Below are 70,786 nucleotides of genomic sequence, written 5' to 3'. Positions count from 1 at the left end.
CTGCTGCCTGCTGCATCTCTCTGCTCTTTAGGCAGAGCTGGGCTGCCAGCAGTGCTGTGTCTGGTTGCAAAGGCTGGCTGGCAGCGCCCATGCAGCACTCTTTGCTGCTGCTGAGCAGCATGGAACGTGTCACAGCAGGTCTTGCTTAAAAGGCAGTTCCTCTGCCAGCTAGGATGCTGGCCCTCCCCAAATGCCCCCCTCACTTTCAGGGGTCACTCATGATTGTGGAAATATGGAATTTCCAAAAAATGCCCTTGAATAGAAGAGTAGTCCCTTTGTCTTGTTTACATCACCTGTGAAGGAGATGAACCCGGAAAACAGATATGTCTTTCATTGTTAATAGATTAAAATTACAGATGATCACAAAATAGCAGTGTACAGAATAAATGCTTAGCTGATGTAAATTACTTTTCCCTCTATTTTCTTCCATTAGCCACCAACCATTTACCCCAGGCAGAGCTCTGTCCCCAGGAAACACCTGAGCAGGCTGTGGAGCAGAAGGCTGGGTAAGTGCTGGGTAAGATAGCATTCCTGATGGGCTGAGATGAGATGAAGTGTGAAAATCAGAGGGGCTGTGAGATGGAGGATAGTGCCTGTCATATTATCTTCAATTCTTAAAAAAAAAAAAAAAAAAAAAAAAAAAAGAGCTGTTTCTATCAGACTTGTGATGTTCTGTTCTGGGCATTGCTTGCTCCAGGATAGGATTTGGCCTGCAGACCAGAGAGGAAAGTTTGCAGCATTGGCAGCAAGGCCAATGCAGGAGCAATCCCTTAAACAAGATTATGACTCATTTTGCCAGGCACAGCTATCCATTACAGTTAATGAAACACTGCATCAGTGGTTCTCAGCCTGATGCAAACAATCTATCTTGTGGCCCACCTGGACTCACTTTTATCCTTAACCTCACACAGCAGGACATGTTGGCATCAGCAGACACCTGATTGTGTGGGCAGCCAAGGTCTAACTCTCACTTTCCAAGAGGATGGGAGATGTGAGCTGCTGGCTGGGTCCAGCTGACATCTTTCCACCATGTTCTTCTTTGAAGGACAGGGTTTGTGCTGGCCATGACTCTGGTGGCACATTGGCCTATGGTCCTGGGTGGGAAAGCAGCTCCCTCCAGGACTGAGATCCTTGCACACCCATTCAGTGACAGCTGGGTGGGTGGCCCCTCAAGGGGCTGTGTTTCATGTGTTTGTGCCACTGGAATTGTGGGTGCTGTTTTGGCTGCCTGGAGGGTGACATCTCATCAACCCAGAGCAAATGAAGGCTAAGGGGAGGAGAACCAGCCAGGGATGCAGGAGGATTGTTTTGTCCTGGCACTCCTGCTGGAAACAGGGTTCAGGAATTTGCTGTGGAGATGGACATGATGCAACAATGGCAAGAAGGTCACCTTCATGTACCTGTGGTGCTCAGCAGCCTGTGCTGCAGGAAGAGGAGAGCCAGCAATCCTGCCTACACACTGACTTTTGCACCAGATGTGGCACCCAGTTTTGAACCTGAGCCCCTCCCTAGGCCAAATGTGGGGCTACCATCTTTCCTGTAGCTTATAAGCCATTAAACAGGCACAATGTGCTCTATTCAACCTTGAGAAGGGCTCACATTACAAAATGAAAATGTCCACCTCCCGCTCCCCTTGAGAAAGTGCTAGTGCTGAATGCTGTTGTCCATCTTTGGCAACTATTTTATAGCCCCAAGAAATCTGGGCTCTCACCTTTACTTTAGCTTACAACCCATGATGCTTCACAACGTGTTACATTTTGGATTGCTAAAAGCTCAGGTTGAAAACTGAAAACGTCCAACTCCACGAGGGAAAGGGCCAGCACCGAATGCTGTTGACCATCTTTGGCAACTGTTTCATAGCCCCAAGAAATTTGGAGGTACCACCTTTACTTCAGCTAATAGCCACTTACGTACTTAGCTTATAACCCACAATGTGCTCTATTTGGCTTTGGGAGAGGCTCAGGTTCCAAACTGAAATCACAGGATCCCAAGGATGTTAGGGGTTGGAAGTAACCTCTGGAGATCTTCAAGTCCACCCCCCTGCCAGAGCAGGACCATAGAATCTAGCACAGGTAACACAGGAACACATCCAGAGATGTCCACCTCCAACTCCTCCTGGGCAAGTGCCTACACTGAATACTTTTGTCTGTTCTGACAGTCCCCTGACAACTCATGAAAAGCCCTGAGGAATGTGGGGTTACCACCTTTCCTTATAACCCACTAATAGGCACAATGCAGGGCTCTGGAGCAGCTCAAGCAGCGTCAGGGTGGCAGCAGGAGCTGGTCCCTGCTGGGATGCAGTTACCCCTCAAAGAAGGAGCAGGCGCTGTGTGGCACAGGGTGACCACACATGGCACTGCCAGCACCTGCGGCTGGCTGGGGGCTCTACTCTGGGCCATCCATCTGGCATCTTTCTGAGACACCACACTCAGCTTTTTGCCATGCCAAAACAAATCCTAGCAGACTATTAATCACTGGCTTGGAACAGCATCCACCTTCGGTTCAGCTATGATAAGCAATGCCAGCCCTTGTCTGACATCATGTAGCCATTTGAAGAGGCCATAATTGCAGCAATTGTTAGGCATTTTTCTACTCTTCCTCCCCTGTCTCTTGTAGGTAATGTTATGTGACAAATGGCTTTCCCTGACGATCCCATCTCTGAGTGCTCTGCCCAAACACCAGGGGCAGCCTGGGTGGGTTGCAGTGTGGGAGCATCAGGCTTGCTGCAGCTGGCACAGGAGGGGTGCCATAATGTGCCAGTCTCAACTTGGTGGGTGAAAGTGATCCCTGTGGCAGTCCTGGGGGAGACCTAGGGGGTTGATGGGTGTGTTCTGCAGCTTCCCCACATCTGCAATTGCAGAAGTGGCAGGGGCTGCTAGGGAAGAGGGAAGCATGCCAGCACCAGTGCCTGGGCTCCTAATTGCCAGGTGTAGGATACAGGCAGGCAGAGTCTGAAACGCTGAACCGCAGGATCCTGCTAATACCAGTGAGGAACCAGAGCCAGATTCTCTGATGTGGGAAACTTAATGGAATGGAGCTGGAGCCTGGTCCCAGCCCCATGGCTGTTCCTCAGCTGGTGCTGCACATCTCCATTGGCTGCTTCAGAGCTGGGGCAAATCTCACCAGCTGAGGAATGCTGCTGAAATCTCCCAGTTGGCATTCAGTGCCATGGCAGGAGGCTTTATATCTCAGAAATGTGCTCTCCTGCCTGGTAGTGTGCTGGGCAGGGGCTTGTGGCTCAGGTGTAAAAGCCAGTGAATGTTTGGGAGCTGTCATGTCTCTGCCAGTGCTAGGTATCTAATTTCTGTGGGAAGAAGGGAACATTGCAGTTTGTTTCCCAACCCACAGGGTCAGCAGCAGAATAAACAGCGTGCAGGAATAAAGCAAGGAGAAAAGCAGAAAGCAAAATGTAGAATGAGTGATTTAGTTGTGTTCAGGACTGCTTTGAAAGATGGAGTTAGTGTTGCTGGAACAGAGTTTGCCAAGCTCTGTTTGTTAGCCATGTTGCCATTCAGACCAGAGGTACTGCACTGCTCTGCTTCTCTAAATCAGTCCCTCCCCAGGCAGCTCTATCCCCCCAACCTTTGCAATCGGTTTGTCCATGCGGGGACCCAGAGACTGAATTAAGTTGTTCTGTTTGCAAGCAGGGTAGAGAGAGCAGAGTTTCTCCCATCACCTAAGGTAACCTTCGCTGGCAGGCAGATTTCCTGCAGAGAGAAGTTTGGTTGCCTCTTAATTCATCCATGGCACTGCTGTCTTGTAAACCTTAAGGCCGTCTGTTCCTCACCTGTGTGGGTAACAGCATGCAGGGTTTGTAAATCCAGGCAGGCATCCAACGTGCTGTCCTGAAGGTCCACCAAGCCACAGTGCACCTCGCTGCATTGCAGAGCTCCCCTGCCTTGGCTCCTGTGTGTGCCCATGGCACAGACTGCAATTGCCTTGTGCTTCATTTTCTACCCTCCCTCTTCTTTCCTCCTCTCTTTTAATCTTTGCTTAACTTGTTGTGCAGGCAATTGCATGGCATTTAGTGCATGGTGATGTGTGTTTGGGGCCTGTGTGGGAAAACCAGCTCATTATCTGGAGTGGATAATATTAAGCACTTTTCTCTGTTGGCCATTTGATCACAAGGTTATCCTGTTTGATGGTTTTATACCCTGGAATTGATTGCATGGGAAATATTTAGCCAGCAAGGCTGAAACTTCTGTCAGTCCCCAGGCTGCCAGAGGCAGGTGTGCTGTGGCACCCAAGGGCTTGGGGAGCATCTCAGAGGGCAACCAACAGCCCTTTTCAGACCCTCAGGTCAGGTTTTCTTGTCAGATACTGCATTAAATCCATCAACCCAAATAGTTCAGGGTTGGGTTTTTTTTGTGTGTGTAGCCCTGCAGCAGAAAGGAGGCTGAGCGGAGATCTCAGTGCTCTCCACAACTCCCTGAAAGAAGGTTGGAGTGAAGTGGAGGTTGGTCTCTTCTCCCTAGTAACAAGTGATAGGATGAGAAAAAATGGCCTTAGGCCATGCCAGGGGAGATTTAAGATGGATATTAGGAAAAGTATCTTTACTGAAAGAACGGTCAGGCATTGGAACAGGCTGCCCACAGAGGTGGTGGAGTCACCATCCCTGGAGGTGTTAAAAAAAAAAAAAAAAGCATAGACGCAGTATTTTGGGACATTGTTTAATGGCCATGATGGTGTTAGATCAATGTTTGGACTTGATGATCTTAGAGGTCTTTTCCAAATGAAACAATTCTAGGATCCTAAGCAGCCTGAGAACCAGGGTGCTCATTTGCCACAGCTCATTGAGTTGCCACTGGTTAATGAATGCCAATATGGTATGGGCCAGCAAGGTGGGAGGAAGGGCTGCATTGCCCCTATGACCCCCCGAATCTCATGGCACTTTTTGCTTTCTATCTTGATGCCCCATATTGGGAAGAGAGTATTGGATGATGTTGGCTGCCTTTTGCCTTAATATTGCCCCATGCAGGCTGCTGAGAGCCAGCCTTTGCCCAGCTCCTTGCTGTGACTTGTGCTGCCTTTATTCCCATAGGGATGCACCTGCTTTCCTCCTTTGGTACCTCCAGAAAGTGCTACCCTGCTATTTCCCCCTCCCCAAGATATTTATTTCATCCCCTTCCTGCATTTTGCTGTCAGGCAAGCTGTGGAACATGGGAGTGGTTCCAACAGGCTTCCTCTGGACCAACACCAGTGTGGGAGTAGAGAATTAGCCCTGCACCTGCCACTTTTTTAATATAGGCTTTAAATCTGATTATAACTGCCTGTCTGCCTCTGCATTATGGGCTTCATGATTATTCAGCATTATGTAATCTCTGATAAAAGATGCTACATCAGTAAAAGTGAATTAAACTATTGAGTGATAGGAGTTTATCGAATTCCTCAGAGTGATGCTGTCCTCTCTTTGGCACTTTAACCTCTCCTGTGGAAGGAGCATGCCAGACGCTGCCCTTGCTAACAGCCAGGAAACCCTGCTGACTTGGGTGGAATTGTGGGAGTACAAATAAAGTTAGATTTCAGCTTAGAAAGACATTTTTTTATAGTTTAAAGATTCAATATTTTACAGTGCCCTCTTATCTGCGTTATGTGCAAACTGCTAATGGATTTACCCAGACAGATGTCTGTAAGTCCCATGGATGCTCAATAAAGTTTGGCTCTTGGAGGGCTGAAGGGCTGAGCTGGCCAAGCTGTCCTCACTCCATAACTTCTTGAGAGTGGGCATGCGCTGAGGCCTCATGTGCTGGGGGAAAACTAACCCTGTGTTTAATTCTAAGCTGAGTATTTTGTCTTATTTTCCAAACACTCACAAGATAAAATGTTGTGTTTCTCTCCTTTGTAGGTTTTCCCTTTCTCCACACATGGCAGATGTCTGATGGCTGAATGGTCTAGGGATTTTGCTCTGAGTTTTCCTATTCCTTAATTTCTTTTTTCAATGCTACAGTTGTTTTTTTTTTTTTTCTCTAGTCTGCTGTGATATTGGAAACATTGCTAGGGGAAGAAAAAAGCACAAACCTAAACTGTAACTCCTGACACCCAGATGCTTTAAAACACTTTCAAGTTTTGCAGAACTGGATAAGCAAAGAAAGGAAAAACAAAATAAACCTACATCATTTATTTTACTTCACCTAGTAGCTAAAAGAAAAGAGGTGCTGGAAAGGGGAAAAACAACACTTCAGAAATGTGAAATTAAAAGAAAGGCTCTGAAAAATTAAAAAGATAAAGTTCCTTTTTGATGATTAAAACAAATTTCAAAATTTCAAACTATTTCATGCATGTTTTCTCCAGTTCTGCACCACACCTGGAGCAATGGTGTGCTGGAGGAGCTGGATTCAGGAGGGTTTGCTCCCTCCTTGCTGAAGCAGAGGTAGCAGTGATGATTTTTGTACCTCCAGTGGGGCAGGTTAGCAGTGGGAAGCTTCTGCTATAGAGGGATACAAAGCGTGCATCCAGGCCTCCAAAACTGCCAGCTTCTGTAGCAGTGCATCCTAGGAGAGGCCAGGAGTAGAGGCAGGGTTAGGAGCAGGAGTTGGCCAGGCAGGAGCTGAGGCTGTAGCACTGCCCTGTCTGTGGGGCATGGCTTTGCTGCCCTCATCCCATGCTTGTCCTTTCCCTTCACCCTCTTCATCAGGAATGTTTAATAAACCTCCCAGGTTTGACAACCCACTGATATTGTAGTTTTAAATATAGATGTTTTAGATCCTGAGATTTACCTTTTGACAGGTACAAGAGTGGCAGCTATAAATGCTGGGCTGGAGAATAGTTTGCATTGGTGCCCAAACAAAGGGCTGCAAGCTGCATTACTTGCTTTTAATGAAAAGCTTTCCTTATTTTACAGCATGGGCAGAACCAATATCTTCATTACACACTGCCCATACCCATCAATGAGCTGGCTGAGTGACAGTCACATCAGCTCCTCAGCTGCCAGGGACTGGCCCTGTGGCCTTCTGGACCCCCAGCCTGATTCCAAGAGACAGCATGGGGGATGATGAAGCTCTCTAGTGGTAGCATGACTGAAGGAGGGTGATGTGAAACGGGCTGCTGTCTTGCAGGCAAAGCTCTTGCAGGGGCTTTGGCCAAAGGGGACAGGGAGACCACCATGCTGACAGCTCCCTCCCTCCCAGCCAGGCCATCATGTGCTGGTGCTAGAGGTATTGGCAGGTGCATCATGATGGGAGTACTGGGCTTTGGATAAACTAATTGTGTTGCAAGGAGAGGAGCGAAGATTTAGATTTCAGAGCCAACGTGTGGCATCTTTATTAATGTGCCTACTTGAGTTCCCTGGGACGCTATGTTTTCTCCTCACCCTGGTCATCCATCTGAGCTGATAATAGGACCATTAATCCATTTTGTTGACAGCACTCACAGACCTCCACTGAGGCAGGAGATGGGGAGGAGTGAGGCTGCAATTGATGCCTGTTTTGCTCCAAAGGGATCTTGTCACAGCCTCTGGCAAATGGAGCATTAGCTGAAGGTGAAAGGTTGGAGCATTAAGCAAGGTTTCAAGTACTATGCAACTGGCCAGCTGTGGCTTGTTCTTGGTCACCTGGAGAGCATCCTGCAGAAAGCCATTGATATAGAAGATGCTCTACAGAAGCCAAACCTACAGGCCACGCCACATCATGCTGTGCATGGACACAGACACTGGGCTTATACACCATGGACCTGTTCAGCAGCCTCATACCAGTCACTTTAACCCCCTTTAATCCCTCTCCATACCCATGTGGAGGTGAAGTTCCTCTGATTTCAGAGCCTGCCCAGCTACAAGGTGCCTGGCACAACACCCATCATGTCAGTGATTCCCTTTGCAGCAGCAGAAATACATACATGAAATAAATAAAAAACCCAGGACTTTTATGTATGTGATATATAAAGAAACATTTCAGTGGGAAAGGAGCCGGAAAATGAGCTGCATCCCTGCCCACTCCTCCGTGTGTTCCCCTGCCAGTGGCTCATCCCAAGTGCCTTTATATTCAGACTGATCCTGTCTGGTTTTAAATATCTCAAGCCACAGAACTTTCTCCCTCCAGGGAACCACGTCACAGCCTCATAATTTTCGCTGTCAGCAGAGGGGATTTTTTCCCCTGTGACATTCAACCTAAATGCTCCATTTCTTCATTTCCTGTCATCCCTTCTGGTGATGCCCCTTGTACTCTGTTAAATAATTCCTTCCCTCTCTCTCTATTTACACCAACCAGATATGTAAGGCTCTTAGTTTGTCTCCCCATGGACAGCTCTCAGCCAAGCAATATATATATTTAAGCCTTTTAATCTTCCTTCAGAAATCAGTCTCTCCCTGCCTTTGATCATTTGTGTGGCTTCCCTCTGAACTGCCACCATCGCGTGTGAGCTGAGGGAGCACCATGCTCTGGCCACTCCAAAGCCTCCCAGCACTTCCATGCCATCCTCAGATGCCAGCAGCTGTCCCCTCACTGTTCCCCCTGCCCTGGGCCTTTCATAGGGGTTTTGTTCTGGCAATGGGGCTTGGGTCAGCCATCGTTGTCCCTTCTGCTCCGGTCTGCACTTGAGTTTGTTTCCCAGCTGCACTCACATTTGTATGGGGTTCTTTTTGTTCTTTCCTGCCCATGATTCTAATCTCACTAGGCCCTTTTTGTGTTAATTTTCTGTGCTTGCTGGAGCTCGCAGCACCTCCCAGTATAGCATCATCTGCCAAATTCATTAATGTGTAGTTTACTCCCTCTTTCCAGGTCATTAATGAGGGTATTAAACGAGAGCCGACCTAACCTAGATCCCTGCAGTACCCCATAAACACTCCCCCTGTTTCTAATTACCCTTTGTTTATGATCCTCCAGCCAGGTTTTCAATCCGCATGGCACAGTTCAAGTCATCAGAATTAATTTTCCCAAGGAAGGCTTCAGGAATTTGGAAGCAGAGGGTTTGCCCATTCATACCATTCCCACCTCCCCACTCACTCGTGGGTCACGGTGACCCACGCTGCTGGAAAAGGCTCTTCTCTCCACTGGCTTCTGCTGCTCTTACTTCTCCGGGACAGTGCCACCAGGAGCAGCGGGACCCTGCATCCCTCTGTGTCTCCCGGGGAGGAGGGGGTATTCTTTCGGGTGTCCCGGGGCGCAGTGTCCCTGGAGAGAATGGAGCTCCTGGACAGATCGTGTCACGGGGGATGGTGTCTCTGAGTGAGTGCTGTCCTGGAGGACGGTGTTCATGGAGGGGTTGGTGTCTCTGGGCAGATGACAGGAAGGGTGGTGTCCCGCGGAATATTGTTTCTGAGCAAAAGGTGCTCCGGTAGGACGGTGTCTCTGGACGGATGGAATCTCCGGGGGATGGTGTCCGTGGATGGACGTTGTCCTGGAGTGGGTGGTGTCCTGGCTATCCTCCGCGGGCCGTGCCCCAGAACCAGCCAGGACCGGGCATGTTCCCGGCTCAGTCGTGCCGTGCCGTGCTGTGCCGTGCTCGGGCCGGTACCCGCCGCTCCGCTTCCCCGAGGACGCCGCTAGATGGCACCGTTGTGCCTGGGAAGGCGCGGCAGGGTCCGACGGCGCGGCCGGCCTGGGGAGGGGCTGGGGAGAAAACGGGGCCGGGGCTGTGCTGGAGCCGGGCCGAACTAGGAAAAAGCCGGGGTTGGGGAGGAGTCGGGGCTGGGAAGCCGCCGCGAGGGGTGCCTGGGCTGTGCCCGCGGGGTGGCTGCACAGAGGAGGAGTGCCCTCGCTGCTCACCACCCCCGACGGGGGCTATGCCGCGGCAGCTCCGGCCAGGCACCCAGTCCCGCTGCCTTACCTCGCCGCGGCGCCGTCACGCTGCTATCGGTCGGTGGGCACCAAAAGGCGGTTTGCCGCAGGGACGTGCGGGCACTTGGCACCTCTTTGAACCTCAGAGATGGGGCAGGTGAAGTAGGAGCAAAACGGCGTTATTTGTAGCCGAAAGGCTCCGAGCTAAGTCCCCCGGCTTGCATCGGCCGGCAGAGCGCCCTCAACCCGCCGGGGGCAGCACCGGCCCCGAGCCCGAGGCACGGCGACATCGTCCCAGTATCCCCTTTAATTAGACCCCGGGAACTTGCGTGCCACGCGCGGAGACCCGAGGTAAGGCACCGGCACCTGGACAAGGGAAGTTTTATTTAATTTTCAGGAGAAGACGATACTGTGGTGCTTTGCCCAGCCATCAGCAGCGAGCGCTGCCGTGGCTGGAGCCGCGCGGGAAAGCCTGGCGGTACCGGGGCCCACGCCGGCTCCCCGGGGAGACTGCCTGGCGGGGCGGCGTGCCATGATGCAGGAGCGGACTCACTCCTACCCCAGCGGGAAAGCACCTGAAGGCCTGGGGGCGCTCAGTGTGGACCGGTGCTCCCCTCCTTCGTCTTCCCGCAGCACTTAAGAAGGAGCCGATGGTGACCGAGGCCGGGAAGGGGCTGCTGGTGCGCCTGCAGCTGCGGGTACCGGGGCGGGCTTTGCGCCGCGGGGCAACAAGCTCCCGGCGCAGCTGAGCCAACCCTCACTGATGCGCGCAGCTCCGCGTCCCGCTCCCGGCCGCGCCGCTCCGCCGGCCCCGCCCCGGCCCCGCCCCGGCGACCGGCAGCAGGGCTCGGCGCGGCCCCATTGGCGGCGACTCCGTGCGCTGGCCACGCCCCCGAACGTCTATTGGCTGGGACTCACCGCCGCCCGCCTCCGCGCCGCCCGCCCCCGCGCCGCCCGCCGGCGCTCCGGACTGCGGGCAGTGGCGTGCGGCCGCCGCAGCGAGCGCCGGCGGGAGCGGGCTCTGCTCGGCGCGGCTCGGCTCGGCTCCGCTCGGCTCCGCTTGGGTCGGCATCCAGCTCCAGCTCCGCTCCTGCTCCCGCACGTCATGCCCGGCCCATCTACGGCGCCGCCGGCTCGGAGCGCCTGAGTGGCCGGCGTTGGCGTGGGCGCGGGGAGGACCGCGGCTCCGGTGCGCGCACCCGCCTGCCCGCCCGCCGCCGGCGGGGCAGCCCGGCAGGCACCGTCCGCATGAGGGCGGCGGGGCCGTGAGGCGGGCGGCCAGAGGCCGTCGGGGCGCGGCGCGGCAGGGCGGCCGGAGGGGGCGGTGGCGGCGATGGGGGCTCTCCCGGCGCTGCTGGGGGCCGCCTTGCTGTGGGCCGGCGCCGGGGCCCTGGTGAACCTCAAGTACACGGTGGAGGAGGAGCAGCGGGCCGGAACAGTTATCGCCAACGTCGCCAAGGACGCCCGGGACGCCGGTTTCGTGCTGGACCCCCGGCAGCCAGCTGCCTTCCGGGTGGTCTCCAACTCGGCTCCCCACCTGGTGGACATCAGCCCCGGGTCGGGGCTGCTGGTGACCAAGCAGAAGATCGACCGGGACCTGCTGTGCCGACAGAGCCCCAAGTGTGTTATCTCTCTGGAGGTGATGTCCAGCTCCATGGAGATCTGCGTGATCAAGCTGGAGATCAAGGACCTCAACGACAATGCACCCAGCTTCCCCACTGACCAGATCGAGCTGGAAATCTCAGAGACAGCCAGCCCTGGCACCCGGGTGCCACTGGAGAGTGCCTATGACCCAGACTCAGGCAGCTTTGGTGTACAGACCTATGAGATCACTCCCAATGACCTCTTTGGGCTGGAGACCAAGACACGGGGCGATGGGTCTCGCTTTGCTGAGTTGGTGGTGGAGAAGAGCCTGGACCGTGAGACCCAGTCCCACTACAGCTATGTGATCACGGCGCTGGATGGTGGTGACCCGCCCAACTTTGGCACAGTGGAGCTCAGCATCCGCGTCATTGACTCCAATGACAACAACCCTCTCTTTGAGGAGCCGGCGTACACCGTCAGCGTGCCTGAAAATGCCCCACCGGGTACACCAGTCATCCGCCTCAATGCCTCTGACCCCGATGAGGGCACCAACGGCCAGGTCCTCTACTCTTTCCATAGCTACGTCTCTGAGCGGGCCCGGGACCTCTTCCAGATTGACCCCCAGAGCGGCCTTATCACAGTGAGCGGTGCTATCGACTATGAGGAGGGTCATGTCTATGAGCTGGATGTGCAGGCCAAGGACTTGGGGCCTAACTCCATCCCTGCCCATTGCAAAGTAACTATCAGCGTCCAGGATGCCAATGACAACCCGCCCCTCATCAACCTTCTCTCTGTCAACAGTGAGCTGGTGGAGGTGAGCGAGAACGCCCCTCCAGGGTATGTCATCGCCTTGGTGCGGGTCTCAGACCGTGACTCTGGGGCCAATGGGCGGGTGCAGTGTAAGCTCCTGGGCAATGTGCCTTTTCGGCTCCAGGAGTATGAGAGCTTCTCCACTATCCTGGTGGATGGACGTCTTGACCGTGAGCAAAGGGACCAGTACAACCTCACCATCCAGGCCAAGGACAATGGCGTCCCCTCCCTGCAGGCCACAAAGTCCTTCACTGTCAAGATCACTGATGAGAATGACAACCATCCCCACTTCTCCAAGCCCTATTACCAGGTCATTGTGCAGGAGAACAACACTCCGGGGGCCTACCTTCTCTCAGTCTCAGCCAGGGACCCTGACCTGGGCCTCAATGGCAGTGTCTCCTACCAGATTGTACCCTCACAAGTCAGGGACATGCCTGTCTTCACCTATGTCTCCATCAACCCCAACTCTGGAGATATCTATGCTTTGAGGTCTTTCAATCATGAGCAGACGAAGGCCTTTGAGTTCAAGGTCTTGGCAAAAGATGGAGGTAATCCCTCTCTGCAGAGCAATGCCACCGTGAGAGTGATTGTCCTGGACGTCAATGACAACACCCCCGTGATCACAGCCCCGCCGCTGGTCAACGGGACTGCGGAGGTGTACATCCCTAGGAATGCAGGGGTAGGCTACTTGGTGACGGTGGTCAAAGCAGATGACTATGATGAGGGTGAAAATGGCAGACTTTCTTATGAAATGGTGGAAGGAGACAGAGGGTTTTTTGAGATAGACCAGGTCAATGGAGAGATAAGGACCACCAGAGCCTTTGGGGAAAATGCAAAGACAGCCTATGAGCTGATCGTGGTGGCTCACGACCATGGAAAAACATCTCTGTCGGCTTCTGCCTTGATTTTGATATACCTGTCTCCAGCCCTGGATGCCCAGGAGTCCATAGGATCTGTTAACCTCTCCCTGATTTTCATTATCGCCCTGGGGTCTATCGCAGCCATTCTTTTTGTCACTATGATCTTCGTGGCAGTCAAGTGCAAAAGGGATAACAAGGAAATCAGGACCTACAACTGCAGGTAAAGACATCTTTGTTTCTGTGCACCTGCTGGGTCTGCTTTGATTTTTGCTTTTGCAGTTACTTTCCTATTTGCTGCTGTATACTTGGGTGTGGGGGCTGTATGTGGAGGTTTAGATCTGCTTTAGGAGCAGAAGTGAGGTTCCCCTCTTTTTCAGAGAATTCCCTGTGAAGCTTTTGCAGAATTGTTCTCTGGGAGGAGAGCAGAAATCTGTGCCCAGTAACGGCTTGACTTCATCGTGCGGCTTGGCAATCTGTTGCAGCGTCCCTGATTTTACACGCTCCGTCGCACGAAGGGAGTAGAACAGTTTTACAGCGGCATGGCTGATCCCTGTGAGCAGCCCCCGTCCCTGCTGCAGCTCCCCGGTGTTCCCAAAGTGGGGAAACCCCCCCAGCCCACAGCCGCATCCTCGCAGCAGACGGGGCGAACAGCCGCGGTGGCATCCCTCAGCCCTGGCTCGCCGTTCAAAAGAGCTATTGTGTGCCCGATGCGGCTCTTCGCCGCGCTAGGCGATGGGGCCAACCGGCTAAAAGAGTGGCAAAACCCATCCCGTTCCCCTCGATGTGCCGCTCCGGCAGCCGGTACGGCCACTCCGACTGGGAGCAGTGGGGCGAGGGCGGATTTTTGCAGCGCTGCCTTATTTTGCGCTGGCTTGGTGCGTGCTCTCGGGTCCGAAATGCCGGAGGGGAGGTCAGCCCCGCGCTCGGAGCCGCTGAAAAGCTGATAGGGGAAATCCAATCCCCTGAATATGTAACAGCCCGGCGATTATTGTCTCTCTTTTACTATTCTCTGTGTTACACAAGTTAGGAGACAAATGCTAACCACACATGAATATCAATCAGATGCCATAAAAGAGCAGCTGCAATGCCTCATAAATGGTTTAATCCTGTTACTAGTGAAATAGCCATGACTTCTCCATTCCTTCGGCACCGAGTGGTTTCAGAGGGGAGGGATGGAAATTAATTTTGCTCTACCTTGGAAACGCACGCTCGCCCCCGGCGATTCTGCGGCGCAGGGGGATGTGCGGTCTTTAAAGTTTTATTTACGCAGAAATAATGCCGGGGAGTTCAGGTTTTATCCCCTGGTTTCACAGCGTAAAGTGCGTTTATAAGCCTTTTTGCTTGATGGGGGAAAAATAATCTGCAAATAAAGGTCGGGCTGTGCTGTATTATGGGATGTCTAGCTTCAAGTGAAAGCTCATCTACCAGATTTCTTGCCAGCTCGGCCCATTAAATGAGAATAGGACCTGAATGGATAAAAATCACATTGTGGTGGTGCCCCTGACAGTTTCACACATATGTATAAACCTTGGGTTTACTGTGACGACTTAGGGATTAATGAAGTGCAGTTTAATTAAATAATTGGTCAATAGAGAAAGGACAGCAAAATAAATGCCTGCAGGAAACAATTGGGCTCTCGCACTGCCAAACTTAAACATTTAGGTAAACAAAACAATTAACGCTTCATCAAGCGTTGTTAGACGAGTCAGCAGCATATAGATTGTTGGCACAACAGAAATCCCTGCCTTCCCCTGATTTATTTGCGTGCTCAGGGGAATGCTCGGGCTGTTATCAGTGTGCATCTGAGCAAGAGAAGTCAGCTGCAGAGACACAGCAGCACCAGGTAGGCTCAGCAGCGTCCGTGACCGTGGGGCACCCTGTCCTCGTGTTGGGTGTGTGCCTTTAGGCTTTGCAGTGCCTTATTTTAGAGGTTCTTCACAACAGCTGCTGGACAGTCTTCACAGAACCTGTTAATTTGGGAGGCACGTAAGGTTATATGAGAGCTGTTTCATATGGTAGCATTTTCATGCTTAGACAATTAGCTTTCTGGAACAAGAATATTTGTGTAATATCTGTGTTTCCAGACAAACTGTATTATTTATTCATCCCATTATTACTGTTGCAGCTATTGGGTGTTGATTTTATTTTTTTAATGCTGTTAGCGTAACAAGGAGAGGAGCAGAGTCCTGACTTTCAAACGTGTAATTCTGACTATGGGGAGCATTCAATGTGTTTCCCAGGGAAATACTGAGCTTCCCGGTGTCACGCATGTACAAATTCATCAGCGGGGCATTGGCTGGGGCTGTGTTGCTCCCTTTGGAAAGGGGAGCCCCAATCACTGGGAGCTGAGCATGCCAGGTTAATGTGAGGTGCAATCATGTTTGTCATTATTTGTTCAGGTGTTTGATGGTAACTTTTTGTCCTCTGGTATTTTGCAGAAGGCAAACAAGGCACTTCAACAGTTGAGCCTTTTGGCAGGCAGGAAGCAAAGAGGGAAAGAAAGGCAGAGAAAAACAAGCTTGGAGTGTAAAAACAACAACAAAAAAAACCCCAAAAGGGTCAAAAAGGATCATTTCTTTTTGCAAAACACAGTTGTTGTTCTCTGGTTTCTAGAAGGAGAAAGCACTTCCCAGCAGAAGAGGGTATGTGTGTTGGGGATCAGGGAGGAATAGGATGTGGCTGGAGAAGAGGTTTCAAGTTATCAGGTATTATCAGAAGACAGTCAAAACAGCAGCAATTCGGATAAAGCATTAATAAACAAACAGCCTTTGGAATGTGAGAGAATAGAGCTTGCCAGCTAGGACTACTTCTGGGTCTGCTTTATTTACTGCTATGGAAAATGAACCAGCAAAAAAATCTGCTATTCATTTTGAATTTTCATTACAGGCACCAAATTAAATCACTTTAAAAATCCTTATTATGCATGGAAATGAATGCAGGTACCCTTTTCAGTTCACGGATTTTAACATCTTCATTTTTCTGTTCTGCAGGCTGGACTTCACTGCTAGTAACTAAATATCAGCAATTACAAACACTAGAAAAAACCAGGAGCATTCTTCCTTCCCATTATTTTTCCTATTTGACCCAAAGGCATCAAAATAAGCTAAAGACCGTCTTGTGCCACCAGACCCAAAACATGACGTAATGTGCATGACTCAGAAGCCTACACAGAGATGGGGGCCAAGCCCTCCAGGTTTCTGCCTTTCTATTTAGCAGGGCAGGGTTTGGGATGCTCTCAGCTTTTCGTTTTCATTCTGTCCCCCAGAATCGCAGAGTACTCCTACGGGCATCAAAAGAAATCAAGCAAGAAGAAGAAGATCAGCAAGAATGATATCCGCCTGGTACCGCGGGATGTGGAAGAGACGGATAAAATGAACGTTGTGAGCTGCTCCTCTCTCACTTCATCACTCAACTACTTCGACTACCACCAGCAGACCTTGCCGCTGGGCTGCCGCCGCTCCGAAAGCACCTTCCTCAACGTGGAGAGCCAGAACAACAGGAACGCCGGCTCCAACCACATTTACCATCACACCTTCACAGGGCAGAGCCCCCAGCAGCCCGACCTCATCATCAACGGGATGCCGCTGCCAGAGGTGAGTGTGGGCTGGCAGCCCACGGCCCTGGGGCATCGTGATGGGTTTGCAAAGTGGAGCATGGCGTGAGGATGGATCTGTTGGTGTGAGTGCTGCCAAAACGACTTGTTGACCAAACAGGTCAAGGTGGTTTCCATGTTGGACACCCTAAGCCAAGAGAGGTGGTGCATGGGCAGTGAGGAGTGGTGGGCACCCACCTTGAGGTTATGGGGGCTGTCCCAACACATGGTCATGGGAGGATCCTTTCACTCCCAGACACTGCAGAGATGCTCAGAAACTGCCAGACAGGGATATTGGTATGGACAGAACAGGCCAGGCTGCCTCCATGCTGCTGGGAGGCTAGAGGTGGCTGCTTTGTGAGTGGATTCTGAGTGTGGCGATGCTCAAGGGAGGAAACACTCACTGCCTTCATTGGGTTTTTTTAAAAGGTTGTTGGAAGTGGTGTTGGTGTCTGTTGCTCTGGAGGCAGCTGGCTGTGCTGGGCACGAAGGCAGCACAGGGTGCCTGGCACGACCACCCACACTCCTGGCCCCATACTGCCCCTCAGCACATGGGATGGGCACACGCCGGCCACATGGGAGGGTTGTGTGGTACCTGCCCAAGGCAGAGCAGGGGGCTGCTCTGATCCATGCCATCCTCATCAGGTTCTTCTAATTCATCGTCTTTCCTGTACATCACAGGCATCATTTAATGTTGCTTGTTTGTCTCTCTTTGAATTATTGTTTGGTATTAAGCAAAACAATCAAAGGTTTGTCATGTTTCCTGCTTTGAACAGAATAACAAAGCTAAAAAAGCCGCTGAAATATTTATGGCTCACTCTGTTTTGTGTTCAGTGTGCTGGTGTAAATGCAAAATGATGCTGCTGGAGACAGTGGTGCTGCTGCTTCAGATTTATGCTTGTGTGATGGAGAGCAGAGCCTGGCCCTCTGCAAGGGTCTGCAGGGCTGCTGGGGAGGGCTGGTGTCAGTGGGCCTGATTCTGCAGTGGTTTTTTGGGCAGAATGCTCATTGAACCCTGGTGTTTAACCTCTGCTAAGGCTGCAGAACCAGCTCCTGAGAGGTCACATACTGATGTCAGCCCAGTTTTGGGGTGCTCCCAGCCCAAACACCGGTTGCTTAAAGCAGAGGTGCAGGTTGTAATGACCAGGCAGTGGGGAGGGGGTTGTTCAGGTCTCCATGGCAGACCATGTGTACTTTGCCACCTTCTCACCAGCCTGGTTTTGAGCCTCTCCCGCTCTTGAATGTGCAGGCTCCTCACCATACATCATCTTCTGTCCATTCTTAAGGGTGCAGTAGGGATGACTCATGTCTGGGCCCACATTAAACCTCAATTTAACTTCTGGTGCTGATATCAAAGCTGTAGTAGAGTTTCTTAGCAGTAACTGAATGGGAATGACCTGGATATAAGCACTCCTATGTTCTACTTGCATGTATCCACTCACAGGGCTAAGTGGGCTCTACTCCTCTCAAATGCTTCAATGAGGGGAGGCAGGGACTTTGCATCCAAGCCTGGATGGGAGTTGTTTGAGATAAGCCTGTCTCTGGTCTGGTTGAAGAAAGGCAGAAGAACTGCTGTGAAGCCACCTCTTCCTTGTGCTCTGCCTGGGCAGGCTGGGCGTGAGAAATGCCTTCATATATTAGGGGATCTGTATCAATGGTCAGGTTTGCCTGTGCAATTTGTGGAGTACCAATTCAGGATAATGGTGCCCAGTTCTGTGGGGAATGCCTACCAAGGCTGTGGACGACCATCGCTGTTGGGATGCTGGAGGCACAAGGAATTCCTGCCTTGCTGGAGCAGTGTGCTTTAGAGAGGGGTCTTGAGCATATTTCTGGCTGACTCCTTGCTACAGGCACCGAGCAGTGGAACATGCTGCCAGCCACTGGCAAAATTCAGTCATAAAATCCATGACATGTTGGCTTTACCCAGACAGCAGGAGGTCTGCAGTGCTAAGAAGGAGGGAAGCACCATCAAGACTTTCATAGCTCTGCTGATAAAGTTGCCAGGCAGCTGTGGGAAGAAGGCAGTGCTGGCCTTGTTCCTCCTTGACACAGCAGTAAGCCATGTGTGTACTCTCCAAAGATGTCAACTGACTTGTGCACCTTGTGTGAGGGAGCTGGGATGCTTGTTGCTTCTCCCTGTGGCTCCAGCATGCTGCATTTCCCCATCACTTGTGCAGATGGGACATGCTGAAGAGCTGGTACCTTGCCTGGAGAAATAAATTTGTCTCTTGTAATGTATGCCATGGAGTGTCAGCTTAAAACGTGCCCTCCAGCAGCCCCACAAGCATGCAGGAGAGCAGCTGATGGCTGCTGAGGGACCAGCAGCTCTTGGAGGGGTGTTCTGAGGGAGAGTAGCAGTCTGCTCACTCCCTGTGGATGTTTTTGGACAAAAGAGCAGGGCCAGGGCACAGTGAGGAGAAATCCCAACTGGAAGCTGCTTGGAAGTTTGGTTTAGGGTGGGAACTCTTATTTTTCTTGGCAGAGAGCCCCAGTGTTATGCTTCCAGCTGTTGCAAGGGAAGTTATCTTGCTGGTGGTGTGGCTTCTACTGGCTTGTAAAAATCCAGGTGACTCCTGAGGGTGAGGAGGTTCAGTGGTGCCCAGAGTGACAGCCCTGTCCTGGCACACAAGTTACAGGGAAATTCCATGCCAGATGCTTCCATAGAGGAGTATCACAGCCTTGCACCCACCACTGCCAGTTGCTGGCTTGGCAGGCATTGTGGCATGGCATGTGAAGTGTGCTATTGGTGCACATCCACGTGATGGCGATTTGATAAACACAATCCCTGCCCAGAGCTTCCTGAGCCTAGCTGTTCCCTGCAGTGCATCCTACGGGACTTGTCTGGGCTGCTTTGAATCACCTCCAGTGCCGAGACAACGGCATTCCCCCCGGGAGCCTTTATGAGGTGTCAGCGTCGGGAAGGTAGTGCTGCTGCTCCACCTCCGAGTGACTTTTCCTGATGGGAAGGCAGAGCATCAGTTGATAAAAGCTCCAAAGCAGAGGTAAATGTGTGGCTGGTGGTGTCACTTAGCATATGATGGCTGTGGCTGCAGTAACTGATGTCAGACAGGCTCTTGTAGCAGCAGCAGCAGCAGCGAGTTTGCTCACTGTGTTAGCTGGTCTTTAATGTGAGCCTCGTTTACTTTAACAGTCAGGAACCTTGAAATAAAAGTCCCCAAGGATGGTTTGTTTGTGGAGCTTCAGGAAACGTTTCCTCCTGTGCTGCGGTAGCGGTGCGCATGGTGCCAGGTCTTGGGGCTGGCAGTGCCGTGCTCCTGGTAATTTGGTTTGGTGGTGCTCTCCACCTTTCCCTGCTGATCCAGAAAGGTTTAAACAGTGACATCTGGAGGGGCTGCAACTCCATTCTGAGGATGCAAAAAAAAAGTTTTGAGACAACCCTTGAAAAGCTTTTCCCTTTGAGTAGGGGCTGAGCTCATCTTGTGCCAGGGCACAGCTGCCTAGAGAGCAAAGGGAGGTGGTGGGGACCATCCTGGGGGTTCTGGTCCTGCTGGGGTTCAGTGATCCCTTGGGTGTTGGAATACCACTTGGACACCCCTGCCTGTGGCACTTCAGCACCCTTGTGGCTGCAGGCAGCGATGGCAAGAAGTGTTTGTGAGCAGCTCTGGTGATCGTGGCTGACAGTGGGAGGCTTGGCCCCTGTTAGTGTTTTGACTTGTTTTGCAGGAGGGAGAATGGGACATGCTGGAGCTGCAAGGGCATTGCCGGTCAGAGGCTCTGCTGCTGCTGCTCAGGGCATTTTTTTAATTTTTTTTTTTTTTTCTTCCTGCTAAGCTGGAGGAGAAGTCAGCTTTGAAACCAAAAAGGGCTTGTTGTCAGGTTTTGCATATTGCTAGAAGTCATACCAGGAAATTAAAAATCCAAATTAATAGGAGCCATTAGGCGGCCTTCTTGATCAAAATGCGCGTTGCACTGGGGTGATGTGGAAGCTGGTCTGAATGCCCAGCCTTTGCCGAGCCCCGGGACACGACTCGCATGTAGAGCAGCCACCCTTGGGTAGCTTAACATGCCTGGATTTTGACTTCGTGCTATTAAAAGGAAACAATGTGCATGGAACGGCTGCATTTGTGTTTCAGAGACAGTTCTGCATCCACACTCTACACCACTTTGGGAAGCATTGTGTGCTGCCCCAGGATGGGGCACATCCCCCAGGGCACAGTGGTTTGCTCAGCCCCTCGGTCTCGCTGGGGGATGCAGTGATCTCTGACAGAATCCAGCAAAGGAGAAGATGAGGAGATGTGAAATGAGAGTGGGCAAGCCTTATTTAAGAGGTTGGACATTCAAAGGTGGAATTATCATGGAGGTTCTGGTCTCACTCTCCCTGGGGATCCGGGATGGTTTGGTCATGGCAGCGGCAGGGAAGGGAAGCAGCAGCACTGCTGTTGCAGCATCAGCAGGGTGTGCATTTGGCATGGCCTCACTCTGGTGCTGCTTTAGTAGGTCCCCTGGAGAAGGTCAAGGAGGAGCAGCCACTGAGTCCTCTTGGGGACCTGCACGCTCAGCAGCTCCCAGAGCTGAGTCCAGCCTCAGCACCAGGGAGGTTGTGACCGTGGTGATCTGCTGTGTCCTGAGCTGGTGGCCACCATCAGTAAGATGGGGAATTACTGGTTTTAGTGATAATCCTGGTCTAATCCCCCAACCTTGATACAGTCCCACATAATCCTCACTCACACTGATTTTGCTTGGGCTCCTCATGGCAGCAGGGATTATTTGAGCGAGCAACAGTTGCAGGATAAGGCCCTGTTGGTTTCAGATAGGCTTTTTCACTACCTGGAAAGTGTTCTCCTCTCTGTAGGAAATGGTTTTCTGAGCACAATAGAGCAATTTTCGTTTCAGGCGGCACCGGCAGTTTTTGCTCTGGCTATCTGTCGGTGTTACCTAAAGCACATTTCTGCAACACACAAAGATTTTTGTTTTGTAAGAAATGAAATCAGCGTGGCTGTTCCTCTTTCTCTGTCATTTCTCTACTTGTCAATTCTTTCTTCCCCTCCAGCTTATCCTCCTCTTCTCCACTAGCCTTAAACAGCCCCCAAAGTGTCTGCTATAATCACATTTTGTGTGTTACAAGCAGAATGAATATACTCACTTTAATGTGCTGGGTTTGGGGAAATCAGTTTCTGTCTGGTGTAACAGACAATTTGTTATAAACCATGCCATTTAGAAGTGAAGGGCCTGGCTTTGCTGTAACGCAAACGTCACGATACCTAATTGGAAGGGATTTGGCTTGCTTCTGAGTAATGCTGTGTTTAGAGCAGGGGGGGAAATAAAGGAAAAAAAAGAGATCATTTCCAAACCCAGAGAAAGTTTGCGGTGCTGAGACATGCCAGGCTGTTGAAATAAGGCTTATTTTCAGCAGTGCTAGTAATTAAAGCATTATCGGTGATGATGTTTGACTAGTGAGAGGCTGACTTCGCAGCGAGCGTTGCCAGTCTTGTTTTCTCCTTGGGAGGTCACTGTAACTCAGCACTTTTTTGTGCCTGTGATGTGCACCGTGATGGGTGAGAACAGGTCACAGCTCTGCGGTTCCCAGCCTCCGCATCCCTGTCTGGGAATCTCACAACACCTTCTGGGAACCAGACTCCGTGGGGTGGGACCCCAAACCACCCTGGATGCTCTCCTGACTCTCTACAAATGTGCCTCGAAATCACAAGTCCCAGCAAATCCCTCGACTTAACTACTCCCAAAGTGTTTTGTGTATCACTGCGTGTTCCCTGACCTCTGCCAGTGCTGGAGGCCAGTGTTATGGAAATCAGCAGCTTTTTATTCCATCCTGAGGTCAGCCCAGCTGAATTTGACATCTCCTAATGCAATTGCTCCAAGCACTCTGTTTGGAAGTGTTCGTTTGAGTACCTTGCAGCAGAGGTAAACCCGCCAGCTCCCATTCCCGTTTATCCATGTCTCCCATTCCCATTTATCCACATCTCTCACTGCTGGCCACACTCCCTGCACTGTGTCTGAGGCAAGCTTTAGTTCAATGCACTTTGGCTTCTCATTAAATCATAGAATCATTTAGATTGGAAAAGTATTTAAGATCATCAAGTTCAGCTGTAAACAAGCACTGCTAAGCCCACCACTAAAGCATGGATGTTCTGCAACCCCATCCCAAAATCTCTTTGGGTTTTCCAAGGATTTTCCAGCCCACAGTGGGGTCCTAGCTGGGTGGAACAGGCTGCCCAAGGAGTTGGTGGAAGCACCATCCCTGGAGGTGTTCAAAAACCATGTAGAGATGGTACTTCAGGACTTCATTGTTTAGTGGGCATGCTAGTGTTGGGTTGCTGGCTGGACTAGACAATCTCAGAAGCCTTTTCCAACCTTAATGGTTCTAAAGGGGAGTTGCTGCAAGGGTCCATGGCTGGGGTGTGGTGGCAGTAGCAAGTTGTATTTGACAGTAAAAACTCTATTATTTGATGGCAAGACCTGGAGTGCTCCACACAGATACAATTATATCATTATATATTACATACTTTATATTGTATCATATATTATATCACGTTATTTACTATATGCTTTTTGATATGCATGACATTTATAAACATCTAAAAAGTGTGTCTAGAATTGTTACATATTGTACTTAATTATGCAAGTCTGTAAGAAGCCATCTATCCATATATAGATCTCATTTGTTTCTGTACTACTGGTTTGGATTTTATGGTTCACTTTTACTGAAGGGAGAGAGACTTGATTTTCATGTAAGTAAACTGGAGTTTCTGATCATAGAATCCTAGAATGGTAGGGGCTGGAAGGGACTTCTGGAGATGCATGTTTCTGGTGTGTGTTGAGTCTGTAGAAAAAAAAAGCTGCTGCAACTATGTTTACATGGCATATAAGAACTTTCCTTAAATTAGGAAAGATTTCTAGCAAGGTTTTTTTAAAGATTACATCAGAAGGGTGATCTTGCTTTCTCTGTATGGCCTTTCTTACAGTAGTTTCGGAATGGACTCCTCTTGTACTCAGTGATTTGAGCTCTGTGGCTTCTCTCTGTCATTTATTTTGCATAAAGCACATGCTGCATGCAAAAGTGTCCTTAAGGCCAAGCCCAGGTAGCCTTTGAATAACCTCATCTGCACCTGCTTGGCTTCGTGGTAGAGACATATTTTCCAGCTGCCATCTCCTGAAGGCCCTCTTGAGGGCTTTGAGCCAGAGAAGCTCCTCAGCCAGGTGCCCTCCCAGGTCCTTGGGCTCTGCCCTCACTGAGGGTGCCCTGCTTGGATTTTTCTCAATTTCCATCAGCCAGCAAGGGCACAGCCCTGCCCGCCCTTTGTCCTCTGCCCAACTCCATCCACAGACTGCCTCCAGCCCTGCACCTTTCCTAGGAGACCTCTTCTCACACCCCTTAGATCGTGGGTCCCATTCTCATGAGAGAACTTGGATGGGAGGACCCTGAGCTCTGCCCACTCCCTTTTCCTTGCCAGGCTGCATGCAGGGCTGGGCATGGCCTTGCTTCAACAAATTATTAGATATTGTTCCCAGTAGAGGCTATAGTTGAGTTCCAATCATTTTCTGTTAATTAAAAAACAGGACGGTCTTATTTGTGGCATAAATAGTTGTAATCTGTGTACTTATAAGTGTAATTATAATTTAAATTAGACTGTGCTCTGAATTGTTGATGGATGGGGTGCTCTGCAGGCAGGGCTGCTGCATGGGTGGTCTCCTCTAGTCCCCTGAGGTCCTGGTACCCACTGTCCCCATCGCCCAGGGCTCCGCAATGGGGCAGAGGCTGTTGATGGCTCCCAATTTCACTGTTACTGTTGGAGCAGAGCTTGCCCATGGCACCCATTAGGGGGGTTGCTGGAAAAGAGACTACAGCATTGTTGCTTCAGTGTCTCCCTCTAGTTTCTAATCTAAACTTGGAGTGAGGTAATGGCTTATGTCAGTTGGAGAAGTGATTAATACTTAGCCTTGAAGTGACACCCTGTTCAACATGGAATTATGGTGAGTTCTTGTTACGTTTGAGTGCAGCAACTGCCAATGCTGCAGCAGACAGATGTGTGCTGCAGGTATTGCACTTCCTACACCCTCTGCAGGCTACCCCAGCTGCTCCTCCTCCTTGCACCCAGTATATCAGGTAGGGTCCATGCTAAATTGCGTAGCTCCGTGTGCGTCAGAACCATGCCGATGAGGTCCTCATCTTGACGCCCTGTTGGCCACCAGAGATCTGACTATGAATCCTTCATGGTTCTCATGGGGATCTGGAGCTTGTCGGATTATACTGTCTTTTGTAATGGCAGGTGTATGCCACAGGGCAGGTTTTAAAATTCCCGTGTTGGTGGATTGCATTAACCCATCCTAAGTCAGGTATGTAAAATTCCATTAAGCGAAAACCCTCTGGCATTTTCTCACCCGTGCCGGAGCTCTGCAGGCTATGCTAATGCAGTGCGTTTGCTCATCTATTAGGAGGATGATGGCTTTAAAATAATAACATTTATCTTTGGCAGCGGACCTACAGTAGTGCACGCTGAGTACAATTTTGTGAAAGGCTCTGCAGATGTTGCCTCATTCAATCTGGGTCAAAAAGAGTGCTTAGAATCATAAAAGGTTAGAAAGAGATCAAATAATTCGGTGGTTTTATTGCTGAATAATGTACTTGGAAAATATCATTCACCATTATTAGACTAAGTGAGTACAGAAAACACAGGACTCAATAGTCATTTCTCAGTATTGGCTGGTTTTACTGTTTTTATAATGTAGCTAAATTCCCTGTTATTGATTGCAGGATTGATTATCGATCTGGAAATCTAAATGGATGTGCTGGGGGAGCACACAGGAGTCTGACCATTAAGGACTTGGGCTTCTGCACCTCCCTGCAGCACCTGGCCGTGGGCGGCACATTTACAAGGCAGATGGTTGCTCCTTTTGGGGACCTGTCAGGGTTTTGGGAGTTGTAGTCACAAACACAGATGAAAAACAACCAAGAAAACACCCATTTTATGTGTGTTCTTTTCCATGCCTGCAAGCTTATGTAAACTTGGTTCCACAAACCCAGCTGGGCTAGGACGCCGGCAGCAGGATGGGGGCTCGGTGCCCGTGCTTGCATCTCCTGTCACCTGCTCCCTCCTGGACTTTTCATATTCAGATTCACATCTGGATGCTCTGGCAGGGACCCAGCTTCAGTGACATTTAGTAATCAAATCCACACGGCTGTTGGCTTAGAAACAACATCCAAACCTGTCTGCCTGCTGAAATGCTTTTCCAGACGTTTGCAAGCGGTTCCTCTGCTTTCTTGTTCGGCCCCAGCCATGGCTGTGTCCCCTGTCCGGGGGAAGCCCCCTGTCTGGGGGAAGCATTATGCCTGGATGAGATCCTTCCCTGCACATCAATTAATCGCAGGGGTTGGGTTAGTGAGAGACCAAAGCCATGGTCCCATACAGGCTCTGCACCCTGTGGTGAGCCCATGGATGAGAGCTGACAGTATCGCTGTGGGAGCCATGGGCTCCTGCTGGGCTGGGGCTTGCTCAGCCACACCATGGATTCCTTTCTTCTGGGAAAAAAAAAAGGAATTTTTGGAATATGTTCATCTCTTGTTCTCTGCAAGTTGTTGTCAGCATTAATATGCCATTAACACATGCTCATTAGGAGGAGAATGATTATACCCTGCAGAATATGGGGGAAACCTTCATTAGGCACTAACATATTGAACCGAGCTGCAAACTTCACTTGGGAAAACTGGGGAAGGTTCTGCTCAGCATTAGGTTTCCCTAATTTCACCTCATTGATCTGAAAAAGGCACCTTGTCTCCTAGCACTTGCTGGGCTGTAAGTGATGTCCAGGTGAGCACTGAGCTCAAGCTCCAGCACTGAACTCAAGCTCCAGCAGTGAACTCCTTGGGACCTCAAATCCATCTTCCCCAGATGGAAGATGTCCTCCTCGGAGCTTATTTTGGCAGGCAGAGAGCCGAGTGTCCCCCCTCCAAGAGCTGTGCTGGCTCTTGAGATTAACAAGAGCTGGGAGAAGCTCTGGGAACAGATTTGTTGAGAAAGGAGGTGTCATTTCTAAACCCTTGCTTTTCACATTGTAACGACGTTTGAAGCGTTCATCTGGCCTTGCTGCCTCCAGTCTGAAGCCATAACCTGCCATGTGTGACAGGGCAATTGCTCGCCCTGGTAATGATTACAGCGGAGCCTGGCGTCGCTCCCTTGTTTGCTTGGCGTGTGGCAGCTCGAGGCATGTGCACGGTGCTCTCTTAAAGTCAATCAATAAGAATAATTGCAAGTTCAGGTGGGGGTGAGAGAGGAGAGTGCTGCAGCAGACAAATATTTGCAGATTAAGACCCTGTTTTCATGCAGATGCCTCTTGTGGTAAGTAGCAAGGGACGGGCAATAAGGACCATATGTGGTATTTAATCAGAATTTGTTCTAAATGGGGTAATTTCATAGATTTCCATGGAGCTGACAGCTGCCCTCTGTATTAAACGGGAGCCTGCTGCCTCCATCCCTGCCCCTCTGCCCTGGCTACCCCAGGGTTTTGCAGGATTTTGCAGTGTTGTTGGTGGGATGTTGCAGTTCTCTCCCCCTCACCTCTGTATAGATGCAGCCAGGGGGAACCCCACAGATGACTTTTCACCTACAAACCTCAGCAAAGGAAAAACGGCACTCGATGAGCCTGGATTTCCCATTGTGATGGTGAATGAAAGCATAGCCAAGTCAGGAGCTCAGGCAGGTGCTGGTGGAGATGACCCTTTCTTCTCTGGCCTGTAGCAGCCTCAGGAACATTGATGCTGGACTGTGATGCCTGCTGAGCCTCACCCATGGGATTTGCTGGAGCTCAGCTGGTCATGCGGGGACCCACGTCACAGGTTGGAGGCTTGCTTTCTGCAGAGATGGAGACAGAGAAGGCTGGAACTGCCCACCCCTGGCTCATGTGCTTTGGTGACCTGTTTCTCCTTTCATTGTTGGTCCTGGAGCCTAATAATGAGAAATTCCACCAAAACCAGAGGTGACCCTTGATTATCTGTCACTGAGAAGGTGGGAAATGAGGCGGTGAGGTGAGATACCAACACGTGACACGTCAGGCTTGGAAGCTTTCTGATGTCTGCCAGTGCTGCCTTCAACTCCAGTATTATCTCCTAGCTTGTGGTGGCTGGTGGGCTGATTGGATGGATGGATGGACAAATGGATGGATGGATGGATGGATGGATGGGTGGATGGGTGGATGGATGGATGGATACCCTGGCTGTTGAGGAGGCAGGTTGGTGGCCATCCCAGCCTCACCTGACTTCTCCTTGGTTATTTCTCCTTGGATGTTAATGACTCTCCCTCTCAGGCTGCCCTCCTGTCTGCAGGCAGAGCAGCCACAGCTCCATCTAATCACATCTCGCCACGTTGCAGAGGTGGCTGTGCTGGTTTGCTGGGTGCTGTGTGACTCATGTAATCACCGTGCAAAATGCATCATTCATAAACTGTTTAGCACGACCTTTTGTACAGAGGCACTAATTATTATTATCACAGAAGCCCAGTAAACTAGACTAGTAATTATCAGGGATTTATTTGAATGGACAGCTAAGCTATTCTTGGCAAGTTAGTCAAAGCAGTTGTCATGACAGCCACACAAATGTGTCTTATGAATTGGGTTAATTAGGGTAATTAATAACTGTTGTTTTGCCCTTTTTAACAAGGTATTGCCTAGACGTTATCAAAAAATAGCAATTGTACCTAACAGAAATAGTCTTCTAGCAGCAACCTGCAAATCAGAAAATCAAAGTAGTAAATACCTGTTGGGTTGTTGTTTCACAAAGAAATGTGTCATCCTTCTCCCTGTGCAAGAGCAGGAAGAGAAAGGCTCTCTTGTAATTTTTCTGCTGAGCTTCCCATGCTGAGCACTGTTATCCAGGACTGGTCATCAATATTATTAATATTCATACTCTTATTCCTATTCTTCTTATTTTTATTCTTACTTATTCTTATTCTTTCTTATTCTTATCCTTATTCTTATCCTTATTCTTATCTTTATTCTTATTCTTATTCTTATTCTTCTTATTCTTATTCTTATTCTTATTCTTATTCTTATTCTTATTCTTATTCTTGTTCTCTTTCTTACTCATTTTCTTTCATATTAATATTATTATTAATTTTAATGCCTTGCTGTTCTGACTTGTGGTAGCAGATGGGTCACAGTATCACAGTCTCACAGTATATCAGAGGTTGGAAGGGACCTCAAGAGGTCATCAGGTCCAACCCCCCTGCCAGAGAAGTAGACTCCACAACCCCCCTGGGCAGCCTGTTCCAGTGCTCTGTCACCCTCACTGTAAAGAAGTTTCTCCTCATGTTGAGGTGAAATCTTCTATGTTCAAGTTTGAACCCATTGTTCCTTGGCTTATCAGTGTGAGCCACCGAAAAGAGTCTGGCCCCCTCCACTTGACACCCACCCCTCAGCTATTGATAGACATTGATCAGATCCCCTCTCAGTCTTCTCTTCTCCAGACTAAACAGCCCCAGGGCTCTCATTCTCTCTTCACAGGGGAAATGCTCAAGTCCCCTAAGCATCCTTGTGGCTTTCTGTTGGATTCTCTCCAGCAGTTCTCTTTCTCTCTTGAACTGGGGAGCCCAAAACTGGACACAGTATTCCAGGTGTGGTCTCACCAGGGCAGAGTAGAGAGGTAAAGAGGTCCTTGCACATAGCAAGGGCAGCCCCATGCTACTCCCCTTGGTTGGAGCAGGCTTTGCTCTTTTACTGGTGCATCATCACCATCCTCACCAGGATGGCTGGTGCCAAGCAGCTGAGTCCTTGCTCAGCCAAACATCTGCTTCCTTCACAGAAGGGTTTTGCTGACTCAGTGCTTTTGTTTTTGTTGTGGTTGTTGTTGATCTTGACTAATGGTGGTAGCTAAAGCTCTTGATAACCAGGTAACACCAAAGAGTCTTAAAAGGAGAAAACCTCATAGTCCTCATCCCTGAGAGCACCCTGGGCTGCCTTGGAGGGAATTACAGCCTGCAGCAGTGCTGGTTTCCATCCCAGGCTGGTGGACTGGGTGCTTGCTAGCACAGAGCACTGTCTCCCTGTGGGCTGCAAGATTTGGTGCTGATGAGTAGAACTGGCCCAAGATTAGAGATGTGACTGAGGAATATTATGTAAGTTTTGTAGAAAAATGACCTGAATAGATGAGTGAAGGCTCTGGCTGGTTCTCCAGCTGCACTGAGCCCTGTCTATTTATATCACCTCTGGGCTTTCGGAGCCCTCTTTTAACTAAAGCTTATTTGATAGCATATAAGAATTTTTTTATAAAGAGAAGAATAAGAAATAAAAAATTAGAAGGAAAAAAAAAAGAAACAGAACAACTCTAAAGAAAAACACCTCTATGGAGAAGGTAGGGTTTTAATGAAGAAATATTTTATACCATTTTCCTACAACCTTAGGGCTAATAGCCTGGAACTGGTACTTTGGCTCTTTAAAAAGCCCAACAAGACAAGCCAATTACGGCCTCTGAAACATTTTTATTTTTAGTTCCTTGTAATAGCAATTCATCCTCGGCTATGGTACATTAACTGGAAGGAACAAGAAGTAGTAAGGTTTTGGCATCTTTGTAATAACCAAGGGGCTGTGTTTACCAGGCTGTTAACAATGCAGGTGGCTGTTAGGCAGGGGAGGGGGCATCATGAGGACAGAGAGGGCCACCCACTTAGTGCCAGAGCAGGTCTCCTGAGTGCTTTAATATCATTTATTTCCCTGCAGTTTATTCTCAGAGAAACCAGAAAGAGTTTCTTTCTGGGCTAAATGCCTCACTTTGCTGAGGTGGCAGCGTGGCTCAGAGGAAGGGCTTTTCAAGATGTCTCACAGAATAGTGGGAGTTAAAGGGATCTCTGAAGATCATGCAGTCCAATCCCCCTGCTAGAGCAGGATCATCCAGAATAAATTACACTTGAACGTGTCCAGGCGGTTTTGGAATGCCTCCAAAGATGGAAACTCTACAACCTCTCTGGGAAGCCTTGTCCAGGACTCTAGCACCCTCAAAGTGAAGAAGTTTTAACTTCTGTTTTGGTGGACCTTCCTGTGTTCCACTTTGTGCCCATTGTCCCTTGTCCCGTCACTGGACACCACTGAGAGAATCTGGTCCCATCCTCCTGGCACTCACCCTTTAGATACTGATGAGCATCACTGAGATCCCCTCTCAGACTGCTCTTCTCCAGGCTAAACAGCCCCACGTCTCCCAGTCTCTTCTTGTGAAGAAGATGTTTCAGTCCTCTCAGCATCTTAGTGTCTCTCTGCTGGACTCCCTCCAGTAGATCATCTCTTTCTTAAACTAGACAGCCCAGAAGTGGACATAGTATTCTAGATGAGGTCTCACCAGGGCAGAGTAGAGGAGTGGGAGATCCTCCCTCGATCCCCAAGGATGAGTGTGGCACAGCAGGTTTTGAAGGGAGCTGTGCCAGGCTGAACTGAGCTGAGCCAAGCCAGGTTTACGACCCAATCACCACCTGGACCCTGCACATCATGCCATGGCCACTGAGGATATTGATGGTGGGAGGGAGGGAGGTCAGTCCTGCCTAGGTTTGCAGTCAGTCTGATGGCTGCAGGGTAGTTTTGTGGGCTGGAGAGCTGCATCTTCCTGTGCAAGTATGGAAAAAAATTAAAACAGGGGAAAATTGGTTTTGATAAACAGTTTTGCTGTGAGCAAACTCCCTTTCAGGCTTAGAATGGAAGCTGGCTGAGGCTGTCCTGGTAGCCAGCCGTCCCCTGCAGTCACAGATGAACAATGAAAATGGTGACAGGACGGGCACATGGGACAGCACAAGTGGCAGCACACCAGGCAGCATGTGCCTCCCTTTTACAGCCTGCCATTGCTGGGGAGTTTGCGTGGAAGCCAGGCAGGAGCTCCTTGCAAAGAGCTTCACTCCAGAGCTAGATGTGGATGTGCATGGCCATGTGCCAGGGATACACATGGAACTGAATCAGCCCTCCAGTGAAGCTGTAGGATGAAAATGTCTGTGAGGTGTGTAGGTGATACAGGAAGCCCTTGCTGCTTGCCCAAGAATCAGAAGAAATGGGGCTTGCACTGAGAAATGAGGCAGGGATGAGGTCCCTGTGTGTCAGTCCTGCCCTCATGGCTGCTCTTGCTGCTGCCACCTGCCACAGTGCTGGGCTTGGTACCAGTGCCTGGTTTCCTCCTTGCTAAACTACGAAGCAGGGAAATAGTGGGGAAATCCTCCAGCTGCCACTGCGAGCCCCCTCTCCACAGCCCTGGTGTGTCTCAGGGACTGCCCCTTCTCCAGGATGCAGAAACAGAGCAGGGTGCCTTCATGGTGGCCAGCTGGCCTGGCCCTGTTTCAGCATGCCATACCCATTGTGCCCAGCTGAGCCTAGCTGCCTGTTCTGGTGCCCAGCCCTGTTTTGGCATGCCCATTGTGCCCAGCTGAGCCTGGGTGCCTGTTCTGGTGCCCAGCCCTGTTTTGGCATGCCCATTGTGCCCAGCTGAGCCTGGGTGCCTGTTCTGGTGCCCAGCCCTGTTTTGGCATGCCCATTGTGCCCAGCTGAGCCTAGCTTCCTGTTTTGGTGTTCAGTTGTGTTTTGTCAAGCCCCCATGCCCCCCACACCCTGCCTGCCCTGAGGCTTGTGCCTGCCCAGGGATGCCCAGGCATCCCATCTCTCCAATGTGCCAAGCTGGCAGTGGCATCTCGTACCTTTGATATTTTTAACTCAGCTGCAATGATTTTTGGGTTTTCTTTTTCTTTTTTTTTTTTTTCAGTGACAAATCTGTGATTTCTCCTGTTCCCTACCAAATGCATCAGTCTGACCTGCCACTCCAGAAGGTGAATGACAAAGAGTTTTATTTAGCCCTAGCGACAGGAACATTTCAAAAAAAGGTTCCTCTCTTATATTTGTTTTCATTCCTAGTAGCAGGAGGCAGGGAAAGGACAATTCAGAAAGGTTTTTTAACAAATCTGTAAGTCATGCCCCATTACCCTGGGGCTGCTGATTAGATCCAGATTGTTTCTCGCATTACTTAGGGAGGGGTGTAGTCCACCCTGGAAGCTGCACACATGGATCCATTACACAGCTGAAAGGCCCAGGCATAGGTGATGGGGAAAATCTCTTTTATTAGGTTTGCTGGCTATTATGTCCCTGCAGGGAATTTTCCTTGGCATATGGAGGCAACACCCCCATGCAGAAGGCTGTGCCCTAGGGGGCTGGTACACTCGGCCTCACCTTTATTGGTGGGGACATAGGAGGGAGCCATCACCCCCTCTGCTCCAAAATCCCTCCTGTCCCAGCCCTGGCAGGGGCACTGGGCATCTGCTGTGGCATTGCCAGCCTCCTGGCTGCCCACGATCCAGGGAAGGTGTCTGTATGCCATCCCCTAGAAAGCTATGCCCCTCTTTTAGGTCACTATGTTGCTTTTCAGTTGATTAGAGGAGCAGGTGCCAAGTAGGTTCCTGCTCTGGCAGTGCTGCTGGAGAGCCCCCTGCGCCATGGCTACCAAAGAGCGTTTGGGTTATTGGTGCCATCTGAGTGTAAGGCAGGTTTTTTGTTATTGCAGTTTTGCTCTTCATAACCATACTGCAGATTTCTGATATGCTGACAAATTCAACTGGGTGACACTATTTGTGGCTTTCAGGAGTGTAATTATGGCTTCATTGCGTGTTGCTGCTCTCGGGATTCAATCTGGGTTTCTAATCCTATACCCTTTTTGGAAATCACATCACAGCAGCTCCTTTTCCCTTGCCTCTGATCCATTTTCAGACAAAAAAAAATGAGAAAGCCTGTATTTATTTGGGGAGGGGACAGGAGTTCAGCGTGGATTAGTGGGCTGGCCTGTGCTGTACTGCAGTCTGGTTTGATACTTCGACTCACTCTGATGAAGGAGGTGATGCTAAAGGATGAACTCTGGCAGTGATTTCTCAACAATTCCTTTTATTTCATCAAGAGAAAATGGAGGCTGGACTCAGTTCCTCTGGTGTTTAATAATGTCCATCAGAATCAAATGCCCTTTATTTAAGCTACAGCAGTAATTAGAGGGTCGGTGGTGTTAAGCAGCCATGGAGTCTGGCTCTGAAGAATGTACATTGTGCCTCATTAAATTTGGAATTAGTGTTTAAAAGGTCAGAAATAAATATTCTGTTTATATTTTGGGGATAGCAAATCTAAATGGATGCTGTGTTTGCACATCCTTGTCTCTGCTTTTTCCTGCTGAACTGAGCAAGGCACCGCTCCAGTTGGTTTAGGCAGCAAGCAGAGTGTCTGCAAAATAGCCCAACCCCAAAACCAACCCTGGTTTCATTGATCAAGGGCAGGAAAATGATCTGCTGTATTACATCTAATTATAAAACATCAATATCAGATGCTAAATGCACTTACTTTTTCAAAGACACTCTGTTGTTAGTTTACAGTTTGCAATCTGCTGTATTAGAGGCTTTAGCAGTGAGCTGGGAGCTGGCTGCATAGGGAGATGCCAGAGGTCAGATCCTTTTAACCTTTATTGAAGTCCTCCTGGTGACTGGTTCTTAAATGCTCATTAATAAGAGCTGAATTGCTTCACATTTTCCTCCTGTCTTGCCTGGGGCTGTTGATACAGCAAAGGTGCATCCCTCTGCCTCTCTCCCCTGACTTGCACTCCAGTGGAGCCAGCTGGAGCTGCTGGTGGGGAGTGGTGACCAGCTGAGTCCTTTCCAATGGCTCTGATCCCACGGGGGTCTCTGAGCCATAGCACAGCTTGGCTGTCAGAGGAGAAGCTGGTGGGCCCCTTGGGGTGACTCAGGCCTCTCTTGTCCCCCTGTGTTCATCAGCATTTCTGCCTTTCCTCCATGGTGGAAGCACCGGTAGCTATCTGGGTAGAGTTCAGGCAGGTGTTTAACCCAAAGCCTTGGGTTATGCTGCTCTCAGATCTGAAAACCACCACGCTGGGAAGCACTGATGCTGGAGAGTGAGGAAGTGGGAAATACGAGTCTGCGTCTTTCTAAGCTGTGGTGGTGGTGGTGCTCAGGACCCTCACCCATGGTTGCAGACATTGCAGATGCCATCATCACTGGAGCAGAGGTGGTGGCAGACACAGGGAAGGAGGATCAGAGCTCCTCAAATGGGTCAGACACTGTGCTGCTCATTCAGGCTGGCCTCCAGCCTCCAAACGGTTCTGGCTTCTGAGCAATGCATCCTCGTCAGCAGTTGGTAGCAGAGGAGCTAATTACCTGGTGTCACACACAATGGGGGAAAATCTCTCTGACAGTCTTTGTGATCTGCTCCCAGCCTGGAGCTGGCTCTGATGAGTCTCCTGCCTGTGTGTAGAGAAAGCCCAGCCGTGTTGGTGGGCGTCAGAACATCAGGTTGAGCCTGGCTGTTCCTCTTGGATCCATGGGGCTAGAGTGTGGTGCTTGGTGGGGTTGGTACCACACCTGTGCACAGCAGGAAGGAGTCTCAGACCACTGGTTTATTTCCCATAGGGTAAATAAGCAGCTTGATAAATGGTAATCGTAGGATCATAGGATCATAGGATGCTAGGGGTTGGAAGGGAACCTCTGAAGATCATTGAGTCCAACCCCCCTGCCAGAGCAGGACCATAGAATCCAGCACAGGTCACACAGAAATGCATCCAGATGGGTCTTGAAAGTCTCCAGAGAAGGAGACTCCACAACCTCTCTGGGGAGCCTGTTCCAGTGCTCTGGGACCCTCAGAGTGAAGAAGTTCCTCCTCATGCTGAGGTGGAACCTCCTGTGCTGGAGTTTATATCCGTTGCCCCTTGTCCTATCACAGGCTGCAAGGGAGCAGAGCCTGTCCTCTCCCTCCTGACCCCCAGCCCTCAGATATTTATAAACATTTATTAAATCCCTTCTCAGCCTTCTCCTCTCCAGACTAAGAAGCCCCAGGGTTCTCAGCCTCTCCTCATAGGGCATATGCTCCTGTCCCTTCATCATCCTGGTGTTGTCTTCTGGTATTCAGGGAGAAAATTCACTCTTGCAGAACCTTTTTTTGTTGTTGTTGTTAAAACTTGTTATCTTGATCTGAAAAGCACAGATTTTCCCACCAAGCAAAATGACAATTATGGAAAGATTTTATTGTAATAGCCACCATTGTGCTTTATTGTATGAAGTATTGATGGGTTTGTTCTTTTGGCATGGAGGCAAAGCAAACCAGGAACTGCAGTTGTGCATTATGAAACATTTCTGAAAAATAGTGTTACTTTAAAACCCCCTTCTTTCACCACCACCTCCTCTTTCCCACCATCTCTGCCCCTTTTCCACCCCCCCCACCCCCCCCCACCTTTTTCCCTCAAAATGCAGAGCACCTGGGCTCTGTTGGAGTCTCCTCCCACCCCAGGTGTGGCCAGTTGGCCCTCCCTGCCCACTCCTCTTTTTAATCCCTGCCAGGAAAGGCAGAGGCTCTAAACTGAGCCCATCTGGGCTGAGGATCCTCCTCTCATCAGTGGTGAGTACCCATGGTGCACACTGGGTGGTGGGTGGGGGAACAAAGGCCGGGGGGCCTGGTGGCTCCCCTGGTTTAGGTAGGAAGAGATTTGATTGCTCCTCCAATATTATCCATGGATTCTGGTTGGGCTTCCTTACTGGGGCTGAGCTCCTCTGTGTGGTGTCTTGGCTGGTTTAAGGTCTTGCCCCTGGCTCTGGGATGGGTGCAAAAATGGTGGTGGTGGAGTAAGAGGTGTTTAGGCAGGGTGGAGGATGGTGTAGAGCAAGCAGGAGCAGGGAAGATGAGGGGGAGGGGGAGCAAGAGCTGTTTTGGGAAGATGAAGGCTGGTGGTGGGGGAGGCAGGGAGGTTAAGTTAGATGATGGGACCGTAGAGGTCATCTGCTCCAATCTCCCTGCCTTTTAACTAGATTCAGCTCCTCAAGGCCTCATCGAATGTCCCATCATTGCTGGTGTGTACTTCATTCATGCTTCAAACTTTTCCTTGTTTCCCCAGTGCAGCTGGAGTGATATTATTTCATCTGCATGAATTCTAGATCACCTGCAATATAGGTCAAACCCTAAGAATTAAGTGCTGATGAGGCCTTCTTAGAGGCAGCAACAGTGTTATTGCAGATGCTGGAGCCTGGTATTGAGTGGCCCATGGAGAACAGGACCAACAACACAGGAGGACCAGAACAAGCAGTTTTACAAGCCTGGCCCTTCCTGCCTGCAGCAAGAAGGGAAGATCAGGGGAGCAGCACTCCTGGTGCAGATGTGCAACTTGATGCAAAGAATGAGGAGCTGTTGTGTGTTTCAGGAGGGTCTTCTGAAAGCGTAAAGGAGAGATGCATACTGCAGCCTTGGAGAAAGGTCTGCTTCACTTTTTAATAATAAAGGGTGACATGCAAGCTTTATTAACAAAGCACATGGTGGGGGAAAAAAGGCTCAAGGGATGACCCTGAAAAAGTGGCGCTAAATGTGTCATTTTTGTGCAGCTGATTTTGTGAAGGGTCCCTACATGCTTTGGCAGGAGGTTGCAGCAGGTTTACAGTAATTTGTAGGAAGATAGAAATGTTTTCACCCTGAAGTGAGAAGAAGGGCAAGAAAACCTGCCCGGAGATGCGACAGAGTTGGCTTCCAAGGCAGCGGCTGGCAGAGGGATGGATACCTGTCACTTTGTGTTGGGAGAGATGGGTCCAGCTTCCAACACCCATGGATTTTGCTGGGGGGCTGATGTGTGAACAGAGGAGCCAAACCCTCCAACTAGAGCCCAGATCCACACACAGCAAGGAAAGTTGAATTTTCACCTCCATGCAGTTTGGTCTGGAAAGAAAACAACCCACATTTCAAATTGCTGGAAAGAGTGAAGAGTGAGAGAGCCAGATCCTGAGCATCTGCCCTGAGGAAAGCCACTGGCAGGGATGGGGCTGCACTGATCTGAGCCTTCTGGCAGAGCCTAGGACATGTCCCCACCAACTCTGGGCACCCACCCCAGCCAGTGTCCTCTATTCCTCCATCAGCCCACAGCAGTGGTCGTGCCTGGAGTTGCTGCAGCCCACTGACCTTTCTGCTGGCGCTTGCATTAATTCCCCTTAAGCTGCCTTTGGATCTTCCAGGTTTATTTCTGTTTCCAAGGCAGAGAATGAGCAATGGCTAGAGCAGCACCCTGTTGCTAACGGGGAAGTCAACCTCCCCCAATGTCCAGGTCAAGAAGAGCTGTGCTGATGTTTGTACATTTTTTTTTTTTTTATTTAATGGAATTGGCAGTCCTCAACTGAAAGCAACCACTGGGAGGAAAAAAAGTTTAAAATTTCCTTGCTGATTGCTCCATTCTGAGCGTGTCTGTTGTTATATTTATATTTGTGTTGCTAAGGCAGCAGTTAAAAGCATTTTTCAAATTAGGCAGTGGTAAGCTGCATGCCAAGCCAGGGCTCTCTCTTCGACAGCATTGACACCACCATGCTTACCTCTGGGAAGCAAATCCTGAGCCCAGAGGACAGGAGGGTTTCTCTCCTCCATGAGAAGTGCAGGCTGGGACCACAGACACTGTGGTCAGTGTTACTTGATGCCTTAGCTGTATTGCTTATTCATAGCGCAGAGGCTGAGAGTCTGATCCTGAAGAGCATGAGTAGCCTTTATTTGTGTTATGATGAGGAGGAGATAACAATTGGCAGTGCTGCTTGGGAAGTCCTTGCCCTACCTGGCTCTGAACATGGAAGGGAGAGGTTGGGCTGGAGGCTGGGCTGCCCTTTGATTTCCACAGAGCAATGCTGATGAGTGAGAAAGTGCTGGTTTGTTTGCTTCTGCCAAAATAAGGAAGAGGATGAGGGCTGGCCTCTCAATGATGTGCTTTATGGAGAACACACTTTCATCGGTGCCAGCCAGCCTTACCTTTTCCCTCTTTTTTTGTGCTTCCACTTTGTTCTTCAGGCCTCATTAAGAGAGGGAGCGGATCCTTTCCCAATTAAAATGTTGACATGCCGGAGATGTTCTCCTTCCCTGTCATTTTGCCTCTGTTTGGAAGCACTTTGCAGGATGAACCAGAATTAAATCAAGAGAACTTCTATTGAATAACACAAGCTATAAAGCAGCCCTCCTCCATGAAAAATCTCATTTGTTTTTTTATTTTCCTGGTTTGATCCCAGAGCCTGCATGGAGATAACCTTGACAGATGATACCATGGCTGAGGAGAGGTCTTGCAAACTGCTGGGTTGCCTTGTACAGCAGTGGGACCATGCTGGTGTGGGCAGGGCAGGCAGCTCTTGCTGAGGGGGCAAACCCCCAGCCCAGGGAAGCACGTTTCCTATCCTTGTGGCCATGTCACTCCTTGTTATGTCCCAAAGCTGGAAGTAATTAGCTTTAGTCAGCTGCTTTCGCTGGTGCAGGGAATCCGAAGCCTGGGAACGGATGCTGTGACTGACCCCACGGGAACTCACTTCCCTGTGTGTGGACTCGCAGGGTTGCATTAAGTGATGTGGTGCAGAGCATCCCAAGCAGGGGGGGACATGTGGACTAGGGTGTCCACATGGGAAGGCTCCTGCTCCAGAGCATGGAACATACAGCAAGGGAAATTTGTGTGTCAGTGGATTATTTCGGTTGGACTATGATTTGGTCTTCTTCTTCAGTCATAAATCAGTTGGAAAGCTCCTGGTGATGTTGGGCAGAGGGGAATTCAGCATGAGGTCTGTATCTGGGCTGCGGCAGATCTGCTGGCAGCACATGCAGTTTCCTCAGCCTGCAGTGGATTTTCAGTGGCTCTGGTCAAGTGTTCCCTGCAGGAGGGCCCTGTGTATCCCTTGAGCCCTGAAGCCTGGGCTGTGGGGTGTCAAATGCTCTGAGCATTTTAAAGCTCTGTGATATACCTCTATATATTGACATTTGCTCTCTAAGTCGTTCCACCCACCTGTTCCTCTCCCAGTTTTCCCAGGACTGAGATGTGCACATGCAGAAATGAAGCCGATGGAGGGTAGTGGTGGGTGCAGAGGGTCTCATGCTGGACAAGGCAGCAGGGCTAGCAAGGGCGCAGAGGCAGTTGAGGCTCTGGGCTTGCTGAGCTGTTCCCAAATCCGTCAGCACTTTGTGATGGAGTGGGCTCTCTTGAGCAGGGATTTCTCTGAAACTGCCTCAGATCCCTCCTGCCCTCCTTCTCTCTGCTATCTTCAGAGCCTGTTTGCTGGAATCTCTTGTGGAGTTGCTGTTGGGGGGGGAACACTGTAGGGTGACGTCCTACCCCCTGCAATAGCAGTGCCAGGATTGATGGATAGACCCAGGATCAGTCATTTTCTGCAGTGTTTAAAGTCTTGGCCATTGTGTGTTTGAAAACTACATGTGTCCGTTTGCTCCCGAGCTCTACCCATCAAAGCCATGCTGCAGGAGCTGCAGGGACCAGCAGTTTGCGCAGTAAATCTCCTGCGTGACTCTCCAGCAGTAATTACTGTGTGAAAGTAATAACCGAGCTGTGCTGAGTGCTAGGCCAACTCCCCCGGCTCGCAGCTCCTTGCATGTTTCTCTCTGGGAGGTTCCTGTTTGGTAAATTGGATATTGTGCTGTATTTCAGAAAAGGTCACACTTAACCAACGCTGCCTTTGCTTTATTATCTTGGCAGAGCAATGTAACCTCTGCCAGGGAACGATTGGATTTCACGTTCGGCTCTGCAGCAGCGGCCCCGCTGCCTGCATCCTGCCATTGTGATTACGTTAGCAGCAGACTCTGCTTTCCTTTATTTATTGAGACATTAAAGATGCATGCATTTATTTTTACCATGTTCATAATTGCCATAAAAACAGGCCATAGTATCCCAGAGTGGCTCTTTGAGAAGGAGAGCAGTTGTGGGTCTGGGGTGAGGTGGAGTGGTGCCAGAGGGAAGGCAGGATGGGTCCGCTGGGGCAGGTGGCTGCCCATACTTCTGTTCTGGGAGGACACTGCTTTCAGCCCATGGAAGAAGAGCAGAGCAGAGTCTCCTCCTTATGCTGCCCAGGATGTCTGGAGTGACAAGGAACACCCCCCAGCTGATGTTAGTGGGAGACCAGATGGGATCCCTGCACATCTTGGGGGACTTTGGGTGAACTGGGGTACCTGACTCCTACAGAGACCTGCATCCTCATGGATCCTTGAAGCCCAGGAAGGATCATGGCCAGGCCATGCAGATTCCACCATGTTTTACCACCTGGCTTCCACTGTGGCTCACCATGCAGCTCCCACCAAATGCATCCTACCATGCAACAGCTATGGTATTCCATTTGCAGCTTCCACTATATCGCACCATGCAGCTCCCATGCATCCCCCTGTACAGAAACCACTGCATCCCACCCTACAGCCCCCACCATGTACCACTGTGCATCTCCCACTACACAGCATCCAGCACATCCCAGCCCTGAGTGGTAACACCTTGCTCTCACTTCTGGGTGCTTGGTTTGGTTCCTTGCCTGGTGCAAGCAGCAGGAATATGGGGCTATGTAATCTAGGGCTAAAGGACAGTGTTTCAAGTGCAGACTGAGCCAGTGGGTTTTGATTGCAAATGACAAATCCATTAACTTTTCTCCCCTGCTTTCACTCCCCTTCAACTTTTAAGCATGTCACCCATTGTTTGCTTTTTTTTATTAATAACAGAGCCCACTATCTCTGCAAATGAAATGATGTAAAACAAAGAAAAGTGCCTACATTAAATTCTCTGGCAGGGGATTACCTTGCTAGCATTTACATATCTATGCAATAAATATTTTAAAATGTTAATTATACACTAATAAGAAAAATACCTTTTGAACTTTCTGTCAAATTGACACACAGAGAACCAAGTCCATCAGGGAATTAAAAGCAATTAGTTTTGTAACACAGCATAGTCACATTGTTTCCTCTCTGCAAATTGTTCTGTGGTCACCAGACAGCTTTTTTTTTTTTTTTTTTTTTTTTTGGTGAAAGCTGGGGGAAAGACCAACAGGGACTGGAATTTTCTGCACCCTGCCCTGTTCCACTTGCTGGGGTCTGTCCCATGCTGGGATACAGGCTGGGTGATGAGTGGTTTGAGAGCAGCCCTGCAGAGAAGGGTGCTGGTTGATGACGTGCTTGACATGAGCCAGCAATGTGTGCTGGCAGCCCAAAAAGCCACCCATGTCCTGGGCTGCATCAAAAGAAGCATGGCCAGGTCAAGGCAGTGATTCTGCCTCTCCTCTCTGCTCTTATGGGGACTCTACCTGGAGTCCAGCTCTAGAGCTCCCAACACAAGGACGTTGAACTGTTAGAGCAGGTCCAGAGGAAGGCCATGAAGATGATCAGAGGGCTGAAGCATCTCCCCTGTGGGAACAGTCTGAGGGATTTGGGGCTGTTCAGCCTGGAGAGGGGAAGTCTTCAGGGAGAGCTTGGAGAAGCCTTCCAGTACCCGAAGGGGGCTACAGGAGAGCTGTGAAGGGACTTTTTATAAGGGTTTGTAGTGATAGGACAAAGGGCAATGGTTTTTGAATTAGAGCATATATTTATATATATTTTATATATTTTATTTATATATATATATTTATTTATATATTTTATATATTGTATATTTTATTTATATATTATATATTTTTATTTATATATTTTATATATATTATATATTTAAGTTAGACATCAGGAAGAAGTTCTTTACTATGAGGGTGGTGAGACACTGGAACAGGTTGCCCAGAGAAGTTGTGGACACCTCATCCCTGGAAGTGTTTAAGACCAGGCTGGATGAGGCTTTGAGCAACCTGGTTTAGTGGGAAGTGCCTCTGCCCATGGCAGAGGGGTTGGAACTAGATGATCTTTAAGGCCCTTTCCAACTCAAATCATTCTATGATTCTGTGAACCCTCCCATGGGGCTTGCTGCTGGCTTTCTCCTGGCTGTGCACTTCCTGCTGTTTCTAGGTGTGGAGAAATGAGACTTGTAACCATCTCCCTTTTCTTTTCTTCCTTCCAGACTGAAAACTACTCCTTTGATTCCAACTACGTGAACAGCAGAGCTCATTTAATAAAGAGGTACGTAGGCTCTCCTGAAAGTGCTTGGGTTTGCCCAGCCAAGCCCTGATTATTTAATGTTCTTCCTTACTGCGTTACATACCACTTACTTTTTTTTTTTAATATGCAGAATGTTTCAAGAGTAATGATTTGGTTTTAAAAACAGTATTTACTGCCTACCAAGTCCAATTGCCCTTGGTTCTCACTAAAGGCAAGTCTTGTTTTCTTCTCTTTGACTCCCTCGCACCGGGAAGTTGCAGTGAGTTAGGTGGAGTGCTGTTACCCTGACAACTTTCACATTCACAGAGTTTATCCTCTTTGAATACACAGGAATAACATGATAGACTTGGGTGGTGAGATCTCCCTGCCATGTGAGCTGAGGGAAGAAAAAGCAAATAATCTTGTTCGGGGGGGCAGGTAATTGGGTTGGGTACACGCTCACTGGTTTTGTTTGAATACCAAGGCAAAACAGCACTTTGTTAGGTTTTTGTTCTTCCATGGGTAGAAAGGAAATCATCAGTTCAATTGCCATTACCCTTGAGGGAATGTAACCCTTTGGATACAACATTGTTATCCTCAGATCTTAGCACTGGTGCAGTCAAGACTCAAGGAAGTTAACACAAGGGTCACATGGCTGAACCCACTGGATGTTGTTAACCCAGAGGTGAGCATCCCCCTGCAGGGCAGGTGGCCAGGCTTGCCTTGGCATTCCTGGCTGTTTGTGAGGCAGGGAAAGGCACAGATACAGCTCAATCAATACTCATCAGGAGGCCTGCAGGGCCATCTCCCCATGCAGAATGCAGTTGCAGGAGGTGGCCAGCAGCACCTTGCTCATGTTCCCTCTTCTCCCTGGGGACTGGCCAAGGTGTGTGACCAGTAAGTCAGAGCTGTCTGCTCATGCCTGTGCCCAGTGGGTTTGTGCTCAGGGTCTCTGCAGAAGCCATCGTGGTAGCAGGGGTGTAATGGAGAGCAGCAGCCGGCCCTGAACTGTTGAGATCTGATACGAGCAGTAAGAAAATCCAATTATCTGCCTGGCTGAGATCCCATTTGTTTACATCTTAAAAATGTAAGGAGTAAGGGAGCTGTGAGCACATTGTTTAAGCAGCTCGGGTTCAGCTAGTGAAGGGCAGGTGTATTTGCCTACGTGGCTCATGATGTTTAACGATGCTAATGCCACTGCAAGAGCAATGGTTTGCCTGTGCTGTGCTGCTCCTTGCCAGAGAGTCTGCAGGCAGGCTGAAAAAAAAACGAACCACCACCCAAATCTATAAATCTTTCCTGGTTCACACCTAAGATAAAGACAAGCAGTGCTCCTGCCTGCCGCAGCGGGGCTTACTCCCCAGCTGTATTGTTTGGGAAATGCTGCTGCTGCTGCCGATTCCCTGAGATCTGCCCATCCTTTAGAGAAGTGTCAGCCACAGAAACGTGTCGTGTGGCTGCTGCATTATGATCTGGTTCACTGCAGGGAAGATGTATGTGTTGTAACATGGGTTGCCTGTGCATTATGAGCAGCAGCTCCATGTAGGACAGCATTTCCCTGCGCTTTCTACCTTTGTCTTCTATTTTAAATACAAGGAGTGCTGTGCAGACATCTAAGAGCAAAAAATATTTTCTGTAACACACTCTGGCATCATTTTCATCCTTTGCCTTTATGAAGAGGTTGTAGCTCTTCTATCTTTGGTGAGTGACTCTCCTCAAATGCAGCACTTCAATTAATCTATTTGTACTTTTCCTGTGTTGTCTGCCTGCCTCTCTGGCTCATCTACGCGCGCACAAATGAATTGTAGATTTGTGGCGCTTCCTTAACTTAAAATTCTTTGATGTCTCGTGGAATCAAAGTCAGTGGCTTCAACAGGGACATCTTTATTTAAAAGGTAATGTTTGAAGGTTTACCAATTTATATGTATTTCAGAGCTCCCCCCTCACGTGCTTTTTGCAAAGCGTCTGATGGTAGGTGGTCTGCTTGGTTTCCGTGGAGACGCAAAAGGGCTTTTCAAAGTAATGAAAATCTCCAGCTCTTTGGTGCTTTGAAGCCCAGGCCTCATCTTCCACCAACGTTTCACACCACATCAGTCACTGAGAAAGTTTTGGGGGCGTGGGTGCAGATGGATGCCCCCCAGTGGGTGCAGACTTCCTGTGCCAGGCTGGCTATGGAAGGAAGCACGGAGTGGGTGGCCCCAGGGATACCCTGATGGCTGTGATACCTATGGCAGACACATCTCAAGATGTCTCTATGGCTTGCTCCAGCTGGTGTCCTAGGACATCACCCCTTGCAGGGCAGTGGGGAGCAGCAGAAGGATACCCAGTGCAGCCGGAAATAAACTTTTCACTCCTTCCAGTCTAGCAGCAGGGTGCTGTGGAGTGATGCTCAGCCCTCAGGTCCCCCTAGCAGTGGCTGCACTTTTAGGGGGTGTCAAGGAATTCAAGTGGTAGCAGATCTGCTTAGAACTGTGTGAATCTGGACCCAGAAACGACCAAGTTATTTTTAAACACAAGAATGGCATCATCATCATGAAAAGAAAGGAAGACTATTGTTGTCAAACTTGAAGTGATTAGGATTTGTCCTGTAACCTAAACAATTAGGGTCTAGATCCTGTGTAATTTCAGTGTAAGGTAACTTGAGTGAGCCTGGCTGTAAAACCAGCTCATTTGATATATATGTTTAAAATTTTATTTTCAAATCCTGCTTCACTCTTGGCTTCCATGATAACAACAGCAGCCTGACCCACAGGCTCTCACCATGCCATGGGCAGAGCAGCCTGTGAGGAGGTGCCAAGTAAGAGGTGCTCCCTCCATATCCCCTGCCCCAGCTTTCCATGCTGTGGGAGCAGTCCCATTGCTGCCACTGTGTGTTGGGGATGGCAGTGGACCTCCTCATTCCTGTGGGGTGTGAGGTTGAGTGGTGGCAGCTGCAGGACTCACTGCAGTGCTATGGGGTGGTGGAGGCCACCTTTTCCAACCAGGTCAGTCATGGATGTGTTTCCCCCAGCAGTTCCACATTCAAGGACTTGGAGGGGAACAGTCTGAAGGACAGTGGCCATGAGGAGAGTGACCAAACGGACAGCGAGCATGATGTGCAGCGGGGCCTCTACTGTGACACGGCTGTCAACGACGTACTGAACACCAGCGTCCCCTCCATGGGGTCCCAGGGCCCTGAGCAAGGTGAGCCACTGCCATGCACCCTGGTGAGCTGCACACCTGATCCCCACATGCCCCATCTGATAGATCCAGTGCTGCTGTGGTGGGTGTACAGTAAGGATGCTTAGTACTTGCTGAGGATAACGCTGAACATCCTCAGAGCGCTGGGGAGATAGAAATTAATCTTCACGCCACGCCTGTCAGGTAAGCAAGCAGCTGGGATTATCCTCTATTTCACAGGCAGAAAACCCAAAGCCCTGAGCAGCTGCCTGACAGTGAGTGAGCAGCAGAGTTGGGATTAGGGCTGGAATTACCGGTGCTGTGCTGTGGGCTGCTGCCTGCTGGTGCTGCTCTCCAGAGCACAGACAGTGCTGTGCCCTTCCCGTGCTCCTCTCACTGCCCAGCTCCGGAGCTTGTACGCAGGCGCCGTCCTGGCAACTTCTTCAGAAGGTCAGCAGAGCATGTAGGCAATTAGTCAGGCCACCCACGAGGGATGAGCTCAGGCCAGTGGGCGAGGGTTTGTGTTTTCCCCCCCAAATAGGCAGCGGGGTTTCAGCTCTTACGCATCCTCACGCATAGGGGTGAAGTCCTGCTCTGAAACCAGACTGGTATTTGCTGGAGGAAAGAAGTCAGAGAAATTCAGCTGAGCCCAAGCCGTCATTTGTACTTGGGCATGAGTGTTGCTTTTAATGTCTGACGGATGCAAACATCCTATGCAAACATCCTGTCTTTTTCAATTAAGAAGCCTGAATGCAGCTTGGTGCTCGGGCGCAGGGGAGCCTCAGGGCGCTTGGCTATATCTTGAGATAAGCGGTAGCTGAGGCTCGACTGGAAGCCCCACTGCTAAAAGACTTAAGGATATGAAAACAAAATGCTGTGATTATGAACTGGTCTTCAGCTGTTTAATTCAATTCATAGCAAACATCATTAAAAGCCTTTGTTTTGCTGTCATAAAAGAGTCAAACGGGGGAAAGAGAGTTCTTGCCATCTGCGCCGCCGAATGCTTTGTGGTTTTTTTTTTTTCTTCTGGAGAGAAGCTGATCGCTGTATTAATTCTCGATAGAGTCTGTTAAATGGCTATAGTTAACCCTGTAAGACTCTGGGAGGAGGGGAACGCAGAGGTCACCTACCCCTTCCACACTGCCAGCCACGCTAATTGGAGAGGGATGGCATCCGTAGTGATAATGTATTTCCAGACAACCCTACTGTGGCCACAGATGAAAAAAATTAAACATTTATATAACTGTACAGTGGCAGTTTAATTCTCGGCGGACCGGCGCCGTGTCAGAGAACGCAGGCTGATAGCTATCATTTATTATTCTTCTATTACAAAGAAATGCTTTTTCATTTCGATCAGGAGAGGGTTTCCTGAGATGTGTTTGCAGTAAGGGATGACTGTAGGAGCAAAAATGTTCATAATTGATTCCTGTCCTGTTGAATGGTCTCAGCAACATCTGTTAATTTTTTGTCACATTTCTTCAGAAAAAAAAGAAAAGGAAAAAAAAAATCCAATCTCAATGGACTGCAGATAGGGTTTTACAGAGATTACATTCCTGATAAGGCTGCGTGCTGGCTCTGTTGTGCACCAGATAACAATGCAAATAAGTTAAAGAGGATGAGTTGGAGGCAGAGCTTGTCGAAGGAGTCAGATGGAAATAAATACAGTCCAATCCGCTCTAACATACTCAATGGATGTAAAATACCCCCTCAAAAATCATGAATATTTCCCCAAAGGCAACCTGTGTGTTTGGCTTCCAGTCTCACGATGGCCAGAGGCTCGGTGCTCTTGGCTCTGGTTTATTCCTGCCAGTGCTACATTACCAGTCCTGTTGGACCTGGAGCAGTGCAGGCAGGGATGTTAGCAGCTGCTCACAGAAGCTGCAAAAAAAGGTTATAGAGAATATTTTCTGAGCTGATTTGTTGAGCAGAGACTGCAGAAAATAATCAGAAAAATTTAAATGCTGAGATGATGGTGATAACAGCAGTTCCTGTGTGATTGAAGTGCTGGTTTTGGAATGCTACTTTTACACCATTGTGGGTCAGAGTGGCAGGGCAGGGAGGAAACACAAGTTCAGTGCCAAGGATCTGCAGAATCTCAGGGCTGACCAGTGCCCCAGGCACACAGTCTTCGGCCCAAGGGATGCCTTACAGCTCATGTCCCTGTGCTTTGCCTTGTCTCATCATCGCTGCCTGAACAGCATCTCTTATAATCTCAGAGAGATGTGTTGGGAACAGTCATTGGAATTGGTTCATCAATGTTACTGAACTCCTGCCTAACAGCCCAGCAAGGTGCCCTCATGGCCAGGCTTCACTGGCCTTGGACTAAGGCTTGTAACACCACAAATCCTTCTAAACTCTTAGACTTTATTCAGATGATTTGGAAGATTTCGTCTGCTTGGTGGGTAATCCTGGATCTGCTGAGGCAAGATGCTAGTTGACAGGAATCTTTACAGATTGAGGGGAGAGGACAATCCTTCCATGGTGGTACTGGGGAGTTAATGTGGACCTGTCTGGCCTGCCTCCTTCGTCTACTGAGGTGCTGGATTTCTTGCAGAAAGAGGTAGGCATTGGGTAGGCATGGATCAGTCCAAGCCCCTTTAGAACACTGAAACCTGTGTGTGAGCCCAGCACATGGCTGTGGCAGCCCCAGGGACCAACTGCAGATGTTCAGGTGGCTTCTGAGCCCTCTATCCATTCACTGCCATTTTTGGGTGGGAGTGATACCAGCTATCAGTCCCGCTGGCAGGAGCCCTTTCTCTTTCTCTGGAAATGACCCAGATTTCCATAAAAACGCCAAAGCATAGTGTGGAAGGTGTTGAGCTTTAGTGGGCTGCAGCAGGTCATCAGAAATACTGCCTGGAGCTCAGCCATGCTGCCTATTTTGGGATTAGGACTTCTGCCCAGTCCCTCTTTACCTCAGGATCTTAATTATTGATTATAAATTCATCAGCTGAAAAGATGGTTCTAATATGTACCCAATTTGGAGTTCATTATCGCCCAGGATTGTTTTCCTTCCCTTGCTAATTGATACCAAATGAGATGCTGGGGAAGGCGGGCACCGGCACCACTCCACCTTTCACAGTTGCCTCGCTGCTGTTTAATTGTTTGTTTATTTGTGGAGGTGTTAAGCTCTGCTAGAAGTTTATCTGTGCTCCTTGCCTAACAGCTTTCTCTGCTCAACTTCCAAACAGATTGGTTTGAGAAAGAGACATTTTCAAGTGGCTGTTGGATCTCAGTAGCATTTTGGGTTGGCTGAAGACGACTGATAAGGGACAGGGATAAATCCTGGGGTTTCCCTTCACATCTTGTCCTATTTCACTGCAGTATGGGGTGAATTTCCTCTGTGTCCTGGTGTAACTTTGACTTAAAATCCAGCACTGGAGGAAACCCTGATTTCCAGCAAGGAGGTGGAGTGTGCAGTGGTGCTGGGCAGGAGACCCACCACTGTGAGTCTCCCCGAGGACAGCAGCGGGTGATACCAGCAGCCACGGGAGCTTTGCCATCAGGTTTGAAGCTCCTGATGCCTGTTCCTCCCAGGAAGGTGGGGAAATCTCAGCATGAAATGTTTTCTAACAGTGCAGAGCATGGCAGTGCTTTTCTTGGGAAATGGCAGCACGGACCAGATGTTTCGCAGGGTAATTGAAAATTCCATTTTATCAGAAAGCATTTGCTGTCAAAAAGTTTTATCTTTACTTCAACAAAGAGGTTGATTAGATCCCTCAGGACCTGAATTAGCATCTTTGAGGCTAGATAGTCTGTTTTGTGATTCAGGTAGTTATTCCTGCCTTGGTTTTGCTCATACTGGAACTTTTTTTTTTTTTTGACATCCCTTTGCCCTCTTGCAAACATGCTGTTTGTGTAGGTTGTATTCTTTTGGTTTTGTGGGTGCATTTGGGCACTTAGATCTGCTTTTTTCTGTCACCTTTTTTTTTACCTTGCCTTGAGCCAGAGCCATACTTGTGCTCTGTAAGTCATGGGAGCTCATGCCAGCATAGAAATTAAAAAGGAACCATTTCAAATATGTGCTTTTAATGTTAGAAGGAACAGATTTCAAACTTGTCTTAACTCCTAGTGCCAGCCAGTATTTTTGCCATCAGTTGTAGAAGGAAGATCGTTGGCCCAGTGAAGCAGTGATTTGCCGTTCAAGATAAAAATAGAATCTAAAAGAAAATACAAAAATAATCAACACACACAAATCATAAAAAAGCCCATGTTAGAAATAGTCACCACAGCCATAAAATAGTGAAAAAAGCTTTAAAATCAAAGAGAGGGGGTTTTTAAGCAATGTCAGTAATGTGTCTCTACAGAGAATTGCTTCTAAAAGCATTGCTTCCATTTTTCTGGTGCCAGATCAGCAGTAAAGGCTGGCGTGAAATGTCATCTGGAAAGACCTGATCCTGCATATATTTCCACATTTGAGTAACTTTGCTCATATAGGTGGTTTAATTGTGTCTGAGTCTCATAAACTCCAGCGAGATGAAGGGTTCTTTGAATAGAAATGAGTGATATTCAAATGCTTCCATTAAGTCTTCTTTATACTATTGCACAGTATAGAAACAGGCTTGAAAGTAAAGGAGAGCTGGGCACTGAAACTTTTCTTGCTGGTTCCATCCCAAATTATTCAGATACATCGTCATTTAGGGGATCAGGTTTTATCTGGAATATTCCAATTGGTTCTTATGCTCATCTCCATAGTATCTGGGTGCATTTCAGTCATGAATTGAGAACATGACTAATGGTATTAACTGGAGGCAAACACAGGTATTAGAAACTGTTGATTTTTTAAGCTGATTTCCAGCAGTCGTTCCACCTGCAACTCCCTTTTACTCTGCAGAAAAGCCTTTCTGTAGAGCCATCTGTACATGGAGACCTAAGTGACATATTCCAGGGCTTTGGAGGCTGGAAATACTGATGCATTTCCCTGGAAGCTTCTACAAATTAATCAAAATACCTACTTTCTGGTGTTCACATATGCAGCACAAGACATAGTCTAACATTCAGATGTGAGTGACAGCACATCCCTTAAGATGGATAAAGGCTGTAAGCTTTCTTTGCAGGGCGATGTCAGTTATTACAGCTCTCCTGGTTTCTGTATTGTTGCACAGCTCTCTCAGTAAAGGAGCCTCTGTGAGCTCAGTGGTGCTCCTGCAGTGACCAGCCTGGAGGGAGCAGTCAGCTTTTCACAGTCCTTTGAAAACCCAGAGAAGGATTTTTGTGATGAGTGGTTAAGCTGGGCTTTGGGAAGAGGAGCTGATTGTCTTATGATTTCTACACTTTTAAATGATTGTGTATTGAGGATCTAAGTCAGCTCATGGATGGCCATGTGGTGGTTCCTGATGCTTTTGTCCATGTTCTCTCCACCCTGCCCAAGCACCCGCTCATGTGAATGTTGCCTGACTGGGCTCACAGGGACATGTAATATCTTTTTCTTACACTATTTTTTATGATATTTTACAATGAGAGTTCTGAAACACTGGAGCAAGTTGCCCAGACAGGTGCTAGATGTCCCATCTCTGGAAGTATTCAAGGTCAGATTGGACAGGGCTCTGAGCAACCTAATCTAGTTAGAGATGTCCCTGTTCGCTGCCAAGTGGATTGCACTAGATGACCTTTAAAGGTCCCTTCCCATCCATAGCATTCAATTAGTCAATGACCTTTTATTAGACCAGCGAATGTACCTGAAAGAAAAGCTATCAAGCACTCAAACTAACAATTCTCCCTTCAGGGCGACCCTTGTTGTCACCAGATACGCTGAACTTTGCTCCACCATCAGTGGGTAGCCTGGACAGGCAAAGTTGGGCAGTGGGTCAGCCTCAGCTCCCCTCACCACCACACTGTGTCACAGCAGAGCAGGGCAGCAATCACTCAAGGAGGTATAAGCCACACACACATTGACACTCTGGCTGGCACGAACAGATCCCTCATGTTGCTTCTTCCTTAAGGTTGTACCTCTGAAGTATTGATCATGGCTTAGAGAAGTCCTTGCTGGAAGCTGATGGTGGGGCAAGGGTGACGCTGAAGTCATATCCATAGCAGTAGATGATTGCCAATCCCTTTCTGCAACAGCAGAACTAAATAAGAAACAGATGTGTGGCCTCCTTTGTTTGCATGAGAAGCATTATATCTCACATTCCTGGCACTCTTTCTTCAGTGTTAGGGTTCCTTCCATCAAAGATAATTCTTGCAGTTACTCAGTCCAGGGTCACAGGAGTTATTTACTTGAGCAACCTTTAGATGCTCAAGTCCTTTCCATCGAGGCACAGAAAACACTCACCAGATGTGAACACATTTTGGCAACTTTGTGAGGAAAGTGAAAACTTGGATCCATATCCCACTGTGTAGGTTTGTAACAGATGAATGATCAAACCAGAAAGTTGGAGGGTTTCTAGTGTTTTACTGTACTTTTTAATGAGATTTTGTCAAATTTAGTTATTGCTTACCCGTGTTTTTTGCTGGGTGACTGGAGAGCAATTTATAGGAGACAGGGAGAAGTGATATTTCTGATTAGAGAGTTTCAGCTTCTATTTGTGCTTGGTTTTGTTAACTGCTGCTCAACTCCAGCCCAAGCAGAAGGTTCTCAGAGAAGATCTTTGTCAGGATTCAGCTGAAGAATGGGGCAATGCTAACCCTGGCTCTCTCAAAGCATCCATTTCCAAACCCACTACACAATACTGGGATTTTCAAGTATTTGTAAGATAAATAAACAGTTCAGTCAAGCTTGCAGCTTCCTTTTCACTTTTAAACAAGCCAAAAAAAGGCTTTTTATTTTTTCCCCTTCTGCCAGTATCCTCTAAGGAAACCATTAACACTTTGTGTCTCACAGCAGTTAAGACTAGCAAAATGGTCAAGGTAATGACCATCATATTTAACAGTAGGGAAGGTATACGAATAAAACCAAACCTTCTGCTAACGCAGCAAGGCAGCACTTCCCTATCTCCTCCTGTAATCAATCTACATCGTTAATGACTCTGAAAACAGACTGAACTGCTGGGGCTGGCACTGGGAAACTTGCATTACAAACTAACCAGCTCTTATTAACCTTTTGGTGTTTCCTTCACAACACTAATTAGAGCCAAATAAAACTACTGTTTGTGAAACTCTTCAAGTTAAAATACAATTTTCACAGGAAATATGGTAAACTCCAAAGCTCCTGTTTGCTTGGCCTTTCTTTTTAATGATGATGGAGGATGGCTGTTACTTGTTCAACAGAGGCTTACATGATTAATGCTGCAATGTTACTGTAATTAAAACAGCAAAAAAGGATGTGATTGGAGCCCGTGTAATCTACAGACATCTCGGCATTCTGGTGGCAGAGCAGCTCTAAGTGTTGCAAAGAGGAATCATAAAAATTTATTCTAATTAAAATTGCCAGATTGACTAAACAACAGGTGACTTATGTAACTTGCATGACTTGCTCTCGGGGTGAGAAATCATCTGAAATCAGTGAATTATACAAAGCTGTCTATTATTCTACTAAATGGGAAAGTGTGTGCTTGCCATGGCAACCCACATCAATTTTTTGCAGCCACTGGAAAATACAGGGCCCTTTATTAAAGGAATAATCACCACAGACAGCACGCTGACCCTCGGCTCTGCGGGCACGGGCTGCGTGGACAGCCAGCTTTGGAGCAGCTTTTTGGGCACAGGCCGTGGCCACCAGGTTAACCCCATCCCGCTCTATGGGAATGCACAGCCAGCAGCTCAGGGGTGACCGGGGCACGGGACTGGATATACGACTTCAGGGGAGTTGGGACAAGTTGGGTGCCTGGGTTTTTCCTCCCCCCAGAAGAAGTGCGATTAAATGTGTAAGGGCAGTAAAGATCTATCATTTGGACCTCTCTTAATTAGGCTTGCAGAGAGCTGTAGGGCACGGGTCTGCATTCTCACCTGGGTGCAGGGGAGGGGGCCCACCCGTCTCTGAAATATGGGCGTCTAAACTGCTCCAGTTCCAGCAGGTAACTGCTGAAGGGAGACGTACCACTGGGTTTGTATGTAGGTTGTTTTACTAAATGATCTATGTAATAATATATAAGTCAAAACTCTGTAATAATTGGCACCTAATAGCAAAGAGAACATACAGCTTTTATCCATCTTAAGGGAAGTGCTGCCACTCAAAACTCAGGAGTGCTATGTTTTATTTCTCATACAGCATATATGAATGTAAGAAAGTAGATCTTTTTAAATGGGTCATAGAATTATGAAGAAGTTTGGCAGCCTTTCCTCACACATAGGTATGTGGTGGAGCAGGCTGGGCTAGGAAGCAGGAGCCCAGACTGTGCCAGGCCCTGACTGGGTTGGTGTTGCCTTTGCTCAGTGATTTCTCTTTCCATCCTGCATTTAACCTCTGTGTCTGTTTGGAAAATAAGTTATTCCTAGCAAGTATATTACAGATATATGCTAGCTACAATGTGTATAATCACAGTAAGCATAATGTGACCCTGTTTTTTGCTGAGTATCTGTAATAGTAATGATCAGCTTCCCCACTCTCAGCATTAGCTCTCCTGGTGTTTTTATTTTTCAGCAGAACCCCTTTTCTGTTCCATTTTTCTTATTGTATTTTTACCCTGTTTCAAGTGTGGAGAACAACTTGCTTTGTAAGGAGCTTCATTAGCTACTCACACGTTATGTTTCATTAGCAATATGCCCAGCAGGCTGCGGGTGACAGCACAGGGTGAAGGGTGACTGGCGGTCACCACTGTGTCACTTCACCTTCGGGCAGTGACAGTCACATTCAGAGCAGGCAAATTGAGATGGGTTGGGCTCAAGGCCTGGGTGTAGTAGACAGGAAAACATCTGGATATGGGGAATGACTGTCTGTGGTGAAAGCAGAGCTTCATCCTGAAGAAATCCTTGGGTTAGCATCAGTCCCTGTAGCAAAAAGAAAACTGAACCACACACACACACCACACAACAAAAAAAAAAAAAGAAGAAGAAAAAAATCCTCTCTGAATGGAAGCGATAGGAAATGAAAATTGCTGAGATATACTGTCATGTGGGTAGTGGTGCTACCAACCTTGTGCTGCAGTAATTACCTCTATGCGTGCAATTTGTGCTCAGCTCTGACTGATTTCCCACATCATCCGGTGCCCAGGCTGTATTCAATCAGTCCCAGCTGGAGAAAACTATCTTGGATCATTTGGTGAGATTTCACCACAGATGCTACCTTGTGTCTTACGGAAGCACTTGAGAGCTGAATGCCACACAGCCTCCCTGGCACATGGCTGGAGGTGTGGGGACAGTGGTGGGGGCTTCTCTGTGGTGAGGGGGGCTGGCTTCAAGGCAGGGAGTTGCTTCATCCTGTGGGGTGCTGAGCACCTGTGGCTGAAGGGGGTTAAAGGTGAAGAGCTTGTGGCCTTTTCTAGGGAGAAGAATTTGCTCTGCTGAGCATGTGCTGGAGAAGGTGGATTTGGTGGTTGTTCTTGCATTGGTTTATGTGGGAAATGAGAGCAAAGAATGTTGGTTGGGAATTTTATGAGAAGACCAAGGAAGGTGGGTGTCCCCATCACTTGCAAACCAAAATAGGCCATGAACTTGAATCCTTCTGACTGCTTTGGAAGTGTTTGGTTCATAAAAGGGACAAGGCAGGAGAGTGACTGATGCAAGTACAGCTGACGGTACTGCCTCATCTGCTGGGACACCTTCTCCAGTCAGCTGGTTTCACAGGTGAAGTGAACTACTCCTGAGACAGGCAAGGAGCCTCCAGATTTGCCCTGCAAGAAGAACTTTCTGAGTTCAACTAGCTGCTTCTGGACTTGATACAGCTCAGTGAGAAGCTACAAAGGGGTGACTTCAGTTCAGGAGAAGGAATCGGGCTAGAAACTGGAGCCAAAAGCACAGGTAATAATAAATCAGGAAAAGCCAGAGAGCCAGAAGCATTTTTTGTGAGCAGTAGGTGCCTTAGTGGAGGGTATAAATACATCTGCAGGGATAGGGTGCCAGGTGGGTGCTGGGTGGGCACTATATATATACTGGGCTTTATTTTCACTTTGTGATTAGCAGCTGAGTTATCTATGCTGCTGACATTGCTGCTCACCAGCTTGTTTCAATGAGAGCCCAGTCTCCTGAGGAGCTGTCCCTGGGAGCATGGGGCTGCTGTCTGCCTCACAGCGCTTAGGGGTTGACTTCCATGTCCTGCATCTGTTCTGACAGGCGGCGCTTCTGCAGCCGCTCTCTGGTGAGTTTTGGTCCCTCAGATGCATTGATTTACAGACCTTTCCTCTGCAACACAGCTTTTCTCTATGACAGTCCATGTAGCACATGATAACTCAGCAGCCTAAATTATTCAGGCAAATTGAATGTGTTTGGCTTGTTCCAAACTTTTTTTTTTGTTTCCTTTCAGTGCTGTCAGGAGAACAGGTAGTCCTGATGCTTGTATCCAACTCATTCCAGTGCCAGGGAGACACAAATAGCTCAAGCATAACCCATGTTTTACTTTGTTCATCACTTACTTCTACCTGCAGCTGTGTTTTTTTCTGGGCATAGTTTTGCCTCATAACAGTCTTTGCCACGCATCTGGGTTTGCTCCCTTCTGGTGCGTTGCTGGGAAGTCTCTTTGTCTTGCAGTGGAAACTCCCTTTTAAAGCCCAAAGAACTTACTCCCTCTGCTCCACCCTTTAGCCACGTGGAAATATGTTCACTTGTACAAATATTTTGACCCATTAGTCATGACTGCAGGATCCAGGAGCCTCACATTAATGAAGATGAGTAATTAAGATGAACAATTTCACCTGCAATTCTCTCATTGCCTGTCCTCTGCTTTGTCAGTCTTACTCCCTTGTTATTGGGTAGGTATGTTCAATTAAATCACTGTAAAATCCAGGCAAACCTTTCGCTGGGCAGATGTGCCTTGCAGAAACCACCAAGCTCTGGCACATGAGGTGGTGAGGAGATGCTTTGTCAGTGCAAAAATAGCCCTTTGCTTTCTGGAAGCTGATTTGCATCAGGAACTTCTGGGTATAGCTGGGTATAAAGGCATTGGCTTTCACTCTCCAAACGTGTCTGGAGATTAGGATCTGACCCAATGCCTGTTGAATCCAGCAGAACTCTTTCAGATGAGACCATTGGGCTTAAAATAGGACCCAAGACAGGTGGCATCCTCAGGGGATGTGCTCTGGTCTTTGCTTGAGACATCGGTCATCTCAGCCTCTGTTCAGAGGTGAACTCAGCAACAAGATGCCTGAGCACCTCTAATTCAGCAAACAAGGCAGAGCTGCTGCTGGGGGAGGGAGGTTTGCCTTGGAAAATTCTAGCTGCAAATGAGACGCATGATTTTAGGAATTAGAATAATTACCCCCTGGAACAGGCTCCCAAGGGATGTGATATATTCTGTATCACTTAGGGTCTTTTAAATCACATTTGCATGTTTCTCCTAAAAGCGTGCCTAGTCACTCAAAGTGAAGGGCTGTGCTGGAGAAGCACAGCATGATGGAGCTGAGCAACCCCTGCTTTGCAAAGGAGCAGAGCAGGGAGTCGCCGTGGTCTTGTGTGGATTAAGCTCTGCAGATCCTTGGAGGAGTGGGTTTCAATGTGACTTTGAGGAGAAAAACTCACAACTGTCCCCTTGGCCAGTGCTGGCTGCTGTGCAGGAATGTGCAGAACTGAGCAAGTAACCACGCTGAGGATGAATCAGGCGTGAACTCCCCAGCCAAAATCCTCCTTCCCTCTCCAAACACATGTGGTCCTCTCCTGGCTGAATCAGGCATCCCCAGGGGCTGAGCAATCCTGGCTGTATCAGTGTTTCCAAGACGTTCCCTCCTACCACTCCCTAAGTGATGAGAGTGTTTTTGAAGACCTCATCATTTCCTGGCCTTTCCCTTTTATCTCTCCAAACAGCAAGCAAATGAGCAGCCCTTCAGCTTTTAGTTACTGTTTCTGCACCCAGTGAGCTATCACAGGCTGTTGACGGTGACTTTTCTCTTTTCCATGCTTCTGCCTGCAGGATTTGGGGAGATAATTCATTTGGTCCTGGTGCTTTGTCAACTTTCAGCAGTTGTAATTGCCTAATGATCAGTGCTGATGCTGTTGTTAAGCCTGTTAAAACTTTCTCCTGCTGAACAGCCAGACTGCAGCTGTCTCATCATGTCCTGCCTGCTGTGTTGGCTGGGGCCACCTCTGATGCTCCCTCCTCAGCTCTAGCTTTGCTTGTTGCTTCCCAGCCCACCTCAGCTGCTGCCAGCACTCACTCAGGGTGATGGATCAGCAGGGTTCTACCCACGCTTGGGAACTACATCCATGGGTACCAATAACTGAAGAGTCACCCCACAGAGAGCCAGATGCTTTCCAGGGTGAATCTTCTCTTGCCCATCCCAATGCCTGTGCTGGCTCCAAAAAGCCTCGTGCTGGGGATGAATGTGGCCCATGGCCCCAAGCCATGGCAGGGTGGATGAGAGGAGCTCTTTGGGGGAGACTGTCATTGGTAGGGCATTGCTATTTAGCCACCTTCACACCGTTTTTGCTCTTCCATTTCTCGTGTGCCTTTTGCGTCTTTCGTTATTGCTGATTTAGAGCTCTAACTGGCTACATTTCATGCTATCACCTTCTTTGCTATGCATCTGAGGTGCCCAACTGGCTGGTGCCATCTCTCGAAGCCCCCGATGCTCATCCACGCCTCTTCCAAAGCTGTTTCTTACTTAATGGCCCACACTGAACATTAGTGCATTACCATCCCTTTTCCAAGAACTGTCTCCATCCACTCTTCTCTCGTCCCCCAGTGCCTCATCCAATTTAATTAATTATACTTAGTATATTACGCATCCTGTCAAAGTTTTTCCTTTCCGAGCTTTAATGGTTTTTTAATTCTAATGCATGCTGCATGTGGAAGTGTTTTAGAGAGGAGGCGAGCATGCAGTGGCAAAGAGGCATCATTACATCTGCAGACAGCGAGGGTGGATCCCTACAGAGAGGCTCCAGCAGAACTGCTGCAGCACTGCCTTCCCCTTGTGTGCTTGGGGGGGGAAAGTCAGGCTGATTCCCTCTGCAGAGGGGCACATTTGGGTTAAACTTACCCACTTATAGTGCATCTCACCCTGCTGCCGCAGAAGCGGGCACCCGGTCGGTGGCTCAGCCCTGGCACTGGCTGCGTCTTCGGGGCTGCCGCAGCCCTGTGGTGAACTCCAGTGTAATGAACCTCACTCCTCTCCTCGCACTGACTGTGTCTGAGAGCACCAAATTACATGAGTCATTTCAGCCTTGCTTTATCCCCGTGAAGAAAGGCAGTGTTAAGGATGCGGTGGGGACTGGACTAATCAGGTAACACCGGCTGGGGCTGGTACCTATCGCTCTTTATTTCCCAGTGACAGTTAAAAGGTTTGGTCAGAAAAGTGGTTCAGGAGGAATGACTTTGTGGGGTCTTATACTTTCTAGCTTTGGCTATTTCCAGATAAAACCTCTCAGACTAAGAGGGTTGTGGCTTGGTGGGTTTTTTTCCTTGCCTGTCAGTGTTGCAAAGTGCTTAGGTTTTGAAAATCCAGCTGGGCTCTGTCTGTCTGTCACACCAGCACCAGGAGTAACGATGCCGTGGTGCAATTTAGCTGACAGCCCCATGAACCGGGGCCAGGAGCCAACACAGTCCAGCCTGACCTCAGGGCAGCACTGCAGAAACACGCTTTGGAGAATTCGGATATCGTCGGTGGCTGTGCAGATGGAGCTTGGGCCAGAAGTCTGCTGTGCTCCAGCAGCACCAGGACACCAGCCTTGGGAGCAAGAGCCTCCTGCCCCTGCACTGGAGCCACAGGATGGGAATGTATATGGCAGGTGGCAAGGTGTATGCCTGTAAGCCAAGGTGGCATGCAGGCACCCCATGTTGGACTCAGCACTGGAGCCCAAGTGCCCAGGGGTTGGCATCAGCTTGGCAGAAGCCATGGAGCTGTGGAGCTGACTGCTTTCCTTGCAGTGCTTACATAGATCATTGCAATCTGGTTATGCTCCATTCTCATTGCTCAGCTATCGCCCTGGGTCTCTTACATTTACAACCCCAGACAAACTTGAGGGCTTGTTCTCCATCTCATCCCCATGGCTGTGGGATGAATGGGATAGAACAGGATGGGACCCCACCTGCATTGCTGGAAATTGATCTTGTCCGTGACTCACAGGTAATGCAATGGCCATAAGCTTTTAAGGAGGTTTTAGATTTGACTTTTGACCTTTTAGTAATTTTTTGGTGTTTAATTATACACTACGATCACTCTCATAATGAATGACTGTAAACTTACTTGCCAGAACAGTTTCAGCTGCATTTAATGGGCCAGATTCCCAGGCTTTGGCAATGCTGCAATCTCTTCTGGTGGCCATGGGGCCAGTCTAACTTGTGGCTGGCGTTCCCTTGGCATCACTGTTATCCCTCCTTGACGTGGAGCTGGCGCCTCATTTGAGCAGTCTGTGTAGATTGGGGGCCAGAGCAGAGAGGAACAGAAGTGTCTTTGTGTCACCATGAGTGACGGTGCTGCATCAGACCATGAGTGATGTTAGATGCTGGACAATGTAGGGCAGCTTTTGCACACCTGTCCCCATGGCAATTGCAGTTCCCTGTGGGATTTTATGATGCAACCACCCTAGACCAGCATCAATCATAGGACACCTCTACTTTAGTGGAGAGGATCCTTCAGCATGGAAAAATCTTGTATTCATCCAAAAAAAGAGTTAAAGTAGAACACCAGGGAGGGGATAATGCTGAGCTGCAGGGTGGAGGAGTGAGAGGTCAATGTCATGATGAGACATGGCTAGCAACCAATGCTTTTGGTTTAAAGTGAGAAAAAGGGGATAATTCCCTAGCTATCTCTTGACAGTGGGGAACGCCCCATCGTGCTGGGAAGCCTTCCAGCTTCAGAGCTGTGCACTTTTAGAAAGTACAAAGAGCTTCTCATAATGTTTTGCCTTGTGGGTACGTCTATGATTAATTCCGTGCAAGCATTACTGGTGCAATAACAATACTGGAGGTCCTAAAACTGAGAAAGGAAACACATTTGGCTTGTACTTCATACACAATCACTTACACTTAAGCTATTGATAGTTGATTGGGATCTGTAGACTGCTGGGCTGGTGCCACTGGGTTTCTGAGCGCGTTCAATGGCTGGAACAGACAGCAAGGCTGTAGGTTTTGGCAAGCTGTAGGTCTCATTAGTCAGGCTGACTGTATCTGACACGAGAGATTCCCATCCACCAAGATGAAGCTCACTTCCCTAGGCTTTGGCTGACGTCCCAACAATATTTACATGAAGGACAACAGAGGATCAGTGTTAGATTAAGGCTGTGAGTTTCCAGTAGGCAGACAGTTAAATATTCCATTGAAATACTCTTTTGATTATTTAGATAATAATGAAGTTTATGCATGTCCTTGAGAAATCTGGGGAAAGGCAGTTGTTTTATGCTAAGCATGCAAAGATGTGTTTAATCTTGATAATAGGAGTAAATTATGTATCAGCATTTATAACCTCAGCTCCTTTATTTCTCACTTGTTGTGCAGAAGCACCAGAAACTTCACGGGGATGGGAGAGCTGTGCTAGGTGGTTGCACAAGAGAAGAGGCAGGTGGGGATCTCATGCAGGGTCTCGCCCTGGCCCTCCCCATTCCAGTGAGGGGAGGAGAAGGATGGATTATTCTGCTTCGTCTTGGCCAAGGGAGGTGCAGGTTGTGGTATGACATTCATCAGGAGCACCCCAAGGGTTGCACATCAGTCTGGGTGAGGTGAGGGCAGGGATGCTGCTCTGATGGGCGCTTGCAGTGCAAGCGTCTGGGAATTGCTTCTTATCTCATAGAATTGTTTTGATTGGAAAAGACCTCTAACATTGAGTCCAACCTTCAACCTAAGACCCCCGTCACCATTAAACCATGTCCCAAAGTGCCATGTCTTCATGTTTCATGAACACTTTCAGGGGTATTGGCTCCACCACCTCCCTTGGGAGCCTGTTCCAATGCCTGACCACTCTTTCAGGAAAGAAGTTTTTCCTAATATCCAACCTAACCCTCCCCTGGCACAATTTCAGGCCATTTGCTCTTGTTCTGTCACCTTATATTAGGGGGAATAGACCAATCCCATAGACCAATCCCTCACTTCACTATGACCTCCTTTCAGGGAGATGTAGAGAGCACTGAGGTGTCCTTTAAGCCTCCTCTTCTCCAAACTAAACAATCCCAGTTCTCTCATCCAACATCTCCTCCAGCTGTATTTTGTTTTGTGGAATTTTTATCAGAATCACTGAGTAATGATTTTCTGAGAAGCACTTAGTTTTGGATGGAACAGAGTAAATAATTTCATTTATTGCTGCTGTTGGAACATGGCTGCCTGGCTGGTCCCACCTTACCCCAACAAACTATGTGACTTTGTCTATTTTGGATGTGACAATGGCAGAGAGAAGTAACCTTTGGATTAATTTGCATTATCTACTAAAGTCCCATTAAATGGCAAGCAGCTGGTGTCAAAGGCATAAATGGAGACAAAGTTTTGCTCCCAATTGTAGGAGATGTGTTTAAACAGACTAGAAATGTTTCCATCTCTGCAGGGTATAATATACTCAAATGGTTACATTAACATGAAAAAAATATAAGAAAGAATGTATTTAGGACAATCCCTCTGTATCCAGTGTTAATGAAATTGAATTCCAGTAATGAAGTCAAAGGGTTGTATTCTGCACTTGGTGCAGGCAGTGCAGGAGCTGCCATTAGCATTAATGGGCGCTGTGCCTATGAATTACGGAGCCGTGATGGTTCCAGATGGAAAAGGTCTATCAGATCCCAGAGCGATATCCTCTCTGAGGACTAAACCCTGCATCCCAACATCCGTTAGGATGTTAATGAGCCCTGTACCCAAGCATGAGTAGCAGAGCTTCAGAGGTGAAGTCCCCACCGCTCCACGGGCCACTTCAGAAATGGATTAATTGGAGTTTAACTGGCGCGTTCCAACGTCCCTCTGAAGGGGAATTAATTTTGCAGTGTGAGTGAGGTGGGGATTGGCAGGTGGTCCCAGACAAAGGGGGCAGCCAGCATTAAATTGCCTTCCAGCCCACAATACCTTCTGGGTCTGTCTTTGCTGTGGTGCACAGAGTGCCCAAACAGCAGTTCCTCTTGCCACAGCCACCTTCTCATCCCAATGACTTCAGCGCTTTTCCAGAGAAAATCTTTTGCATCAAATCTATCCTTAACCCTCCAGTGCGTAGCTAGCCCACGCACCCCAGATGTCGGTGTGTCAGGCACCATTCATGGTACAGGGATCATTCTGCAGAATAATATTACCATTATTAACAGTAATTGAGAGCAGGGGAAGAGGGAAATGAGCCAACCCCCCCACTGGTGTAAATCAGTGCACATCCTCAGTTCTCCCTGGGAGCTGTGTGTATCTGCAGCAGCTGTGTATATCTGCAGCAGCGAGCTCCATCACATCTCTCCACTGACCACTACAGAAGTGCTGCCCAGGAGCTGCATTCAGCCATGGGTCCTTATCAGCAATCTCCTGATAAATTAATCTAATTCACATCCCATGTTTCATTTAAATAATTCCTTGCAGGCATTTGTTTTGTCCAACCACTCTTGACCTCCTGCATTGGCACAGACAATCCAGGATTAAAAATGCAGCATTTTTTAGCTTGTACAAATCCCCAACAATGGCAAAAGAGAGGAAAAGAAATGCTCCTCATTGCAGTAAAGAGCATTTGTCACTGTCCCTGGTTATTAGTATCCTCTGAGCATTGTGCAAAGGAAGCCACGCCAGGATTACATTTCTGCATTGACTGGAGATTTCTTGTTAGGAAAGGCGAAGGAGGCTCTGTATAAGCCCACAGGTCAAAAATATAATACACTATTCCCCACCTCTTGGTTCCTGATATTATGCTATTAGGGGAGATAAAGCAGAGGTGCAGAGTCTTAATTTACAAGCAAATGATGAACCACGGCTGGGGACTGTTTGTATTTTGCCCGAGCTTACTGTTTTATCTGGGGTGTAATGCGGTGGATCATGGCTTCTGAGCTGGGAACAGCCGCTGCTGATCGGGTGGAGGGCAGGTGGGAGTGCTGGGTGCTGCTCGAGGACATGCCTCATGCCTTGTGGTGTACATCCCCGAGAAAATTAAGGTGCTGGAGTTTAAAAGAAACCCTGAAGTAGCTGGGAGAGGAGTGTTAAATAATGCAGTTGCGCATTGTCCATGAAAGATGGCTAACCATGAGTAAACATCAACAGCAGTGTTTGATCCCTTCATGTTTACTATTTATTCATATTTATTATTCATAAATTCCGTCACAAATGTTAGGCCTGCACCCCAGTGAGACATTTGCATTTTATTTTAAGTTTGATTCCTCCTCCCTCCCTTAGTTTCATGAACTGAGATTTAATGATTTGCTTTTCCACATCGTTCCCATGCTGGCTCTCCCTGGCTCTCCTCTTCTTGTTTTAGGAAGAGATTTCTAACATGGAAAAGTGATATTTGAATAGATTCCCCTAAGGCAATCAATTTACTTTTAATTTGTCTGGAACTAAGCTTTTCTTTGTTGCAATGAGAAAGGATTGAAACTGCTGTAAAATTTATTAGCTTCCAGGAAGATTTTGAAATGAATTTTTTAATGATCGTGCTGTTTGCTGTACCCAGGAGCAGTGTCATCGTGATTACAGTATAATCATACGGTTGCTGAAGAAACACCAAAATGAGGAGATAAAGCCAGACTCCTGCACACCAGTACCTGTGGTACCAACCCAGGTCCAGGCATGCATGCCCCACGCTGGCATGGGACTGGGGCTTTGGGCTGCAGCTGCTCAGCACGATTCTCACTCCTGCACTCCAGGCAGGTCCCAGCCAGGCTGCCATCCTTCCAGTGTCCCTTCCCCCCCCCCCCCAATATTTCATTTTCAAGCAGCTCCTCCGCTCCTTTTCCTTGCTCCCTATGTAATAGCGCAAATGAGCTCTAGTTACTCACCCCAGCAAAGCTGCTCTGACACGGATTGGATTGAACTGAGCGACTGTTTGAAAATGGAACCTCCAGGGACTATTGTCATCGCCCAAATTGCACCTTAGATTGTATAACAGCACATGTCACCTGGCCATTTATCAGGAATATTACATTCCCAGGCACTTGCACCTTGCCACGATTTAACTTTGTCTCTTTGGCCAGCTCTGCGATTCCACTGGAGATAATTCAATTGCTCAGAGAGCTGCAGGGGTGCTTGCACACTGGCTTCCTGTTGCTCTGTGCAGGTAGGCAGGCTTTGAACAAAAGGCTGAAAGCATCTCTACACCCTGGATGTTTCTTAGTCCTTCCTTTTAGTGAGAGAAGGCCCTGTGCAGGGAGGAGCTGGAGGCTCTGTTGTTCCAGTGCCCATGTCCTCTGCCACCTCCTCCTGAGCACCTCTTGGCTTTTGGCTTTCAGGCATCTTGACTTTTCTGGCCAAGAGCTTTTATGGAGAGATTGGGAAGTGCTGAGGGTCTCAACTAGACAAACATCAGGGCACTCAGCTCCTGGAGTCAGGGCAAGCCTGGTGTTTCTTGTCACCTCCCTGCTTTCTGTGTCATTGTGCCAGTGTCCCTACCAGTGACATGGGCTCTGTCTATGCAGGTAGATGAGCCACAGGTGTCATTGTCTCTCCCACCAAGTTATCCTGCAGCTGCCTACTGCCTGTCTCAGACCTCACAGCAGGGCTTGATGGGGCTTGTCATTTGTCTTTGTGCTGGTCCCCTGAGGTGCAAATAGAGAAAGTTTGAAATCTGGAACTCAGCCTGGGTTTTGCTGTACTTGTTGAGGAGCATATTTATTCTAGAGGCAGCTGTTGGTTTTATTTTGTTTCATATTTGCTATGTAAGAGCTTACATATAGCAATGACACATTTCTTTCTGCCAAGCCTGACTTCATGATAACTGCTCACCTCTTCTTGGCAAGGCTTCTGTCAGGATGTTGTGTACCATGGGGAACATTTTCAAAGTGACTCTGCCCCTAAGGTGCTCTGAGGCAAGATTCTGGACTTGTGCTGAGGGAAGGCAGAATAACTGAAAACTGGACATTGCTGCTGCGGGACCTGCACATGTCATGTGCCACAGCACACAGCCATCACCTGTGCACGGCACTGGTGCTCAGGTGAGTGGTTCAGCGTCTCTCTGGACAGCCTCTGTGTGACATGGGTGACCCTACAGCTGCATGTGCAACAGGACTCTTCCCCCCAGCCTGTGTGGTGTGCTTGGCTCATTAGAAAGCCCAGTCCGGCTCAGAGTGCCTTGCACAACCCTGGGCCATGCTGTTGTCCTTACACAGCCTATGCCAGCTGATGGGTTGGTGCCGGCTGGGTGCATTGGGCTCCTCCACTGAGTTGAGCAGTTGAGCTCTTCGGGGACTCCTATCTGAAATGAGCTGTTTACTCTGTGGCTTGTGCAAAGCAATGCTGAATCACAGAATTGTTTCAGTTGGAAAAGACCTTAAAGATCATCAAGGGCCACCATTCTCTAACTCTACCAAGGTCTGGGGCTAAGCCATGTCCCTCAGCACCACATCTCTGCCTCTTTTAAACACTTCCAGGGATGGGGAATCAGCCACCTCCCTGTGGAGCTCGTTCTAGTGTTTAGTAAGCTGTGGTGTTGCTCACTCAGCTCTGCCTTTTCCCTTTACTTCTCTCGCAGCCACATCGGGCAGCAGTTCGGCGCTGGCTTGCTCAGCCCCCTGCCATCCGGGTGCGCGGAGGCGGGGAGCTGCCTGTTTTGGCTGCCTGCCACTCGTCATTTCATGCGTGGTGCGGTGGTTATTACCTGGGCTCTGCTTCTCGCATGAATAGCATTTTTCAGTGCAGACAGTAACAGTCATATTGACTAGGGCAGGTCTAGGGCTGTAAAAGAATTTCCTGTTGTCCTATTTCCGATTGTTAAAGTGATAAAAACCGAGCCAGAAGAGCACAGTAACGAGCCGGGGAATGTGAATGGCCGTCCTGGGTGCCGTTAGGGCTGGGTGAGTCAGACCTTGCTGCAAAGGGCAGCGCCGGGAGCCTGCCCAGAGGCTCCAAGCCTGCCTTTGCTCTGGGGCTGAGCTGGAGGAGGACACAAGGTGATAACACAGGAATCAATCCTCTGGAGGAGCCCAGAGCCCTCCGGGGCTTGCCTGCTTTGTATCTTGGACGGCAGAGGAGTGAATGTTTAAGGTTTGTCTGTATTGAATGTGCTTGTGGCATAAATATGGCATTTTATATCAATTACAGGGTTATGACAGTGATAGGTGGGTAGCTGAGGATCTTATTCCTCCATGGAAGAGCAGGTGCTGATGCTCAGTGCTCTGTGCCAGTCCCTGGGTCTGCTGCCAGGTCAGGGCTGATCTGGACAGCCTGGATACGTCTTGCCCCCAAGAGCAGGGTGGTCTCTGCCTGTGGGACGCGGTCTCTGCAGACCAAAGCTGGTATATGTGGTGGGGACAGGTGCAGGGAGGCAGAAATGTGCTATGGAGCTACCTCTTGTCTTCAGGTCTGTGGATGGATGGTGGCTTCTGCCCTTCTACCTGTCAGCCCAGGACATTTTTGTGCTTTTTACATTCCAATCATAAAATAAAGGATTGAAACAGTATAATTTAATGTAATGCCTTTCATCTCTTCTCCTGCCTGCATTTCAGCTGTCACTGATGTGACTTGTAGACAAGCATCTTGGTGTCCACAGCTGATCATCTCTCCAGCAGATAGGCACCACGCCAGCAATCTCTAACAAAGCTGCTCTTGAAGCATAGGTCCTTCTCTGGGGTTTGAGGAATATCCACTTGCAGTGCAGTAATCAGTGAAATCCTCAGTTTGTTTTTAGCTGTGAAATGAGCCAGCTTGGAATAAATGGCTCAAGGCAAGACAAACCTGCCTGTGCTCCTTCTGGGAGCACAGTTTGCCTCTGCTGTGATGGTCTTGTGCATGTGGGGCTGAGCTGTGGTGCTGGGCAGGGAAGGTGAGGAGCAGCAGCTCCCCCTGTGCCTTCCTGCACTGGACTAGCCGATTCTGGCATTTCATCTTTGTGGAGAGACTGAAGTGATGTGTACTCCAGCAACGTGCCCAAGGTCACACAGCACAATAAATCAGTGTCTCATCGGGAATGAGAACCCAAGATATTTCTGTAGCCCCTCCAGCCATCACCAAGTCCTCTGCTATCACAGCCAGACTACACAACTTTGTATGCCTGTAGCACCCCTTTTGAAGTTAAGCTGTGGATAAATAGGCAGACAGCAACATTTTCTGGGTAATTTTTCTTTTTTTTTTTCTTTTTTCTTTTTTTCCTCTTTTTTTATTTTGCTCAAGTACTTGAAAGTAACAGAATCAAAGTATAAGAGCACAGGCCTTCAGATCTTGGTGCAGGTTGTTCTGCATGTAAGGCTCAGAGCAGCCTTCCCTCAAACTGATGTAGAGACAGCTGCCAAAAGCCAGACCTCCTGCACGGCCACCCTGCACCATGTTCCGCACCGCTGGGTAGCTCCTCTGATATAGAGAAAAAAGCTAATGTTTTACCCATGGATTTTTCAGTTAATTGGCTTCTTCTCCTTTAAAAAAAAAAAAAATCTTTTTTTTTTTATATATATATTGAGGTCTGCCTTTTACTCGTTTATTCTCTGTAAGTGTTAAGCTGCTCATATTTTGGTGCATTGTGTTATGTGCTGAGAATTTTTATCAGCCGCCCTAGTGCTCGAATGTGGTGGAAATACCAATGTGTCTGAGGAGCGGAGGTTATGCACACAGATGTACAAAGCATCAAAATGAACGCTTTGCAGATGGACGGGAAGCAAACCCAGGCTGAGTCTGCACCTTCGCAGCCTTCAATCCATCAAACCGGCACCAAGCGAGCACCGTCTTGGATGGGTGATGGCATTAGTGCTTTAGTGCTGCTTTGCGTGTGCGTATAGGTTACGGTAGGAAGCTGCTCTGTCTTTGTGTAGGGAAAGAATGTGCTTTATGAGGGCTAGCTGCAATTACAAGTTCTTGTCAAATGAAAGAAAAATTGTAAATTGAGACTGAAAAGCAGCTGAGAGCCTATGGTGTTCAGTGGGAGCCATGGTCGGATGCTCAGCAAAGGCTGTTGAAACGCCTGGGTTTGATTTCCAGCTATGCACATGGCTGAGCCTGGCTGCTTCCTTAGGCCCCAGTTTGTCCATCTGTGATGGAGGGATAAGGTGGTGCGGTCCCTTGGGTTTGTTGGCAGAGTAAGGATGCATGCAAGCACCAGGCACGAATGTTTGCGCTGGCCTGGGAACCCTTAGTCCTGGGCATGGAAGGTCCTTGAAAGGGTTAAACCACCAATCCATATTTCAGCTGTGTAAAGTGGTGTTGGGACAGCCCCAAGTCGAGAGAAAGGATCTTTATTGCTCTTGTATGAATAAAGCCCCAGCGCTGGAAATGACACATTTAATCTTCAGTGGAGTGGGCAGTCTTGGAGATTTATAAAACCTCTGTTGTGTGGGAGGTCAGTGGGGATTAAGTAAAAAGTGAAAACTTACATATATACACACATATACACCAGCTAAAAAAAGAAAAGAAACTCCTCTCCTCCCTCCATTCTTTTCCCCCTCTGAAAAAAGTCAAGCTTAAATGTCACATCAAACCAAACTTACAACATGGTGGCTTTTAGCATGGGTTACAAAGCCCAGAAGGTGCTGACTCTGAGCAGCTTGGCACATGGGACAGGCTGGCTGTGAGGGATGTGCAGCCACAGCTCCTGTCCCCAGGTCACAGGTCTGTCAGTGACAGGTGACACACAGCCTGTTGGAAATTGAGCTTCAGTCTTGGAGCAGCAGAGCAATGGCAGTGGAAATCCCTCTTCTGAGCTGCGCCCTAAAAACAATTGCTGTTTGGGGTTGAGTGCTGCTGGGGTGACAGTGATGAGCATTGCCTGGCATGTTTGGGTCTCCCTGCCCAGGATGGTCTGGGGGGTGGTTGGTTACCCTTGGCAGGGGTCCCCAATTCACCAGCCCTTGTGTTTTCTCCACACAGATCAGAGTGAAGGATTTCATTGTAGGGAGGAGTGCCGCATTCTGGGCCACTCGGACAGGTGCTGGATGCCTCGCGGTGCCGTCCCCAGCCGTGCCAAGTCCCCTGAGCATGGGAGGAACGTCATTGCCCTCTCCATCGAGGCAACGGCGGTGGACACAGAGCCTTACGCAGACTGCAGCAGCACAAAAAGGACCTTTGCCACCTTCGGCAAGGAGGGCGGTGAGCCCCTCGCCGACGAGCGGCTTGCCAACCCCAAAGGCAAAAGAACGGTGGACCCGGCCGCCTGCAGCCCCAAGGTCAGCGGCGCCGTCCGCGAGGCGGGCAATGGCTGCGAGGCTGTCAGCCCTGTCACCTCCCCCCTCCACCTGAAGAGCCCTCTGTCCGTCAAGCCAGTGGCACCGTACGGTGCTGGGCACTGTGCCGGCAACCGGGAACGGGAGCCCTTTGGGAACAATGGCCCCTCCCGGCCAACCGAGGCGGAGCCCCGGGGGGCGGACAGTGAGAGTGGCGGGCAGGAGGGCAACCTGCTCCTTCAGGAACGCCGGGACAAGGACTCACCTGGCGCCCGGAGACTAAAAGACATCGTCCTCTAAGTGGCACCTGGCAAGAGGAGGAGGAGGAAGAGGAGGAAGACGAGGAGGATGAGGGACCGCACGGACTCCCAGCGCGGATTGTTTTTATGGCTTACCAATGGTTCACAGATTGCTGTATTTAAAAGCTTTCCCTAAATGTATTGTTTATAAATGAAGCTATCATTAATGTGACAATCCCACTCGTCTCAGCAGGCAGCAGGGGTGTGCAGCTGGGGCAAAGGAGCTGGTGGTTTGCTTTTTGCCGGGAGGCGGTGGGTGGCAGGGGTTGGGGGGGGCAGAGGTGAGACCCCTTTCCCTGGTCCTCAGGAGCGCTCGGTGTTCCCCTCCTCGGAGTTTATATATTTTTATATCTCCAAATGAAGATCAGTTTCCATTCCTGGAAAGAATGGAATGGTAAATTCCTTATTTGGACATCTTTAGTAATCAGCCCGGCGGTTTTGTAGCCTGGACAAAATAGTGGCCGCCGCTCGTGTGCAGCTGTTGGGAGTGACAGTGGGGTGGGTTTCAATATTCACCCAGCACAAGGTTGGTTGTATATGAAGATGTTGCTATTTTGCTATGGACACCCCTGCATTTATGAATCCTTTTGCTGTCACATGCCTATCTGTACTATTATTGTATTTGATATTGCAAATTACTGTATGTCTAGTGATGGCAAAAGGCTTTCAAGCTTAAAAAAAAAAAAAAGAAAAAAAAACAAAAAAAAAGGAAAAAAAAAAAGAAAGAAAACAAGAAAGGAAAAAATCACAAACATCTTACTGAAACTTCGGGGAACCTGCAGTTTT

At 48.8% G+C, this 70,786-nt stretch overlaps 1 protein-coding gene across 2 annotated transcripts; it reads left to right on the top strand.

Annotated features, from left to right (window-relative positions):
- Positions 1 to 11,043: 11,043 nt before the first annotated feature.
- Positions 11,044 to 70,001, top strand: PCDH19 (protocadherin 19). Of its 2 annotated transcripts, none has more exons than XM_054388641.1 (5): positions 11,044 to 13,184; positions 16,230 to 16,557; positions 42,328 to 42,386; positions 45,358 to 45,527; positions 69,409 to 70,001. In XM_054388641.1, the coding sequence occupies exons 1-5, from the start codon at positions 11,044 to 11,046 to the stop codon at positions 69,999 to 70,001; spliced, it is 3,291 nt and encodes a 1,096-aa protein (XP_054244616.1). The 2 variants fall into 2 exon arrangements, with proteins under 2 accessions (XP_054244616.1, XP_054244615.1); XM_054388640.1 differs by having other exon boundaries at positions 45,355 to 45,527.
- The last annotated feature ends 785 nt before the right edge of the window (positions 70,002 to 70,786 follow it).

This window comes from Indicator indicator, chromosome 17 (genome assembly GCF_027791375.1).
Source record: "Indicator indicator isolate 239-I01 chromosome 17, UM_Iind_1.1, whole genome shotgun sequence".
In the NCBI taxonomy this organism is placed as follows: domain Eukaryota; kingdom Metazoa; phylum Chordata; class Aves; order Piciformes; family Indicatoridae; genus Indicator; species Indicator indicator.
The sequence above is the reverse complement of the archived record's forward strand: the minus strand, read 5'-3'. Positions and strand labels throughout refer to the sequence as shown.

What these genes read in the sequence shown, in the direction of transcription:
- PCDH19 (XM_054388640.1), top strand. Translation starts at nt 11,044, where the DNA reads ATGGGGGCTCTCCCGGCGCTGCTGGGGGCCGCCTTGCTGTGGGCCGGC. An exon ending in ATCAGGACCTACAACTGCAG is followed by an intron (nt 13,185 to 16,229) that starts GTAAAGACATCT and finishes TCTGTCCCCCAG; the next exon opens with AATCGCAGAGTACTCCTACG. An exon ending in AGAGCTCATTTAATAAAGAG is followed by an intron (nt 42,387 to 45,354) that starts GTACGTAGGCTC and finishes TGTTTCCCCCAG; the next exon opens with CAGTTCCACATTCAAGGACT.